This window comes from Harmonia axyridis, chromosome 4, assembly GCF_914767665.1.
Source record: "Harmonia axyridis chromosome 4, icHarAxyr1.1, whole genome shotgun sequence".
NCBI lineage: Eukaryota > Metazoa > Arthropoda > Insecta > Coleoptera > Coccinellidae > Harmonia > Harmonia axyridis.
Window position 1 is genome coordinate 7,836,529 of NC_059504.1, and position 72,089 is coordinate 7,908,617.

General features: G+C 34.7%; 6 non-coding genes across 6 annotated transcripts; all 6 read right to left on the bottom strand.

Annotated features, from left to right (window-relative positions):
- Positions 1-9,839: 9,839 nt before the first annotated feature.
- Positions 9,840-9,921, bottom strand: Trnas-aga. Its single transcript has one exon. It is a non-coding gene; the product is annotated as a tRNA-Ser (tRNA).
- Positions 9,922-10,571: 650 nt separating this feature from the next.
- Positions 10,572-10,653, bottom strand: Trnas-aga. The gene has a single exon. It is a non-coding gene; the product is annotated as a tRNA-Ser (tRNA).
- An 8,619-nt stretch (positions 10,654-19,272) lies between these two features.
- Positions 19,273-19,354, bottom strand: Trnas-aga. Its single transcript has one exon. It is a non-coding gene; the product is annotated as a tRNA-Ser (tRNA).
- Positions 19,355-21,210: 1,856 nt separating this feature from the next.
- Trnas-aga lies at positions 21,211-21,292 on the bottom strand. Its single transcript has one exon. It is a non-coding gene; the product is annotated as a tRNA-Ser (tRNA).
- A 339-nt stretch (positions 21,293-21,631) lies between these two features.
- Positions 21,632-21,713, bottom strand: Trnas-aga. Its single transcript has one exon. It is a non-coding gene; the product is annotated as a tRNA-Ser (tRNA).
- A 798-nt stretch (positions 21,714-22,511) lies between these two features.
- Positions 22,512-22,593, bottom strand: Trnas-aga. The gene has a single exon. It is a non-coding gene; the product is annotated as a tRNA-Ser (tRNA).
- Between the last annotated feature and the right edge of the window lie 49,496 nt (positions 22,594-72,089).

Sequence of the window (72,089 nt, forward strand, 5' to 3'; positions counted from 1 at the left end):
GATCCAAAAATCGTTATATCTCCTAAAATATTCGTCACAGACCCCTCAAATGAAAACGTTTTTAAGAGATCGAGTTCTGATCTAAAACATAGTCAGGTTTCAAGTGCGTAAATTATGTCCAGAAGAAGTCGCAGCTTCGAGAAAATTATCAAATTTTTCTTCGAAAATTTTTATTAATACCTATAATTCATGAAATAATGAACTAATCGCATAACTGCATACATTTTCGTGATGTACGTAAGTGAATGAATCATTAAAAAGGTACTATATTTCCATGGACGAACTTTAATTTCTTTTCAATTTTTCAAGGGGTAAGTATGGAAAATTTCACAAAAATTTTTGGGTGAGTTCAAAATTTGACTAATTAGGGATCGTCAATTCTGACACCGCTCACCGATTTTCCGTAAACCTCACAGTTTTGTGGAAATTTGAACCGAAATTTGGGAAAAAACAGTAAAAATTGAATCTCCATCTAAGAATCGATATATCTCTCAAAATATTTGTCACAGACCCCTGCAATGAGAATGTTTTTTAGAGATCGAGTTCTGATCTAAAACATAGTGAGGTTTCAGGAGCGTAACTCATGTCCAGAAGAATTTGCAGCCTCGAGAAAATTATCAAATTTTCCTTTGAAAATTTCAGATCATTACCTATAATTAATGAAATAACGGACAAATCGCCTAACTGCATGCATTTTCGTGATCTACGTAATCGAATCAATCATTGAAAAGGTACAATATTCCCATGAAGGAACTTTTATTTTTTCAATTTTTCAAGAGAAAATTTTACAAAAATTTTTCGACAAAAAAATTTTCGGGTGAGTTCGAAATTCGACTAATTAGGGAGTGTCAATTCTGACAGTTATTTTTTTTTCAATTTTTCATGTTCAACTATTGATACATACATGTACTTCAATTTCTCAGATTCTGAGAAAACTAAGAATTCATGGGTAGCTAATTCTCTTCTTAGATGATCCTGGAATATTATTATTAGAATTTAATAAATCAATATGTTATTTATTATTATTTATAGACTTATTGGACTATCCGTCTTATCAGGTGCTAAAGAAATTCAAGGCATTCAAGAAAAACCCGTATTTTACATAATAACTATAGTCACTCAACAAATCCCATGTTTTTGTTCACAGGTGTATTTTAAGAATTATTCTGCGGTTGTTACTCAGAAGATGCACAGGAATTAGAATTCAAGACTCATCGTGTTTTCTTTGTTTCTTGCAACGATTAGCGATGAAATATTTTGTAGGTACGCATATTACACCTTCACTTTGCGGTTGGTTAAAATGTTGATCTATCTAAAATGCAATTGGAAAATGACTCTGTTATGAGTCAACTAATGATACCTCAATTGTTGATAATATATGGTTTTTATATGATGAAAATCAGTTTTTATAGAACGAATTGAAATAGAAATGAAATCGATCATAGTAAAATTTGACTTACTCGAAACTCATGAAAGAGATGGTTTGTTACATTATAGCATATCGAAAATTTCTACAAATCTCTGAAAATACTTTTCATAATTTTACACATAATTTTTCACAAACAATTTTCCGCATTTTGAAAAAAATATATAAATTTTTTGATATTCATTTTCCCTTCAATGAATGAACATCCAATACTTTCTCTTTCCGTCATACAAGTCCATACAGCTGCATCATAGTGTGGGTCGCCAAGTACAATAATTCAAAGAGTGAGTCATCATGTTTCATACAAATTTCAGGTGTTAAAGATGTGTCTTGAGAAGTTTGTTATCCCATTCAATTACCAGTTTTTAAGGCGCTGTAGGAGGAAGAGGAAGTGGTAGGTAGAATTCAAAGGTGACAACGTATTCTTTTTTTCAAGGAGGTGAGACTCGCTACACATAAACCTCGACTCAAGGAAGAATACATCCAACACGTGTTATAAAACGTTATATGGATCTCTGTTGTTCAGAAAATCCTCCAAACTCAATCGAAGTAGAAGGTGAATAGAATATTTAGGAGAGATTTTCTTCAAATAATTTTAAAAGTGGACTTCGTTGCCTAATGTTCTAAATTAGTGTAGTTGTTCAAGAGATCTTTATGAAATAATCTTTGGCATAAAATTTTTGATGTTATGTAATGAAAAAGGAGACAGCAATGTATCTTCAATTTCCATTGTCATTCAGCATATTCCAGTCCTTTTCAAACTGTCTGGATTTTATGAATTCTTTCTTATCAATTTGTTAGTTCCTAACAGAACTTTAAGGTCATCGATAAAAAAAATTGAGAGGTTAAAAAACAATTTTCTGAACTCAATACCACTAGGCTTCTTCGTGGCTATTTAAACGCATGTTTTCTCGTCTTTTTCTAGGCTGATTTTTGACAGAAAACACTAATACAGAAAACATTGCACTAGAGATTCATCAAGACAAGGATTTTGACATCTTCACCAACTACTTGACTAGAAAATCAAGCTCGTGAAAAATTACATACTTGAGCTAGACTTGACTTGATTTTAGATATTCATTGCTTGACTTGATAGCAAGCGACTTGATATTACTTGAGCTTGATATGCACGCGTCGCACGACATATATATTTCTCGTGCGCGCTCAGACTAAATAAGGGGATTCCTCGAGCGCCGATAGACTGAATCTTTCTCCAGTGTGACTTTATTAGAAGATTTCTCTCATTTCTATGAAATCTATTGGTAGATTTTGGTAGTTTCACAAATATCTTTCATAATTTGGCCAAGGATTTTTTATCAACGCCAGCATCTTCAGCTCCTGTTGAAGGACAATTTTCCAGAGCTTCTCTTACAGTTAAAAAAACCCGCAATAGGTTAGGCGACGAATCTATGAGATACCTCATGTGTCTTAGATCCTGGACGGAAAATTATGAAATCAAACAAAGCCTGGAGGTTTATCAATATTAAGAAATTTTATTTTATTATTATGTTTTATTTTGTTATGATTTATAGTGATTTATTTTATGTTTCAATCTCAAAACAGTTGCTATTTTTGGTTCTTTCATACAATAAGTTCAATAAAAAAATGTGTTTTTTCTAGGTTCCTTCTCATCTCATAATTTTTTATTTGATGGGACACAACACAATAAAAGTTCAAAAAATTAAGTAGCTTGATATGATTCAAGTACTTGATAAATAAATACTTGACTTGACTTAAAATTGAAAGACTTACTCGACTTGAGCTTGACAGGAAATCAAATGAAGCTGAAAGCCAAGTAGCTGGAAAATCAAGCCAAGCTGTGAAACCTTACTAAGTTAGCCTTTTTCGTGGCTATTTTGACACCTATTTTCTTGTCTTTTTCTAGGCTGATTTTTTTATGGATAACACTATGTTTGCAAGATTGTACTTTTACATACAACCTCTCATCGTCACAAAGATACATTCAACATATGGAGAAGTTACTAGAAAATAACTGACAGCACTGAGACGCATCATGGGTCAGTTCCAGTTCCAACATTATTAATTAGATAACATAAGAAGCAAAACAGATATAAGAAAGGATATCTGTGTGTGATGGTATATGTTTTATTATTACGTTTCATTTACATGATTTAGATGGTTACTGTGAGGTGAGTTCAAATAGAAATTCTATCTAAATCAAGATATATTGAATAATAAACTGTAATGTAAAATTTGCAGTGTGTTTTACTCTTCTGCTTCCTCTAGATTGGAATCAACCTGCAACATTTCCATTCATCACGTAGATCCACCACTCTTCTTCACCTTGAAATATCTCTGGGCGGAATTTTTCAGCAGGAACTATGGGAATAACATCTATTCTCGTTCACATAATCGAGGAAAATATCAACGTAGTATGGGAGTACTCGCACAGTTTCTTCATTTGTTCCATTTCATCATAGATTTCTCACACCTCTGCTTCAAGTCCGGCAGATATTCTCATCGCATCGATAGTATCATCGCCTACTTGATCATTTCCGACCAAGGTGCCGTTCCTTTCAAGATCCAGTCCTGTTGTGTCGTAAGTCAGAAGGGATAGGTCGAAAAAACACACGGTAAAAGTCCGTGAATCATCTATTACAGTCTAAATAGCATCCTGCCGTCCCACGTGTCTCTAAAACGGTGTTACACCTAACATTTCAATTGTTTATGATGCTGCGAGATGGTAAGACGATGGGTAGTACGAAAAGTTCCGCATCTGGTAGGTTCGCTAGCTGGTTGGTAGATGGCGCGGCATTGCAAAAAACGGAGTCTACGCTTGTTTGTGCGATGAAATTGAAACCAATGATGAGAGTTGTGCGTGATATTGCTGCTTCAGCTAATACGGAAATAAAATAATATATTTTTGGAATGTATGAAAAAAAACACAAAAAACAGGCAAATTTTTACAATAGTTGTCCAAAAAAAAAACAAACAGCATATTTTATTCTGTAGTTTATTATCGATTTCCATAATAATCGAGAAAACATTCAAAAATAATGAATTCATGGAATCCGAAGGGTAGCTCCTTCTAGCTTTAACAACCACAGAATCACAATGCATGCAATTCTTTTTCGCTAAGAGGTATGTCAATATTAACAGGCCAATCGAAAAGTCCCCGGTCTACCATAGTAAAAGACATTTTTTTGGCAAAGTTCGATTTTATTATTCAACATAGTTGCCTTCGAGGGCGATATAGCGATTATAGCGATCTTCCAACTTTTCGATACCAGTTTTGTAGTACGATTTGTCTTTCGCTTCAAAATAGGCCCCAGTTTCGGCAGTTTCTTCATTGGCGCTACATTTCTTTCCAGCACTGAGCATTCTTGTGAGGTCTGAGAACAGAATCTGGGAGCCAGATCTGGCGAATACGGTGGATGCAGAGGCAATTCAAAGCCCAATTCATAAAATTTTGGCATTGTTTTCATTGATTTCTGACACGGCGCATTGTCTTGATGAAACAGCACTTTTTAGTTCTTCAAATGGGGCCGTTTTTTACGATTTCATCCTTCAAACGATCCAATAACGATATAAAAATCGCTGTTGATGATCTGGCCATTTTGGAGGTAATCAATGAATATTATACCTTGCGCATCCCAGAATACTATTGCCATAACCTTGCCAGCTGACTGTTGTGTTTTTCCTCGCTTTGGATTCGGTTCATAGTGTGTAGTCCACTCAGCTGACTGTCGATTGGACTCCGGAGTGAAATGATGGAGTCATTTTCCATCCATTGTCACATATCGATGCAAAAATTCAGATTTTTTGCGCTTAAATAGCTTCAAACACTGCTCAGAATCATTAACACATTGTTGCTTTTGATCGATTGTGAGCTCGAGCGGCACCCATTTTACACACAGCTTCCTCATGTACAAATATTCGTGAATGATGATGTACACGTTCAGATGATATCTTCACAATGTCTGATATCTCGATCAACTTCACTTTACGGTCATTCAAAATTATTTTGTGAATTTTTCGTCGGTGACAGCCTCTTTTGGGCGTCCACTGCGTTCGCCGTCTTCGGTGCTCATTTCATCACGTTTGGACGTAGAATACCAATCAATGATGGTTGATTTTCCTGGTGCAGACCCTGGAAACTCTCGATCAAGCCAAGATTTTGCTTCAACTGTATTTTTTCCTTTCAAAAAGCAATATTTCATCAGCACACGTCATAACTTGGCAGTAAATAAAAAATCATATGGATTTGATACTGCATCGCCATCTGTGCATCAGACCGGGGACATTTCAATTGGCCTAATATAATGCTGAACATTTTTCTCCTGGAATTAAAAATTTATATCCAATATTTTCAGAGCATCTCATCGACAAAATTGTTGATCATTCAAATAAAAAACCCATTTAATTTTCAAGAAGACATGTTTCATATAAAATCAAATTAGAATGACATATCCTTCAACCAAAGAATAGTTCTTCTTCTCTTTTACATGTTCTTGGTTGCTAAGACATAGAATTCAAAAAGTAATACCTTCACGGATGTTATTGAAATATTCGAGCTGTCATTTGTTTGACGTTGACTAAAGCGATATGGGTTTATTTTATATCTGAAATATCGGATGAAATGACACGAAATGAGGTGTTAACACATTAGCCATCGGTTATGTATCTCGTTGGCCTGTCTTGTAACGATGACTTGTTTAGGCAACAGTCGTAAATATGACGCCTCCTTTCTACCAGATAACGCATATGCGTACAGGTCTTTATCTTGGTGTCGATCCTTGGTCGAAAGTCATGATTGAAAAATAATGTTTATTTCCTGGGAACATACGAAGAAACTGTTACCTTCCGTTAACTGATAAATTGTGACATTAAATTATTGGAAAACAAGTCTACCAAACTTCAATCTATTGAGGATATACCCAGCAGATTAGAACCTCACTAACATGGACCATGTCGTTGAGGTTAGAATCTTTTGGTATTTTTCAACATGAAACTCTTATCTAGGTCCAGCTCATATCACAACATGCTATTTTACAGTGGATTTTGGTACAGAGAACAGAGTAATAATAAAGTGGCCTCTGCGTTATAAAATTCTTCTTCTTTTAACCTTAATTATTAAATAATTAAATTATTAAAATTGAAACCAATGCTGTCCGACAGATTTACGTATGACACGTACAGATGGTACCACCATTGCCATTTTTTGTCGTAAGTACCAACCTTCAAAAGAAGCTTATCAAAATTTCGAAACCTAGAATTGAGTCTGGATCAAGATATTGAAAAATAAGTGACGCTCCAATTGTTTTTGTTTGAAGAATGATTGAAAACGGGTATCTTGATTTGATGAAGCCTGTTTTTGGATGAGGAAAAATACTGTGCAAGAAAAGCAATGGCTTGATCAGTTTAACTCAGACTGAGTAAATCACTGTTTAAACTTTTTCCTGGGACAAGGAAGTGTAACTATTATCTTGATATGAGCTAAGACAAATTTTCATCGAAATTTGTAAAAGAATTCAAAGACAGTCGACAAATGTATGGAACATCATACAAAATTCCCCATCTTACTATTGTTCTGTTCTACAAATGATCGAACTAATCTGAAACATTGGTATCTATGTAGTAAGTCTTTCAAAGCTAGAACGAGCTGAATAATATTCCAATCATTTTAAAATTATTCACTACATTTACATTAACTTAATACTGTATTTTGTCAACACTACTGTTTATGAAGGTAAACCACAATGCATAAATATGCAGAGTGAGCGAGACAATGGAGCTCAAAGGCAATGCTTTGGTTTATATCTCTCATCAATAATTTTAGATATAAAATGGATTTATTACACCACTTCTCGTAGTTTTTCTGTAAATCAATATTTGATTCGATTCTTCACCGAAATATTCGGGATATGGTTTTTTTATTTTAGTAGTGGCATGACATAGCGATCGAAGGAAAAATGTTGATATCAGATTGTCAATACAATCTTTCAACTGCTCATTTGAGAGCCTATTCTCAACTTTTTCTTGTACATTGTGGAGTACTATGAGTATAGCAGATGAAAAATCATCTTTAGTGATGAGGCCCATTTTCACCTCAGGGACTATGATAATAAGCAATGTAGCCTCATGCCTGCTCAAGAGATGGCGTTATGGGTATCGCGCCACACTTTACTTTGACCCCGACGGATTTATAGGAGTCGAAGCGTTTCAGCAGAGTCACCTCTCCACGATGGTGAGAGAGGGTGTGCCTTAGGCAGAGATCGCTGGATTGCCTAACAGAAGAGTCTACCAGCAATCTCGGGACGTAAACACCAACCCCCTGGGAGAGAGCGCTCCTTACTTTATTTTGCTCGAGAGCGTTTCGCCAAAGCAGAATTGTTCCATTTGAGGCTCGGAAAATTTAAGAATGATTGTTGAAATGACTCTCCAACCTCAAAGTGTCACTGTTGGGTGCAATTTTTGGGTTGGTGTTGCAACTGTGACTGCGAATGGATTGCAACCGAGCTCTGAATAATAATTTTTATGGCCGGAATAAGGAGATACTTATGTGGAAGAAGTTTACATTACAACAAAAAAAAAACTCAATTTAGCAATAAAATATTCCTGGCAGAGTTATTTCTAGAAGAGCCACCTAAATCCTGTGATTTAACACCTTTAGACTTTTTTCTTTGGGGCCATATAAATAATAAGATTTATGCCAACGATCCACAATTGATTTCAAAACCTTAAAGATGTTAAGTTTTCAAGGATGTACAGCCACAAATCTGCGAATTGGTCATGAAAAATTTCATGAAAAGGATCCGTAGCTTTGGCCATCATTGGCTGATATCGTTGATATGATTTGATATAGATGAAATATACTCGTTTCTTTTTAATATCAAAATGACACTTCTTATTGGAAAATCCTTAAGATTTACCTCAGCCAATTTGTTGCACGATCATTTAACTTGAGACAAATTGACTAATTGAAGGAATACCTTACAAATCTCTTGAAATGTACTCGTTTCTTTTTAATATCGAAATGAAACTTCTTATTGGAAAATCCTCTAGATATACCTCAGCCAATTTGTTCTACGATCATTTAACTTGGGACAAATTAACTAATTGAAGGAATACCTTGCAAATTGAGTTGAATATCAGGGAATGAATGATGATGTAGCATCATTCCGAGAATTTCACTTGTGAATGGGAAATATCTCGGATTCTTCGGATTGGTCAAAGTTCCCGATAAATGAATGTATCAATTGTTCCCTCTACAAACGCATTCTAATTATCTTTTTTTCCGGAGTGAACAATGTACTAAACTAATTGGCAGCATAAAAAAGTCGGATTCCTTTATAGGTTATGTTGTTATTTCATTTGGCAATGACATACAACGTGGATTGTCGAACACGGACGATCCATCGAAGAAGGAAAGATGTGGTAACTTGATAGTGATCGTCTTAATCGCAAACGTTTGCTTGAATGGTGTAATTCTGCTCGTTCTTCTGTCAGTTCGCCGCATTGCGAAATGTCAAAAATGCCGTCTGGCCTAGAAAAACTCCAGTTAAAATGCCGTTTTCGGTTGATGGGGCGAACGTTGGAGTGCATTCGTTACTTTCATTTCAATGGATCTTTGAATTGTCGGTGTGTTTTCAGCCTGTGCATTCTTGGGTGAAAAGGACTGCGTTTGTTTGGTCTTAAGGAATTAATAACATCTTCATTTTTTTTTTCATCTAAAATAGTGGCATTGTTGGATGTATTCATAGGACGCCGTTCTTTCTCTTTGTCCTTTTCCTTCTCAAGTGAGAAGGGTGACAATTGTATAGTCTGCAGAAAAAATACAAAAATATGATCTTCTGATTTTTGTTACAACCATGACAAAACAAGTTATTACTCTCAGTCTGTAGATTCATCATCATTTATATATTTTTTTCTCATGAACAGAACAGAACCCTGGGAAATTCCATTGTTCTGAAAAAAAGTCAGATGCTATACTCGTTTAGCAAAAACTGCTTCTTTTTTTCAAGGAATACAGAAAAAGACACATTTTTACAGCCACATGCGATATGAAAAAAATTCAAGTCATAATTTTATTTTCTACATGGCAGCAATTCTATAAAAATAATGCGTAAAGTTAAAAAAGTGTTTAACTCAACAAAAAAAATAAATAAAATTGGACAATATTAGCATCAGAAACTCACTTCGATAAACTATTTTTGAACTAATTTTGAACCTCTTTATTACTCTTCTCAAGATGAATCTCTATCAAGTTTTGACCCAAAAAATCAAATATAAGTGAAAAACTATTGAAAAATGAGGACAGAAAATGTAGAACTAAGAGCCTTCGTTTCTGATTACCCTGATTTGCACATGAACTCTTTTATGTTTTTTTCTCAAGCCCATAGGAGAACCATGGGGAATTTCACTTCCATCTTTTAAAGAACAAAAATTTTGCCGCAGTCGGTAGGATTCGAACCTACGCTCCCAGAGGGAATCTGATTTCTAGTCAGACGCCTTAACCGCTCGGCCACGACTGCTGCTGATAATGTTAGATAAAGTAACTAATAGGTGCCGAACTGATACGTGTACCTACGTTTCAGCCACCTACCTGCTCAAACCCAAAAATATATATTATTTGTTGAAATTTTTCAAGGTTGAAATCGTTGATAATTTTATTCCGGCCCTAGTTGAGAACCTTGGAGAATTTCAATTCGAAAACATTTCACTTTTCACTTTTACGCTGTGAGATATTTCATATATTTTCGCACCCTTACCTATACTGAATGCTGAAAGTGGTTCTTCATTCCTTCTTGTCGAGAAAAGGCACAAATATTTTTTTCAAGATTTCATTCTTTCTTGGGGTCAACTGTACAAAATTCCTGAATATCTATTAAAACTTACCTAGAAAACTTTTTCTTTAATCTATAACGAACATTTATATCTGAGCTGAAATTATACACTCATCAACATATCCTTTTTGAAAACTATATAATTTTTCAAAGTGTAAAAACTTGAAGCGCTTCAACAATCAGTTGGGAAACATTCTGAGAAAACAATAACGTAAATGAATTGCCTAATTCGGCTATTCCAATTCAATATTGAAATCGTTGATGATTTGATGTTAACCCTAGATCAGAACCTTGGGGAATACCTCTTTCAACTTTCAAAGAACAAAAATTTTGTTCATCGCAGTCGGTAGGATTCGAACCTACGCTCCCAGAGGGAATCTGATTTCTAGTCAGACGCCTTAACCGCTCGGCCACGACTGCTGGTGTTATAAATGGCGAAAGTAAAACTTCACATTCCAGATCATGCTTCGTTTCGGTCATCCTACCCACTCCATTAACTCAAACATATCATAATTGTTGAGTTGTTTCTTAGTTATTCAATAATTTTATTTTATCCCCAAATGTGAACCTTGAGGAATTCCCATTTGAAAACAATCCAAGTTTCACGCTGTTGCATATTACATATTTCGCACCCTTATGCTGAAGACAGCTTCTTCATAGACTATTCTTATGAAACAACCCAAGATTGCATAATTTTTCAGGATAAGCAGCACAAAACTAATCAGCATCCTTCAATATACATATCTGTAGGAAATATTTTCGTAAGTAATTGCACAAGTGCATCAAAATTATCGATAATTTTGCATGACAGCGTGTTGTCATGAAAACTGCATGAGTTCATTTTCATTTTTGGAAAAAAAATTTTTTTTCTCCAGAAATGAAAATGACCGAATGCAGTTTTACAGAGAAAACACGCTGGAATGTGAAATTATCCGGTCATTTTGATGCACGAATGTGATTTACGGGAATATTTCCCGAACAAACTGTTACATTACTTGTCAAACTGATGTATTCGTAGAATGGAATTGCCATAGATTCGAACTGTATAAGATGCATAGAAACTATGCATCTATGAACAGTGCAATTATCGCAGGGCTGTTTCGCTTCCTACAATGCAATTATCGCTGTAATTTTCGATAATTGTTCTCCATAAACATAGAATTTTTGACAGGAGGGAAATATTCGCTGTAATTTTCGATAATTGTTCTCCATATACATAGAATTTTTGACAGGAGGGAAATATTCTATTATATTTATATTTTCGCTTCATAAACTTATCCAAAGATATACTTCCAGTACTGACTTATTTTTAAGAATTATACATTCAGGAACTGTTTCAAAAAGTTAAACTCTTAACTCGACAGTTAGGAGATTAACTCAGTTGGGATAAAAAGTGTCTTCTTAGTTATCTACCTGCTCAGTTATATCCATAAGGATCAGTCCTAGGGGCTAGATATTAATAATTTGTTGATAATCTTCTCTTGATTTTAAATAATTTTATTTCAGCCCCAAATGCGAACCATGGGGAATTCCAACTCATTCCAAATTTCACACCACACCATATTACACATGTCGCACCCTCACGCCAAATCCTAAACAGGCCTTTTCTCGAGAAACAACCCAAGTATTCCACCCCAGATTGTGCATAATTCTCGAGATCCAACCGCATGACATTCCTGAACGTCTATCACACAAGCGTTCGCTCAGAGGAACGCCAGGGAGAAGGGTAAGGGTAGTTGTTTGCGGTTCCAATAATGGTGTGTTAACTCAGCGGTACGTTGATTAGCCCTTTCCGGGCTTGTAGCCCAACATCTGATCGTCATATCTCAGCCGCTAACAACGGCACTCGCAAGTGCCGATGACAGGACGGGCGGACTGCGGGCGTGTAGATGCCTCCTGACGCCCGCTCCCCGAACCTGGAACGGGCGTGGAGACATCACTTCGGCATGTTGTCGATGATTGAACATCACTCACCTCGGTATTTCATTGGGTGACGACGATACTGATGCGAGATGGCAGATTAATATATGGAAGAGTGGAGATGTGGTGTTAGGTTGGTGCTACTGTATAGGTAGTTGGTTGTTGAGATCTCTGATAATTTGCGGTTACATATCTAGGATGATTGGTGATGATGTATGATATGAAAGAGATTATGGTTCTTTGATGGTGGAGGCGTCATTAGGTAATACAGGTTGTTTTGCAGCTGCATGAGAAGTTTCGATGGTTATTGTCCATGGTTTGACAGCTGAGAACGTCAAATTGTATTGACACTTCTGTTCAGTAAGGTCTCGCAATTCATCATGAATCATCTGACGCTAGAAATACGCTTCCAAATTCATTTCGAAAAAAAATGAATCTATGAAGTTCATAGAGCATTTCGTCCATTTTATGGTCAACATAATCGGCATAGTGAGTAAGGAATTAATGCAGTCATAAATTGTTTCAGCACTAATTTTACTCTTCTCGAGTCAAAACCATTAATAAGACAAATAAATCTGAGTACCGAAGAGAATATTGATGCCGCTGAAAGTGTTGAAGAAGACGTCGACGTTCTTAACTTGTTGGCCTTTGTCCTTCGTCTTTATGGAAAATTTTACATAAGAATCTTGGCAAACGTTTCTATGAAATACAGCTCGTGCAAGAATTTAAAAAAATGACCGTCGTTTTCGTCTCATTTTCGCTCATTGGCCTAATGTGAAACTAGCCGAAGATGAGCATTTTTTCCGAAGTATTGATGAAGCTCATTTCTGTTTAAATGGCTTCGTCAAAGGCTTTGTCTGATGGAGTGAATGGCCCGTACTTCTTTGGAGAATGGAGGTGTCATCCAAACCGTCAAGTGTCACCACTATAGCAAAAAGATTATAGATTTTTTTTTTGAGCCTAAAATTAATTATATGGAATTGGAACAGCCACACAACATGAACCGATTTGAATTTTTGGCAAAAAAATGTGTAATTTCTCGTTATGACCACGTGAACTGGCCAGCAAGATCTTTCAATTTATTGCCTTTAGTTTTTTTTTGTGGGGTTATGCGAAGGATCATGCCGATTATCCTCAAACTATGGACGTTCTGAAAATCAACATCCGTCAAGTTATTGGTGAGATAATATCAGAATTGTGCCAGCAAGAAATCGAAAATTACCTCACATGGATCGAGTAGAAATCGTCATTTTCACTATGGTTTTCAATTCCCCAAAATGGACTCTAGGCCAATTCTCAAAATTTGTGGTAATGTATATCACATGTGACCAAGAATGCAGAGTCCTTACGTTAGGCTTTCAATGGTTGTGATAATTATATTGTTGAATTGGGATTTTTATTATCCTTAACATTATTTAGTATGTACTCAAACATTTTCCTGAATCTATTACTTACATGACTAACGGCCGGTATCTGAAAGGCCAATCAACGAAAAATTCGACTTTAATTCTTTGGTCAAGCGTCATTTGGGTTGCTGAAGGTATGGTTAACTCCTTTATATTTGAAAATTCTGCAAGTTAACACGGTAGTTAAATAATACACGTAAAGAGTACGCCAAGCGTCATTTTGAGTTTCTGAAACGCATTTAAATTTTTCTTTCCAAGTTGAAAGCTCCAGATAAAATGGATTAGTTTACTGGGTCCAACATTTCAGGAACCCAAATGGATTTGACATCGCTGTTAGGTTGAATGTTGTAATAGTTGAACAAATATTTGATCAGTCTTTCAGAAATCGGGGGAACTTAATCTTTTATCACCTACACTAAACTTTTTATTTTTTATTAATTCATTTCAATTTCTATGAAATTCACTTCCGCATCAAAGTAATTTAATAAGCTTTCAGCTGTTTTTTCTTAAATTTTTTCAAACCATTGTGATATTGAAACACTGGAATGAACTGACAAAAAAGTTCAGTGAAAGTTCACGAACATAATAACAGATGACGATCAAACTTCGCCTAAGATTACCTAGAGGGCAGTTGTGTCAACTATTGCAATCAAAAGAATTTTATTATCCCTTTCTTTTCAAATGATCAACGATCAATTCCTATTTCTTTTTTGTTAGAGTGTTTATTCACATAAAGATATTTGTAGAGTAGTTCAAGAATGTTCTCAACAACTTTTATTTCTGGATTCGAGCAAGAAGAGTTTGTATAACAAGCAAAAAACAAAAAAAAACGAATGTATAGTCGAGATGGAAAAAAACATTATCTGAATAGTTTTGAAGTGTATCGTAAGATGGCGCCTCTTGCTTTGTTTGAGAGTGTATGCATTTTTTCGATTTTTGTACTTCTCGATGGATGCGAGGCTTTTTTGTAACACATTATCACGAAAGGTCAATTGAAAATTTGAAATTTAAAGTTGTAGGGTAGGGGTGAGATTATTTCTCGAACGATTTCAAAAAAATTACCTATAATTGAAATTATTAAACCAAAATCATGAAATTCTATCAATAATATCTCCCCATTTCTGGGATTTTCATACTTTCAAAGTACAAAACAAGAGATTTTTTCATCATACATGATAAAACCGAGTAGTAGAGGATAAAACTGGTCTGTGTGACTGACGTTGTTGGGGTGAAGTTCTCTAATCAAATAGCAGCAGCTGACCACAGTCAGACCCCAGTTTACACTAACTAGATTATCTACAGACCAAAAGAAAACATTATACACGGTCTCTCCTTTGTTATTAGCGCTACGAGTACAAATCCCGGCACAAAGCAAGAGGATTTGGTTCAGTTTCTGCTTTGCCAACTATTGACAATATAATCAAAATAAATCAATTGAATGACGTTCATTCAATTACACCAACACACCACCAAAAATAAAAACAATAGGATCTTTTTATAAGTATGGGCTAGACAGCATTTATCGACTATTGTTTTACCATTACCTAGTTGCTAACAAATTACCAGTTTTTATGTCAGAACAAATAAACTAATTATGATTATTTATGCCTTTTTACCCCTTCTAATTTGAGATGAATATTCATTGATTACCTCCAAAAGGGCCAGACCATCAACAGCGATTTTTATATAGTGTTATTGTATCGTTTGAAGAATGAAATCGTTGAAAAACGCCCCATTTGAAGAAAAAAAAAGGTGCTGTTTCATCAAGACAATGCGCCGTGTCACAAATCAATGAAAACAATGACGAAACTGCATGAACTGGGCTTCTAATTGCTTCTGCATCCACCGTATTCGCCAGATCTGGCCCCAGCGACTTTTTCCTGTTCTCTGAGCTCAAAAGAATGCTCGCTGGAAAGAAATTTAGCACCAATGAAGAAATGATCGCCGAAAATGAGGCCTATTTTGAAACGAAAGACAAATCGTACCACAAAAATGTTATCGAAAAGTTGGAAGATCGCTATAATCGCTGTATCGCCCTCGAAGGCAACTATGTTGAATAATAAAATCGAATTTTGCCAAAAAAAATGGTAGACCGGGGACTTTTTAATTGGCCTGTTATCTTAGACGGGGAACACATTATATCTAGATGACTTGGGTTAAATCTTTATATTTCGTGCTGAAGATTCTATAGGTGAAATACTCACAATTACTTATGACTCACCTTATAGGATGTAAACAGGGTGTTAGCGAATAAGTGCGACAAATTGAAGAAAAGATTCTGCATGAAAGATAATGATAGTTGATTCATATTTCGTGCTGCACATTCAATACGTGAAATATTTCCAATTTCTCATGATGCACCCTGTATATTTCTACTCCCGCTTTATGATAATATAGACCATTTATTTATTTTTTTAACAATAGTTTCTGTACATAGAAATAAGAAGTCGAGAAAATGTTGACTATAGATCAAATATGTGGATTGAACAATTCATAATTATCAGAATTCCAAATATTAATTGACATCTCAGCAAAATAATTCCAGATCGTATTTCAACCATCATTCTTGGGTAAGCATTCTGCAGACATCTACCAGATCACGCCCATTCCAATCCGTGGATGATTGATCTGCCAAATGACTTTATTAAAGCACTGAACATCGAAAAAAAGCGGATACGTCTGAATTGAGGTTAAAATCGCATAGCAAAATGAATACCCCACCACAATGGAGAAAAATCAATTCTTCATTGAAACTAATTCAGACCACGCCATGTAACGTATCAATCAATCTAATTTGGTTCGAAGCCCGTAACAAAGCGGACCATTGGCGTATCAAAAGGGGGAGCAACGAGGTATTGAAAAATATGAACAAAATCGAACGCACACATAATCGTAAATTCCTTAAATAATAATAATAATAATAAATCGCCTTTATTGTTACAAAAATTATAAATAAAATATCATAATTGGAGAAAAAAACTACTATGACGTGGCGAAGTCTAGCTAAGCTCTTTAGAGCCAGTTCAAAGCGATTGTCGAAACTTTCTTGTTGCTCAATTGGCACAACTGTCACTAGGACATTGTTTTTTGATGGTGCTCCATATTGTCAGTTAAGTGTTTTAGCGATTTTAAAATGAAGCTACCGTAATGCCTTATATGCCAAAAAATAACTATTTTAATGATTGGCTTACTCATTAGATGTTCGAATGTTGAATTAAAAGGTGATTTAATAATTTGTGGATATAGTTATTTGTTTTACTAGGCAGGAAAGTAGTAGATTGACTACCGCGGCTGATAGTTCATAGCCTAGCGTAGAGAGGCTAGGAATTTAGCTAAGGCAGTTAATCTACTTTGCAGCCGAGTTAAACATATCATTTTTTCTTCGATTATTTTTAATGATACATGTAGGATATTGTAGTTGTAGATTTTAACAATCCCATAATCTTTTTATTTTTCCTGTAGTGATAAATTAAACCGAAATTTGATAGAAATCGCAATTGTTGGAATGGTTGGTTGCTATGGAAATGTATATAATAATAATAATAATAATAAGTTTATTCACCAAAAAAATGTTTTACATAGATAACAAAAGAACAGTTGAGATGTAAATAAACATTGAAATCCCACTAAAACTAAAGTTGCGCGTGGGTTTTGCACAGTTAAATTTACAGTATTTCTTATATATTATGTATATGATATCTACAATACTTGACATTTAACCTATTTTAGATACAACTACGAGAAAAAAATCTAACAACAAACAAAATTTTTAAATAATTTGTGGATTTACATAATCGAGTTGACATTTTATATATTGATCCATACGATAGAACAACAACATAAACATCGAAAAAAGTCTGTTAGTCGATCAGAGATCGAACTAGATCTCTATTCAAGTTAAGCACGTAGTTTTTTAATTTTTTTTTCAACATGTAACAAGAGTTTATATTTATTATATTTATTTTTTGTTCAGAGGGCAGAAAATTGAAAATTTTTGGAATGAGGTAAGATATATTTCGTTGTCCGATTTTTGTACTACTCAGAGATGTTTTTACGTGATGTTCTTTTTTTTGCCTAGTGAAATGTTCATGATCAATATTATTCAATAAATATTTGTATTTGTATATGTCTATGATAATTATGTTTTGATAATTTATCAAAGACCTGACAGTTTTCTGGAAAATATATTTATATTATGGACAGTGATAGTGACTTAGAAGTACTTACTTATTCAGAAATGAAGAAGGTGGCAATAAATATTGATTGTCAGAAAATGTCGAATGTTTTATTAGCATTGAGAATAATCACTTGGCTGCCTAGGCAGGAGTCTGTGTCTGCAAAATCAATATTTGCTGTCAATCGGAAAAAAAAACTTCTCATAAATCTTGTATTTCAATGGTTAATTCCCTATAATTTTTTCACATAATGTAGATATACCTACTACATGTAGAAGAGAATGGAGAAGAGTCGATATATAAACAATTTCAGAGTTATAAATCGAGAATACTTGTCAATTTATGTCTACAGATCCTGTTATAGTTCATTTGAGGAAGACAATCCATAATCTGAAAACTATCAGCCAAGATCGAAAGAAACAAACTTATAGTTTTCCTGGTAATCTTCAGGAATTCAAAGAACCAACACCATCCAGAATTATTACCCAGTAATAAAATAGTTGAGAAGTCATGGTCATTTTCGCAATGTTTCAGTAGAAATACCTGGAGCATAGCATGTTCATATTTGTATTGCTAGTTTGGAGATGTAGTTTTCAAAGAAATCTGGAAGAAGTTGATGAATCGAATGGAAAACCCAGAAAATGACATTCAACAATGCAGCCAGCTGGACTACATAACACGAATAGAATTCGTTCCATTCTTTTCAAATTGATAAGCAAAAAAGAAGAAAAAAAATTTCAAATAATCCCCACATGGTTAGAAAGAGATCTGCTGCCGGTGGCGTGATGAAAGAAGATCCCATCTCCTGCGCCACTGATGTATTCAGCCTCAGAACGGCGAATCAACGAAAGACTAACGAAACTGCGGATTAATTTTGGCATTAATCAATCATACGGTGTGTCAACATTCACGTTTATGGTTTACAAAGCGCAAGATCGACTGCTATCCGTGTGCCGCCAGTTGGCTGAGCAGACCCTTTTGTCCGAGAAAATATCTAAGGGATGTACCCACTATCGGACTTGCATTAGTGAGGTAAATCCAGTTCCAGATGAAGCGAGGATGGAATCCAGTTTAGGTTATTCTAAAATCTAATTTTGGCAAACGCTTGAAATCTATGTGTGTTTTGGGAGTTACAAACTGTCGAAAATCAAGCAACTTAATCGGATTCACTGACTTATTCCAGGTTGTTTTCAGTCACATATCTGTTTTTCGTAAATTGTATTTGTTTCCATAGGTTGATAATTTTTAATAATCTTTGATATCTTCCAAAAGGTAGCGCTTATTCTCCAAACTTATTTTTTTTTTCTTGGAACATTTCAATCTGCACACTACCTACCTATCTATATCAGCTTCACATTATATTTTGGAATGTGAATTTATGAATAAGTGGATATGAAAATGTGAAAAAATACAAGGCTTTTGGACCCTTTTTCATTAACCCCGATTTCTAGTTGAACTCGTTCATAATTAATTTCAATCCCAAAGTGAGAGCCTTGAGGAATCCCCTTTCTAACTTTTGAATAAAAAATATTGTTCATCGCAGTCGGTAGGATTCGAACCTACGCTCCCAGAGGGAATCTGATTTCTAGTCAGACGCCTTAACCGCTCGGCCACGACTGCTGTTGATAGTACCGGAGAAAGTTAAACCTTCCGACTTGAAACTACTTCAGTCACCTACCTGCCGAATTACCTAAAACATAGTTTTTTGATTGTTTTTTTTTTATTATTAAAAGTTCAATGATTTCAGCCCTAAATATGAATCTTGGGGAATTCCAAACTGAGAACAATCGATGTTTCACTCAACCTTATGCTGAGAACAGCTTCTTCATATCCTCTTCTTGAGCAACAAGCGACATGGGCGCCCGCAGAAATTTTTCTCAGGGGGGGCAAAATGAAAATTATTGAAAAACGATAAGGCGTCCATGATTGTCGTAGGCGACATCAGTATTCCGTTTCTTTCTTTTTCTTTATTTATAATTATCACCAGCGTCTACTCTGAATTTCGAAAGATCACTAGAATTGGTACAGGGTGGACAAAAATACAATAGTTTCGTAAAATAACGCATAATATTCTTTATTAGTTAAATTAACAATACTTATTGTCTAGCGCTAATTGGTTTGAATGAAACACCCTGTAGTTTGTTAAATATTTAGACTAATAAAAATGAGCTGTTTCCAAACATGTTTGGTACTTGTGGTGTAGCAGACAGAATATGAAAGAAATTATTTCTTATTTTTATACATTTTTATTAATCTAAAAATGTAACAAACTACAGGGTGTTAAATTCAAACCAATTGCCGTATTTTTGATAATATTGTTAATTTAACTAATAAAGAATGTTACGCGTCACTTTATGAGCACACACAAAACTATTGTATTTTTGTCCACCCTGTACCAATTGGAATTAATATGTGATACATTTTTGGAATCTGCTCAGCCAGAGTAATCGTAAAATTCAGACAAATTGGGGTGTTCCTTTAAAAAAAAATGACGCTGACGTCATTACTCGAAAGTAATTCACCCTTTATATTAGATTATTATTTTAAAATGCGGTAAATTAAAATAAAAAATCGACGTGTTTCAGGATTATTTCTTAAAATGGTCTGTTTAGCTAAAAATGAATTTTGTTCCATACTTAACGGTTACGGACGCAGTGTATAAGATGAATTTATAAACAAATTGACACGCATGGAGTGCTTTCGGTTTCATGAATTTTCTCCACCCAAGAAGTGCTCAACGCGCCTAAGGAAGTTTTCAATTCAATTATGGATTATATGTATAGTATGTAATTCCATTGAAAACCGGAAAATAGTTGTGAATCTATTACTTTCCTTTTTTCCTTGCCCTTTGGATTGAGAAAGTAATATTGAGGGTGTTGAGCTGAAAAATGAGGCATTCAAAATCTCAGGGGGGGCCATGGCCCCCCCTGGCCCCCCCCTGCGGGCGCCCATGACAAGCGAAGTATTTCTCCTGAGGTTGTATAATATTCCAAGATCAACAACGAAAAATTTATCAACGTCTATCAATATATCTCTAGGAAACATTTTTTATGATATTTACTTTTTCGCTACATTTGGTTGAACATATATTAGATACTGACATGTTTTTAAGAATAATATACTGTTTCAAGAAGTAAAATTCCAAACTCAGATGGGGGAATAACAATCTAATTAGTTATCGTTTTGGTTGATTCAACTACCTTCTCAATTTTTTTTTGAGTTTCATTTGGCACTGAGATGAAATTATTGAACATCAAATGAAAAAAAGGACAAGTTATAGTCTTAAATTGGGTGATATTTTACACTTTGAACTACAATAGTCATTTTAACACAAATCCGACAAAATACTTAACTCAATAGCTTTATTTGGCGCTTTTTCATCAACCTAATCACAATCGAAATTTTTAAATCAGACCTCAGAACAGAGCCTTGGGGTATAACACTTTCACGTTTTGAAGAACAAAAATTTTGTATATCGCAGTCGGTAGGATTCGAACCTACGCTCCCAGAGGGAATCTGATTTCTAGTCAGACGCCTTAACCGCTCGGCCACGACTGCTGATGTCATTTTTGGAGAATATAAGACATGCCGACTTAGTACTTACTTTATTTCAATCACTTAGCTGCTCAATTACCTCAAACATAATTCTTTTTTTTTATTTTTCAGTTTTCAATGATTTCATTTCAGCGTCAAATGTGACCCTTGGGAATTCCAAATCAAAAACAAGTTTCACGCTGTTGAATAATATTACATATTGGCACCCTCATGCTGAGGAAGGCTTTTTCAAAAATAAAAAATGCGGCTCTTTTTTCAGCAACCTAATTTTAAAATTGGATTCTAGATCAGAGTCTTGGGGAATACCCCTTTCAACTTTCAAAGAACAAAAATTTTATGCATCGCAGTCGGTAGGATTCGAACCTACGCTCCCAGAGGGAATCTGATTTCTAGTCAGACGCCTTAACCGCTCGGCCACGACTGCTGCTGATATTGATGGAGAAAGTAAAACTCTCGTACTTAGTTTTCGTTCATTTCGGTCACCTACCTGCTTAACCATTGTTGAATCCAAAGGGGTGCCCGGACAGGTAATACCTCTGTCTGGAGTATACCTGATATCCTCCTGAAGAAAAAGACTATTTCTCAAAATCCAAAACGAAGTTTTGACTCTCCCCACTAAATGTTGAAAAAAATTGTCTGGATTCAACTCTATGCTCAACGACCACAATAATATACTAATTGTTCAATTCCTCAGACTTTCTTTATTTCGACCCTAGGTGAGAACCTTGGGACATTCCAATTTGAAAACATTTCAATTTTCACGATGTGACATATTACATTTATATTTTCGCGGCTTCATGCTAAATGCTGAGAGCCGCTGCTTCAGAGTTTTTTCTCGAGAAAAATTACAAGTATTACTCTCGTGATTGTATTATTTGTTGAGGTCATTTTTGAAATTCCTCAATATCTATCAATATTTATCTAGAAAGCATGTTCTTCGGTCTATAATGTCTATATATTTATTTTTTTACTGAATATAATTGTTTATATGCCACTTTATCCATCCACTTATCATCATTTTGAAAATGGTATAATGTAGCAAAAATTAGATCCTGAAAATCTTCAACAATTCTGGTAATAATATTCGAGAAGAACAAGAAGAGATATTCGCGCTCATTTGGCTACCCTGATTAAACCTTGAAAGTGTTGAAGATTTTATTCCAACCCTAGATCAGAACCTTGGAGAATCCCTTCATATTATTAAGAACAAAACATTGTTGATCGCAGTCGGTAGGATTCGAACCTACGCTCCCAGAGGGAATCTGATTTCTAGTCAGACGCCTTAACCGCTCGGCCACGACTGCTGATGATAATAATGGCAAAGAAAGTGAACATAACTCAGTTTCACTTATAAAAAGTAAAAAACTGACTTGAGCTATACATACACCCTCCAACTCTGACAGAATTGAAGATGATATCAAATATCTACCTATGTATACATTAAATAGAATTGATTCTGAAAAAATGGGTAATTTTCAACAAAAAATTGAATAATATTCAATTCAAATTTATACTAAATTTTTCTAACTTCCACTGTCTATTGTTAGCGATCTTGTAACAATACAATTGTGAGGTTTTACTCGATCACCAGTATAAATTTGAAAATATCTCTTATCAAGGGCGGATTTACGGGGGAGGGGGGGTATAATGATGGTAAAGACCCCCCCCTCATGAATATCGAAAACCTGAAAAAAAATTACCCACAAAATATTTTATGCAATAATTTTCAAATTGGTAATTTTCCAAATATTGCAAATTTTTTGTTTTGAATCGTTACTACCCCCCCTCATGAAAAAGAGCTATATCCGCCCTCATCTCATATCCATTTTCAATTCAAAGCAAATCAAATATTGAATGAAATTTATTTATTGTGAATTTAGTAGTTCCAGATGAAACCTATCGTGGATATCTAGATATCATAAAACTCCTTTTCAAAATCACATAAATAATACAGATTTCCCAGCGTTGCCGTCGTATCAATCTTGCCCTGTATAACAACCCTTAGCGCGTTAGTTTGGGATCCATATAATGCGCCGCATCAACATTGTCGAGGCACAGAAAATCTTAAAAACAAACAAGGAGTATCAAACCGCCACTGATGTGACGCAGTCTATATTCCTTGCACCCCTGACAGAAATCTGTTTTCAGGAAGGGTTTGAGGTTTGCCCGCAATGGTAGGCTGTTTGTACTTCGATAAAAGTTACTTCTGTGGAATTTTACAGGAAACCCAACGGAGATTATATGAACTAACAAAAATTAATATAGCGTCTATTTAAATGAATATAAAAATGCGAATTTGTTAAGTTCAAAAATTGAGGTAAACACCTCATAAATATCTAGGTAACCTTAAAATTTCTTAAATGCTAACGTATCTTAGTCATTACTAGATTGTTTGCTCCGGCTTCTCACAGATGGTGCAACTAATGAAAAAAATTGGACTAAATATATTATGAAATAAAATAATACTTTTAATGAAATGAGAAAGAATCATTTTCGTTTCAATTCAATCATCTACTTTCTGTCAGGCTCAGGCAACCCAAAATACATCCTTCGAAGTGTCAAATTATATTCTATGATTGTTCCGCTCGGTCGGAGGTAAAAGGAAAGTCTTTTTTCCTTTTCTGCGATGTTTTTGAAAATATTTTGTTATATAAACCTTGTCATGACACTAATGAATACAAAAAAAAAAATCCAATTTGTTGCAGTCGTTTGAACGTAAGTGGAATGTGATCGTAGACAATTTTTGATAGAATATTTATTTTTATTGAGCGTACTTATCCATATGAGTATGGATGGGAGGAATTCAATCAAATGTACATATAAATGATTATATATCAACATATTGACAAACAAAAGCAACATTTTTGCACCTTACTATGAAAACAACAGTTCCTTCGTTATAAATTTTCTATTGGAAGTGCAAACAAGCTTTATCAATTAAAAAGGATAATTTATTGATCAGTTAAATAATCTGTTCGATTTCGTACCTAAATGGCAAGAAAAGAAAACAGAGTTTCAGACAATGGATCAAATTTATTGCCTCTTTTTATATCATAAGATTACAACCAATAACAAATGAAATATAAAAAAATTAAAGTAAAAATAAGTTTCCGTGATGAAATTCGAACCAGATACTTTGTTTGTGATCTAAGTCGGTAGGAGCCGGATAGATGGCGCACTGTGTATCAACAGTGGAACCATTCGGTACTTACAGTAAATTTTAAACTATGGGTACTTATTCTTAGAATTTGTTATGTGTTTATTTGAAATGGAAATACATTAATTGAGGCAGATATAGGCATGTTTTATTTATGATGAAATTAATTATTATTCCTTAATATTCTCATAATGAAAAGTGAGTAGGTACCTAGACTTTTGATGTTCATTTAACAATCATTAACATATGAGAAGTTCAATTTGTGTAGTTTGGTTGTTCCATAAATTCGTAGAGAAAAAATGATCTGAGTACCTTCGTATTCGATAATTGATAATTCCAAAACGTCAATGCGAAAGCCAAAAACCTTCGGGAAGTAGGTAACTATAGTTTTCATATCACGTATAGGTACTTCCTGAATTATTAATGGATAGGAGGAAGAGTTCATATATATTTTTAACGCTTTTTCAGTACATTCATCTGCATATTTGTAAGTAATCGAATTGATGAATTTTACCATTTTAAGAATACCGCAATTTGGTTGATATCTGCAAGTCTTCAAAATTATTTGCATTTTTGTAGAGATAAAAGTTGGATACCAGCCAAATATATCAAAAATTTTTTATTGTACAGTGAATTGATATATTTCTAATCGAAGATCGAGGATGAAAATATTCTTTTATGTAAGGTAATTTAAAACGTAGATATTATTTCAATTGAAAAATTAATTTCTATGTACTACTTATTTTAAGTAACAACAATTATGTACATTGCTGGGGCGTTAAGATAAGATGAACTAATAAAGCTGATTATGATGTCCAGGACTTGAGATCAACCATTTTGGTATCTGTAAGTAATATCAAAAATTATGTTAATGTAGCGTTGATGATATTCTCCAAACAAAACAGTTCTATTAATTGTGTTGCCATTTCTAAAAAGAGTTAAAAGTAGCTACATGTGGATTAAAAAACGGGAAAATTTTTTTTTGTGAGTTAAGAAAATAAAAATGTTTTACGCAACCATTAGGTGTAAACACTTTCAGAGGATTGCCTAACAAAATAGCTAAAGTTTTTAGTTTTTCATTTAAACTGTGGGTATCTTATCCCTTTTACGAGTTTCTTCTTGTTGAATTAAGGAGTAAAAGCAAAAAACTGTAAGAAACCAAATATGAAAATGTTTTCTCTATTTCATTATCGCAATAAGTTCATAAAGTACTAAAAACAGTCCTGTAAAGAACTCATTACAGTATTGTTATCAGTAATTTTTTTTCATTTTCTGGTTGTCAACACTGACTTCTGATCCTATCAAAATTCAACACACGTCAATATAAAATAATTTGGATATAGTGAAATGATTTGCAACATTACTCGCAATTTCTCTTAATTCTGGTGGTGTTAAATCGATTTCGTCAGACATAGTTCACGAATTTAATGCAAAATTATAAATTATTCCAAAATTCGAAACGTACGATTCAAATTCAAATTCCGTAATCTGTCAATTTTTGTAACAGTCACACCAACTGCCAAGATACAATACAAAAGTCACTAGGATATATAATCTATATTTCTCATTGATTTTCGACAATATTCCACTGAAATAGAGAAAATATCGTCTAATACTCGTTGCAGAAGGCAATTCCAACATTCATGCGTTCGAAAACTCGCTCCTTTGATGCTCTTTTACGAATTTCGCATTCGTGTTGGAATAGGAGCCCATTCTGCATCTTGTTTTAGAATATACTATCAGAAGTCTTTAAGTATAATATTTTTAGTGGATTTTCTAACAAAATAGCCGAAGTTTTTAGTTTTTCAATCTAACTATAGGTATCTCATTCATTTTATGAGTTTATTCTTGTTGAATTTAAGGTGTAAAAACAAAAAGTTCTACGAAACCAAATATAAATAGTTATTTATGCAACAAGTGCAAGAAACAATTTTTGCACGAGTTGCATACAACATTTTTTCTACGTTCATGCAAAAAGCAAAAAATGATTTATTGAGGTGCGGCACTAGGTGTAGGAAAATGAAAAGCGCAACTTGAATACTTTATTATTAATATCGATTTGCATTGAAACAGGAACTAATACGTTACGAATAATTTAACTCAAACTTTATTTTTACCCTCAATGTTGAAAGTGAATGAACAATTGGTGCAATTTTCAATATGAATATTTCGTAGTGAAGAACTTTTTAAATCCACTTTTTGATTTGTTACTGCTGTAAACGTACTAGTACTTGGTAACTGTACATCGTTATTTCCTTCAGGCTGAAATATTTGTATGTCATGATGACAGCACGTTGAAATAGAATGACAGATGAGTGCAATAAAAACTTTATTGCACTAGTGTAATAAAGAACTTCTTTTTCCACTAAATATAGTTCAATGAAGTTTTGCTTTTTGCATGAATGTGGAAAAAATCATTTTTCGTTGAATTGTCGAAACACAGTCTCTCACCATTTCAAAGTTGGTTGCATCCACAAGTTCCCAGTCCGAATATATTCCTCAGACTTGAGTACCTGCAATAATTATACCACAAGCGGAAGTATTATCGACTTCCCGCGCTCAATAGTCCATTTGAATTAATTAAGAAACCACTAATTCCCGGGTTGGAAAAGCTAAAATGAATCCATGGGTATGGGTACCCAAAAACATAGCAGTGTGAATCCGAATGAACCATCAGCGATCTGAGAACAATTTTGCTACTACCAAAAACATCCGGCGTTCTTCTATATTTAAGAATACCTTCTCACGTTCGTTGCTTCCGGTACGAAGAGAATATATTTATATACTTTAAAACAAAAAGTTATTTATCTTGAGTCATCTTGACCACGTTTCATTATGAACGATGTTAGAGGTACGTTTTCCCATAGGTCGTACATGGTACCATGGCCTACGTGGGGGTTATACATGGAAAATGGCGGTTTTACCTATTGAATGTGAATTTCTCACGTCATTGTCGTCGATTACACACGGTAAAACTCATTTCATTTCCTTCGTATCATGTCCAATGGCCAACTCGCATGAGATCTTACATTGTGTGAGGTGAAGTCAATGGATTGTCTCGAATGATGAGTTTCCCATTGAGAAATGGTGGGTTTTCATCCTAAATTCGAACCAACCATCAACTGAATTATCTCCTTTTTGTTTGAGGTCCAGAATTTACATTCCCTTCGCCTCTAATTTAATTTCTCCTATTTTCTGCTGTTGTCTGATCGGGAGGCTTTCCTCCCTACTTCATATCACTTTTTTCTTCTATTTAGTTATTTGAAAGAGGTATTTCCTCTTATCTGTCTTTTTCATTTTGATTTGTATTATCTTTCTTAATTCCTTATTCTCGTGCTCTTTCAGCGTCTCTATTGTCTTCTTTCTTTGTTTATTGACTATTTCTTCAATAGTTTCAATTTTCAGTTCTTCTCTGATTTGTTGGTTAGTTATATACCATGAGGTGCCAACCGCTGTTCTTATTACTGAATTTAGCGTACTTTGCAACAGATCATTACTATTGTCTTTCGTATTGTACCAGGTAACTCCTACATACGTAATGCTTGGTATTAGCACTATTTTTATTATCTTCAGCTTGTTTTCTAAGGAAAGTTTACTTCTAGGGTTGAGCAATGGGTACAATCTGCCGTGCAATTGCCTTGTCTTTTTTCTGTTTTCTTCTATCTGTTTGTTAAAATTCATTCTTTCATCCAGTATTACTCCCAGATATTTTGCTCCCTTTTTCCATTCTATCGTCTGGTTTTCTATTTTGACGTTTCCTGCTTTCTCTTTCTTTACTGTTGTTCCTCCGAAGTAGATTGCAACTGTTTTCGATGTGTTCACTTTGAATCTCCATTTCTTTAACTATTCCATCAGTATCCTCAAATCTAAGCAGCCATCACCTATATCCAGAAAATTTGGGCCTATCAATGTGACTCCCTCCTCTTAATTTCCACGAATCACAAACGCTCAATTTTGAATTACAAATGCTTTCTAAATGGAAAAACTGTATGACAGCAACTGTCAGCAGTTTTTTCGAGTTTAGCCGCAGCCTCAGAGTAATAAACATAGATAGAGGAAGCATATATTATTTTCGGTAAGCAAATTTTGTCCCCAACATGGTCTATCAAATTTGACAAGAAGCGCGCGGAAATGAAAACATATCAGTGATACGATATTTCACTCAATTCGCGGGTTTCTCCACAAAGAACGCACTTCTTATGTGCTATAATGAATCAACCTTTCATTTTAACTCAGAATATATTGAAATAAAAACCTAAATATATCAGAAATTCAGAAAACAAACTTCTTGCGCGCCAAACGACGTGAAACAACCGATGACACTAGGAGAGCAAAAATTGCCAAACGTTGGATTTCAGCAGGTAGATACAGAAAATAATAAATATTCTGCTTATTATAAATTCGACAATTAGGAAAAATAGGGAATTGCAAATATTCAAATTTGCATATTCAATGGGGAAGCACTCAAATAAATATATTTCATTATAATAAGGATAAGAAGCTTTTTTTCATATTTTTGGACGAGCTATTGAATACTGGAGTCCAGCGCATATATTATGAAACACCCTGAGATCTCACTTCAAGGAAAATTCCAAATCAGTGTTTACTTTAAGAATCAAGAGCAGCATCCAATATATATAGTAATGATTTCGTTCTGGTTATTCGAATCTTGTGTATCTTCTGGTTTTTCATTCAAATTCGACCATTACAAGAAATAATCACCATATACTTTGTATAGACCCAAGATTTCGACTTACTTAATTGCTGAGTGAACAAATAATGAATATATTAATCTCCTATAAGCAACTGACAGACCATTTGTATGGAAGATATTTTCTAATTGAGTATCATTTCCTAGCTTCTAAGAATCTGATCATTCTGGAGACCTGGACTCTCGGATTGCTTTATTTTCAATGATTTATCGATAGAGAATTAATTACAGTATGCAAATGAGACAAGTAGTTCTTTATTTAATTAACTAATGGATTTTCATGAGATAGGGAGTGTATTGCGTAGGATTGGGAGCAAAAGTGTAGGTTAAAAGCATGCACCGAAGAGTCTTCGAATTGCGCGTATGTTTCAACATTGTATCCTTTTGTGGAGGAAACCTAACACTCAATGTAGAACTTCTGAATTAGTATAAACCTCAGAGTAATAAACATAGACATAGAAAGCATATGTCATTTTCAGTGCGCAAATTTTGTCCCCAACATGAACTATCAAATTTGACAAGAAGCGCGCGGAAATTAAAACATATTATTGATACGATATTTCATTCAATTCGCGAGTTTCTCTACAAATAACGCACTTCTTATGTCCCATAGTGAATCAACGTTTCATATTAACTCAAAATATATTGAAATAATTTCCTAAATATATCAGAAATTCAGAAAACGAACTTCAAGTGCGCCAAACGACGTGAAACAACCGATGACACTAGGAGAGCAAAAGTTGCCAAACCATGGATTTCAGCAGGTAGATACAGAAAATAATTGATATTCTGCTTATTATAAATTCGACAATCAGGAAAAATATCGGATTCCAAATATTCAAACTTGCATATTTAATCGGGAATCACTCAAATAAATATATTTCATTCAATATAATATACATTCATAACGATATAGTAAAATTGTGAAGTGGAAAATATATAACAATCCGACTATGTGATCTAACCATGTTGGCGACATATAAAAATTGCGTATACTCCCTCTATCTATGTTTATTATTCCATGGTACAAACTTTTCCAGGACAAAAATAAATGAGATCATGTAGAAAAATTCAATAAGCCTTTCAAAAGTTTAAAACTGTCTCCAATTGGTAAAATATGCTTACTGTTCTTGATTCTTAAAAACCTATGGTTTCTGTTATTAGTTACATTCTCCAATTTCTCTGAAAATAATAGCACTGCATTTAAAAACGTATAAATTTGAGCAGCAATTCAAAATAAAGTTAGGATTGAAAATTAAAATTTAAATATGCAGGAACAAATTGATAGTACCAAACGAATAAATTTACACCAATCAATTAAGACCCATCTGGACCCTAAATGGAAAAAATCACAGATATTATATCCCCATAAACAGACTGATAGGGGTCAATTAAAAATTAACAGCGTTATATCTCTATCCCGATCTTGGGGCACTCTCCTGTTTCTTCTGATCCTTTCTCACACATTTCAATCCTTTCCAATACGAAATCGATAAATTCGAACTTCGGAAATGGGAACCTAATTATCCATAAAAATACCCAATTATAAATAACATCACAGAAAAAGATCCCTGCTCTTTGGGCACCAAAAAACCACTAATCAGCCTTCAGGGAACCAGCGGCGTAACTTTTAGGCTAACCTTGCTTTTAATCGGCACCCCAAATTTATGGCGTTAGTTATTTCCCATCTAGTCACTTGTGCCGGAAGACATAACAACTGACCATCCATTCCGTTGCCATGGAAAATGGACTAGAGAACGTTAACACCGTTGGGCGACTTGATAATTTCGAGATAGTACCGTAGTAAAATTCTTACCGTCTTGTTCCTTGTAAAGGTGTGTTATTTTATTCAGGCAGGCTGGTTTTCGGTTTGACTATTTTTTGATAGAAAATACTTGGATGTTACGTAACGTGATTTAGAGTCGAGGCAGTTTGAAGGAATTATCTGAATGCTGCGGTCTGTTTTTCAGCATTCCTATACGATGGGGATTATCTAATCGCTAATGAAAAAGGAACATTTATTTTAATTAAGTAGTGGATGGAAGGTAAACCATTATAACTGTTAAAACAAGAAAATATCCAGAGAAAACTATTACGTTCATTTTATGAGTAGATATTACCGAAATTAGGAGATAGTTTGTTGGGAGTGTAAGGTGCTATCAATTTGATCAATCAATTTTTATGTTTTATTTCTGAAGCGAGACAATAAATTATTTTTTTAAGACAGATTGCCAAAAAACTGGAATAATAAAAGATATGCAATAGACCTTATTTTGTACAGAACAACAAGGTGGTCTCAAAATCACCTGATGAAATCATTATATCAATGAATAAATTAGCTATGATGAAAAATATGAAATATCCAAAGAAACACAATATAGACCATACCATCAAAAAGTTCGAATTATTCGGTTAACCAAACTGCAACTTCTGTGTTGAGTGAAATTTTTTCGACGTTAACATAAATGGGAAAGTAACAGAAGAAGTCAACAGAAATTTTGTTGGCTCTACACATCATTCTGTTGAATTGGCAAATAAATAATAAATTAGGAAGTGTATTGAATTTTTTTTCGTGCAATCTGAATTATTTTGAAATGAGCTTGATGAAGTGAATATTTTTTGACGTTTGTGAACAAAATGTGTATATTACTTTTCCAAACTTATTTCATCGTCTTTCGAATAGTGCTCTTTTCGAATTAATACAAAGAATACAATAATTTGAAAATTATCAGAACGCATATTGAAGAATAGTCTGTGGGCAAATTATTTCAAAAAACCGCAAACAAAAGATCTAAAAATTAGAATGCAAGAAATTCCATTTTCAATGCAATGTTCAAGACTTTTTTTTTGCTCAGTATTTAATTAATTGCAAAAATCACAATCAAACAGACTGTAAACAAAATCTGGAAATATTTCCTACATTACTGTTCTTTCTCAACTGAATCTATAATCATGAACATATAAAAATACAAAAAAAATAGCTAAACACGAAAAGCTTCGCAGTCATAAATTTTTTCAGTCGTTACGTGAAGACAGAAAAAAATTTTCATTGAAATCAAGATACTCTGTGGGATCTGTATGAATAACGAGATGAATAATAAACCATAGAGAGAATAATAAAATAAGCCATTTAATGAAATTAATGTGTTTGACTCTTCAGACTGAACCAACAGTGGATCATGAATTCAATGAAAAAGTTCATTGTATCTATGAATTCAGTAATTATTTTTCAACCGATGAACAGAAAAATTATTTCCTACTGTAAAAAAAAATTAATGAAGAGTCGTTCATCAATCATTGTTCATTGTATCAACTAACAACATGCATTAAACCAATGAAATGTTCATTATAACAATGTTCTTATTCGATCAGTTGTACTTTGTTTCAATTATGTAGAACTGTTCATTGAAGTGATCCAAAACAGTCAATGTCTCAGTTGATGTAGAACTCTATAAATTTACTGGAATGAGTTCTTCTATCCATTAAATATTTCATCGAAACAATGAACACTAAACATCAATTTCAGAATCGAAATGTTGATGAACAGGGATTCATAATATCAATGAATAGAGGTATACCTTAGTGAATGAAATTTCATTATATCGATTAAAAAGTGCATTGTATCAATGAACCCAAGTTGATGATTGACATTCTTCGATAGAGTGAACATTTTTTTCAGTTAATTGTAAACATTTCTTTGCGGGTGTATCAATATAATACCAACATTATCAACATATCAATCTCTTGATATTTCACGGAGCAAAACTCAAGTAGGCGTATTCCCATTCGCACAATTATCAATTCGAAATAATTCATTGCATTCGCAATGCAGTACTTATCTGGCCGCTGACAGAATTATACAGGGGATTAGCGAAAAAACGCTTTTACGTCAAATTAACGTAGGATCAAATATTCATAAAGTGTACAGCGGAGTTCAGCTTCTGTCGGCACTCTGTATTACCATAATAAGGTGATATTACCTCTGGTGCACAGTCAAATTTATGTAAATGTGCACACGCTGGACTTGTGTCTCTAAAAAACTCCCGGTACCACAACTCCACCATTATTATTTTAATTAATGTAAATACTTCGGACAGTAGTGCAAGTAGCTGGTTCAGGTAGGTAGTCATCTCCATTCAATGGGGTTAGTGACTAATTATCTGATGAATTCATTGAAACGACCCAATGAGAAAAATAATAGTAGAAAGAGGCAGCAGTTGAAGAATAATGGTTGAGAGTTTGGCAGTGGTAATTCATTTTGTCCTCAGGTATGTGAGGTTAATTTTAAATATGCTTAGTATAATTGAGGACTGGGAGGTTTAGACGATCAGATTTAAAGGTTTCATCTATCTTTAATATGTTTATACTTGTGGTTTTTGCGGTTAATGCCATTTAATGATCCCTAAAGGATAAATGAACAACGGTTTATAGACCTTATTTCTCTTCTTCTTCTTCAATCACAAACGCTAGGTGTTTGTACATGATTTGGAATGACAATTTCATGTCTCATGCTAAATTTCATTTGATTGCGTAACCAGAATCGCTGATATTCAAGAAGAATATCCAAAAGAATTTGCCCAATATTTCCATGACTACAAAACCGACTGTGTTGAGATCCTTGGTGGTGCTTTAAAATAGCAATTTAGTGCTCCGTGCCAAATTAGAAGTTTATCCCTTCATTAAAACCAAAGAAAATTCAAGAAGAATTAAGATTTGAAATTTTACGTGTATGCAAACAAAAAGAAGCATTTCAAGTATCCTATATAAGATTTCGTATGGAAAGCATAATCAGAATCATAGAAATTTCAAGCAAAAAGTACAAAAAGAAGATAATATTTCGGAGACAACAATCCAACCAAGTGGAAATTTTGCTTGTTTATAACAATTTCAAGCTTATTGAAAAATTACCTGTTAAAGGCGGTGTCAGAACCATAAAAAATTCAAGACAAATATCGAAAAAAATTAGGAAAGCAATCAGAAGCTTTTGAGCTCGTTATTCATAGACCAATTGCGCACTTGGGGACCACATAACTATATCTAAGGGTTAGGTATGGAAAATTTTACGAAAATTTTTCGACAAAAATTTTTCAGGTGAGATCGAAATTTGGATAATCAGGGATCGTCAATTCTGGCACCGTTCACCGATTTTGCGTAGACCTCACAGTTTTGAGGAAATTCGAACTCGAAATTTGGGAAAAAATTGAATTTCCATGCAAAAATCGTTAAATCTCCAAAGTTATTCGTTATAGACCCTTCAAATAAAAACGTTTTTTGAACATCGGGTTCTGATCTGAAACATAGTGAGGTTTCAAGGGCGTAGCTTACGTCCAGGAGAAGTTACAGATAGGATAGTTGTAGATTTGGTCACAAGAGTGAAATTGGCGCATTACTGAATGAGTGCCCAAAAGCTGCTCTGACTTCACGTCAATGTCTGTCTCATTTTACATTTACCGGTCAAAATAGACATTTGTAAACGATAGTTCATCAATTTTACTGATTAGTGGAATGAATTAGCATATAAGCAATAATGATTATTGAATTGGTGATATAATGTACAATTTTTGATGAAAAACTCAACATTTTTGCTTGAATATGAGTGTTTAGCTGAATTTTTTTGTGTAGTTTTCAGCTTCTCAAGATGTTATAACTTTGTCTGTATTATTGTCATCATTATAAGTTTAAAAAATATTATATAAAAACTTAAACGTATGAGGTACGATTAATTTTAAAAATTTTCTGGCAAAAACTATTCAAACCACGTGTATTTTATATCCATTTGCTATTCTAAATCATTTCTTTTCTTCGAGAGAAAAATGGACAAGGGGATTCGGTTCTTCTTTCATTCCGATTTATTTATTTCTAAGGAAGAACCCAAAACGAAAGTATTGTGAACGATATACCGGGTATTCCGATTTTCCACCTGTGTGCGGAATACATTCACCGTTTCCAGACTTTTGAACCATCCGGTATAAAGTTCATTATATTATTTTAATCATAACATTCAAAATCTTATCAAACAACCACCGTTTTTCCCGGATAGGTTTTGGTAGCTTTTTTTTTAATTTCTGTACATCAAATAACCAAGAATAGAATTGGATAAAGTTTCCTAACAGCATGAAATATATATAATCACCACAATCGTTTTGGAAAGTGATATAGTGATATAGATTTTGTAAGGAACAGTTTCAAGGTACGTATTTCTGAATTTAGGCAGAGAAGGTCAAAAACTATATATCGTTGGCCTGACGAATTTCACAATTTTTTTTCAATCACAAAAAGAGGTATCCTATTGAAGTTTTGCGCTTTATGGTGATTAAAACAATAAATGTGAAAAACAATAAATAATGAGGTAGATAGATACCCACTATGATTTACAACCTAAAGTGCGAATGTCAGTACCGCTCGTGACATAAAAAAATAAGGAAATCAAGAATCACCAAAACATAAATCCACGTCTCCATAATATCTGCTAGATTCCACCGTCTGATGCAGATAGATCTAAAGAACGTCTGGCGCCAAATATTGCCAGCGAAGGTCATCATGCAGTTCGTGTATGTGATCGTTTTTTTAACCGTTTCACTTCGACCGTTGGGTTATCCGCTGAGCCATCTCCAAACATTGATTGATTGCAAAATTTACCATATGTGAGAATACATCCCGGAAAATACCCCCGAAGATGTGCACAAAGCAACCCTATCTCTCCTCTCTGGATTCCAATACAGAAAATCCAAATTATCCCACGAACATTATTCATAAATTTATGCAAACCCAGCGGACCAAGCCAACAGCTAAGGGATGATAAAACGAAAGGGTGAGTGTCATACCTGCCGTTTGGTTGGGCGACTGTACCTAATCTACATTTTTCCATATGGGTATTTGACCCTTTCGTATTCAAATCCAGCGAAAGATATCGAATATGCTTAATAGCCCATCAAGGGCGATTGAACCGAAGATGGTTCAATAAGAGGTGGGTTACCCCTTTTGTGCCCTTATTTGCAGGTAGTTCCGACTGCCTTGTTTGCTTCCTGGCTGATCTGTATAGGAACCCATTGAGGGGTAAGTGTGTCATCTGAAGGTTCCGACGGAATTGGAAGAAATGTAAATTAACACAGTGGCGTAGATCGATTTTGTGAATATCGATTTTGGCTCATTATAATAATTTCAGGAAAAAAATGCAAGAGCTTAGTTTGCATTTGGGAATGATTAGCATACTAGTTTGGGTGGTGGAAATACGGAAATTTAAATGGAGGATTTTATTATTTCAGTGATCATATTTTGTGGTCTGAATTCGCTCCAAAAATGTAGGAATTATTGAACGATTTCAGAGCAAAATAATATCGTAGCCTAATATATATGCTCTTTTGTATCACCTATATGAGTTTGCAGAAGAGAAGACATCTGAGCAGATTATATGAGCAATGAGACTTTTTCAACTGAAAATATGAAGACATTTCGAACTGCATCAAGAAAATTCTGACTGTATTTCTGTTTTTCCAAGATTCAATTGATATCATTAGTAGGCATTAAGTAGAGTTGAGTAGTCTTATATGCCTTATTTGAAACTGTATACGTCGAAAGTATATTGCCAGACCCCGTACAAAACATAAAATGTATTTTGAAACTATTCATTTTAGGCACATAATGTTCCAACAAAAAATGATGAATATACTCACTAGGCTATTAGACAGGCAAAAAAAATCAGCTCATGTCATTTGAATAAATAGATTTATTGATAACTTATTTTTAAAAGTCTTTTTAAATAATTGCAATGTCTCTGGGACCAACAATAGTGATGTGTAAATTTGCAGAAGACTTGAAAACTTTTCAGGAATTCAAGGTATGATCTTCAGTTTAAACCTCAGAGTAATAAACATAAATAGAGGGAGCATATGTCATTTTCAGAAAGCAAATTTTGTCCCCAACAGGAACTTTCAAATTTGACATGAAGTGCACGGAAATGAAAACATATCAGTGATACGATATTTCTCTCAATTCGCAAGTTTTTCCTCAAAGAACGCAATTCTTATGTCCCATAGCGAATCAAAGTTTCATATTAACTGAAAATATATTGAAATGAATACCTAAATATATCAGAAATTATGAAAACAAACTTCAAGCGCGCCAAACGACGTGAAACGACCGATGACATTAGGAGATCAAAAGTTGCCAAACCTTGGATTTCAGTAGGTAGATACAGAAAATAATAAATATTCTGCTTATTATAAATTCGATAATTAGGAAAAATATCGGATTCCAAATATTCAAATTTGCATATTTAATTGGGAATCACTCAAATAAATATATTTCATTCAATATGATATACATTCATAACAAAATAGTAAAATTGTGGACTTGAAAATATATCACAATCCGACAACGTAATCTAACCATCTTGGGGACATGTAAAAATTGCCTATACTCTCTCTATCTATCTTTATTACTCTATGAAATTTGTCGAGAAATGTGGCTTACGTCAAAAAGTACCAAAGATAAATGATGACAAGTGGGGTAATTCGAAATCAGAATTTCATGGATATTATTAGTATGATATAAAATTGGGTATTCTCATTTAAAAAACACAGGGTGGTTTCGTGTTTCAGCACTTTCGGACCAGCCTGTATGTAAAGTCAAAAATAATTTAAACTTATGCGCTGAGTATTGTATTTTCCGTCGAAATTTGAATTATTCTCCTAGCCCAAAATTTACAAGAGTTATCAAGTGATCGAACTCTACTGACTCAAAATCATGATTTTCACCTTCTTTCAAATGCAGAACAATATTTTGATCCCATGATGTCTGTCTAAATGACGTCAACCTAATTTCTGCAATTTAACTCAACATAACCTATGAAAAATTTAAAAATGGTCGAAAAATGAATTTATTGCTTTTCTCTCTTTATGTGCTATTTGAAAATTTTGTATCGATGTAAGTTATTATTGACAAAAAATTGCAACCCTTAGCTAGTGAAAGAAATCATCAAAATCTTTCAATTTTTTCTTCCCTCTAATAATCCAGATTTAACCCGATCTACGCCCATGGCTACAGGAAGTACCAACCTCTTCCGGACCAATATTACATCTCAAATCAATGAAAGGGAAAACTGCAGCATGTAAAGGGGTTGCAGATTCGAATGGGTGTCCTTTACACTTAATATTCAAGCAGGTAGTTCTGAATAAATTCACATACATTAAACAGGTAGGTAAAAAACTCAACTCCGCGATCCTACCCTAACACAATATTATTTCCACAAACACCCCATTTACCACTACGCAAAATGTTTGGACGAGGAAGGTATTCTCAGTCTGTTACAACCCATTCGAAGTTGATACAAGTGTTGGCAAATAATAGATTCATATTATAATTTCCTTTCAGCGTCTGGATTTAGGTAGAGGATCCGAGATCACAGCCTACCTGGACCGATTGTGTTAAATTAGGAATGACCTTTCTACCCCGAAGATGCAAATGTGTTTGCGGGCCCGACCTTTGCTTAAATATGCAACTTATTCAAATCAACCGCTGTACCATCAAGAGGAAGGGTTTTTTTCTCATGGATTACAATACAAGCACGGTTATTTTGGGTTCAGTCTATGTGGGCACTTTTTTATCGTTTTTTTTTTTAACGAATTCGATTATGTAACGATCGGGAAGGCGGTTGAGATGTCTCTCAAAGATGCAGGCTAAATTTGAATGGGGTCATATTCGGAAATGGTTAGTTGGTAACCGATTGAGCTCTGATCCTTTCACTCTGCATAATTTATGGATCGTATTGATCCTTTCAACGGAATGGCTGATTTATCGACATTTGGGTATTTGATGGAATGGGTTTTGAAGATGGGCATGGGAATTAAATTATTCGTATTATTGGGTTGTTGACAAATATGTATAGATGATTTCACATTTGGTTAGAGTCTCTGCTTAAAATTCGTTATATTTATTGATCAACATCGACGACTGAAAAAACACTATATTAGGTATCAAGAACGTTAATTATGTTTATCAACTTATTTATATCGACTACGGGAAATTGTTTTGTCTTACGGAATGTATAATATTTCAGCCCCCTGAAGATGGTCACAGTGATGACCGAAAGCTAGGATGATGAAATAAATGAGATAGATCTTATAGAGCTTGACTTACCGTGCATGCAGCTTATAGCGTTTTTGCAAGATACAATACAAATTCTGTAAGATGAAATACCTCATAATTTTTTGAGCGAGTCTTTCAAATTGTGGTTATACATTTATGATTCAAAGAATTATCCATCGCTGGCCACTACTTTCTACCATCTTTTGGGCAGCGTACGAATCCCGCTTTGAAAAAACTGGTTATCTTTCAAAGCGATCCACGAATCGATCCTATTTTTTACTTTTTCATAGGACCGGAAGTGCTGGTCAGCCAGGCCATGTGTCATTGATCGAAACAAGTTATAGTCCGAGGGAGCAACGTCTGGAGAATGGGCGGGTAGGGTAGGAATTTCAATTTCAACGTTTCCAAGTATGTAAAATTACTTTATCATGTCTCTAGTTGTATTGCGGCCATTTGTTTTTCAATGATCGGCTCAAACGCATTAGTTGCTATCTATAACGATCTCCTGTGATTGTTTCAGTCGGTTTCAACAACTCATAATACACTACGCCGAGCCGGTCCCACCAAATACTGAGCATGATCTTGGAACCGTGAATATTCGGTTTGGCCGTCGACATGGAAACATGGCCGAGATATCCTCATGATTTTCTGCTTTTTGTATTATCGTCATGAACCCATGACGATGCTATGCACAAATCCCTTTCGTCTTTGCCTTGCAAGCAGCTGTTCACAAGCAAACGACGTTCAAAATCTCCCGGCTTCAATTCGTACGGCATCTAATTCCCTTGTTTCTGAATCTTTTCCATGAATTTCAGGCGTCTTCAAATGGCTTGTTGCCAATGATCTTGACAATTCTTGCTGTGTTTGTCATGAGTCTTGATTAAGTAATTCCTCCAATTCTGCAACTTCGAAAAACTACTCTCTACATGCTGGTTTTCGACGTCAAAATCATCGTTCTTGAAGCGTTTAAACCACTCCCGGTACGTTCTTTCACTAACAGCGGCCTCACCATGGGTATTTGAGAGCATTCGATGAGCCTAGGCCGCAGATTTCTTCATATCGAAGCAGAAAATTAAAATCATCCGCAAATTACGAGAATTTGTCTCGTAAGCTGACATGTTTAATTAATCGAAATTAACTTTATGATGCAGACACAAATCGACTAATATTTGGATGGCCTTATGTTAACAAATATCTCAGCTCATTATATGACATCTACGATCTATTTATTTTGACTACCACTTCGCTATAGCCGTTAATTGCAAAACGGCGAAAGCAAAGTTGCACATATTTCGAATATATGTATATTGTTGCCTTTCAACTGAGGTTCATCCTAGACCTAGAAATCGGATAAAATGACATAATGTGCATTTCGTATGTCATTTTTGTTCAATAGTTTAATCATGGAAAGACGAACACTTCAAAAACGTTTAAAAATTATTGTATGTATATTAATACAAATGACATAAGAAACGTCAAAAAATAATGCTCAGAGTTGTCATTACCTTTAACCATATCAAATTGTATCTAGTATAATTTCCCCATTGGAAAACCTCGACAACAAAGATTTGAAGAAATTAAAGTGACAATAAAAAATATGATAGAAATGCAATAGAAGACCACTCGAAATTAGTTTACCTCTGTCAAAATCACGCAGACGATCTAAGCGATTTCCTCAATTCCACAAGACGGCAGAATAGGTGCCAAAAAAAATCCCAAACATAAATCCAGCGTATCAGTTGAAGTCATGTCTGAATCAATAAAAAATCGCAATAAGCAAGATCGTAAACTGAGCCGCGGTCTTAAGTGATATGTTGTAAACATTTATTATTCAAAATAGGCGTACGAACCATTAAACCTTATGTCTAATTGAAATAAAAACGAGCGAGATGCCAAATTAAAGGCGTAAAAATGAGTCGATTATAATAATTACCATAGTCATAAAGGAGATCCATATATTACGAGGCTGTTTGGCGCACAGCCTCTCTCGTATAATGATCAAAACTTATGAATGGGACTTGAACGATTCATGGGAGATAGATGGCGGGCGAATATGGGAGTACTCGGGTCCAGAGACGGACAGAATATCTACAATTCGGTCACAAATTTTACACATTTTACACTCGATCGGATTTTGGTATTTTTTTTTTTAATTTTTTTTTATCTGTACTTGGTAAGTTGCTTCAGTGATGTATAAGCATTGTTTCTACATGTTTACTGTTTACCACCCCTTTCAATTTTCTCTTTGTATACTCAAATGTTCATATTCCGTCTGACTGAATAGATATCTAAGAATTCTTTTCTGAAAACATCCATTAGGTGGTATAAATAAATGGATGAATATTTGGTGGTGATGTGCATGGTATTCCTAGATATAAGACATTAATGTAGATTCATGTTTCCAAGATTCAAGTCAGCCATGTTTCGGCGATCATTTATTTTTATTGCAGTCACAATGCTCTAGGTAAATGATTGATTTAACTTAAAATAGTAATTTACGTAACAAGTCCGGAAAATAGGGTTTTTTTGGACGAATAGACAAAATTCCAGGACTCGCTTACGCTCGTCCTGGAAGTCTGTGAGTCCAAAAAAACCATTTTCTGGCGTGTTGCGTACAATATTTTTTCGACAACCGTGTAGAATAACACTATCGCTGCTGCTTTCCATATTTTATTGCGATTGCGATCAAAAAAATGCAAATTTTTTTGAGTACCTATATTTTCAGGAATTCTATTCATGTCTTCATTGCCTGAAAACAGTTGCTTCATAGTGGTTCCTTGAGCTATGGATGGCGAAAAATGTCTATCGGAGCCGTATCATGAAGAAATGGGGGCTGTCAGAAAAGATTTTTACAGCTATATTTACCTGAAATGAAATATGATGCTAAATTCGTAACTTTACGTCAGAAATCATTATCATTTCATATAAATACCAGGTAAATATCGTTTTTGAGCGGAATTTGGTCTTCAATGATTTGCTTAAATTCACCGCTTACAGAAATTAAATTGCGTTTGTTTTTTTCTCTGAAATAATTCGGAAATTCTTTTAAATCAAATCTCATTAGTTAGCTAAAGAATGAAAATCGAAAATTTTGAGCAAGATTTTCTGTAATTGAAAACAATTTAGATGCCGTTTCAAGAAACGACTCAAGCAGCTGTGGTCTAGCCTAACAAGGTGACTTCTCAGTTAAAACCGGTAGCGTTGCGTAACATAGACGATCCTGATCTCAAAACTGCCTTTTTCTCGAAATTTTCCCCTAAGCAATCCACTCAATTTCTAAATTTCAAGAAATAAATATTATTTGATATGGATGTTTTTCGTTTAATTGATCTTCAACGATAGAATTTTTGACAAGTTTCTCAAATTATTCAGTAGTGTTTAATGAGCACATAAAAAATCTATAAAGGGTAAACTTCAAATTTTAAGTATCCGCCCAAATGTAAATTTTTTTAAAGGGGGGTCAACAACGTCACTTGGAAGTATGAACAATGAAGTAACGTGTATGGAAATTCATTTTATTGATTCAGCTGTTCTTTGATAGGTATTATTTTGGTGAAAGTTTTCACTGAGTTTTCTATAAGGAAAATGAATCAGTTTCAACTCTCAAAATAACTTCAACTATTTCATTGTAGAAAATTTGCCAATTCTCAGCAAAACACTCACCCAGAAGAATGAAAATGTGAATGACATATGAATTTATAGCTCAATCTGGTTCGTTTCTCATCAGATGGTAATAAGTATAAATTATTCGAGTTCTTACAGCACCTTTTTGCATATTTGATAACATTTTTTTTTTATTGATGTGCATCGTTTTTAGACGGGTAATCTATGAGGATGTCCATAAATATGACACTATTTAGGTATTATACTATCAAATTGTAATTTTTCCAAGTGAATTTCCATAAAGTGAGTGTTTATTCTTTTAACTACCAATTAATTAACATTTTCAGAATAATTAGTTGCAGATCAAGAATATACTAACGGGTTCTCCAATATTAATGTTATAATTAAAAATTATTATAATGCCAACACGGTGTATCATTTTTTGACATTTCCTATATCATTTATCTTCAGTAAGTTATGCCTTTTAATTACTTAAAGATATGCGCTTCAACAACATTTATAAATTGTTTTATCAAAATCACTACTCATTTGTGAATACTGAAATAAATTAAGTAGAACTCATGGACGATATAATTCAGTCAGTCGACATCAGTAGCTTTCAAAAATGGGGGGCTAAGGAGAGGAGAGAATTTTTAAGAGGAGGCCAAAATTTACAGCTCCATCCAATTCACATTAAATTCATGTTGTATTTTTTGCTCATACGATATATCAGAGGGGGAAGCTGGAATTTAGGGGCACCTGGACCCTTCCTGCCCCCCCTCTAGCACTGTCACTGGTTTACATAATATTCGTCGTACTGTAGATAAATTTGAAAATTGTAACATGTACGCTCAATAAGAAGAAGATTCACTTAAAAATTTGTCTACAATACGACGAAAAGTAATTTTGATAAAAGAATTTCTGAACGTTCTTAAATGACATAACCTAATGAACAAATGACATAAGAAATGTCACAAGAATAATAAACAGTGTTGCCATTCTAACGAAATAGAAACCAGTCCGATCCTGCCCAACGCTCAAAACCGAAAGTAACTATTCAAATCAAATCGGAACAAATCCAAATGAACATTTAAAATTGAATACGTAAGGAGCTCGGGGTCAGTGTGCATAATTTCACAGATATATTCTCTATTATAAATAATAATCGGCAGCATTATTATTATTATTGTGTACCATGGAATACATTAGCTGCGGCAGCACGCTTATGTTAAACTATGGTAATCAACATACGTAAATATGTATGTGTCTAATAGCAGTGAGAGAGCTTTAAATGATTTTAGAGTTCGGCTGAAGTGTATCTACAAGTGTTTATTTGTTTCAATTAATTCTCTGAAAAATATATGTACATATTCAGATATGTATATATGTTATTATACCTTTGTCGTTAATTCATTGATTACTTCATCGGGTTTCGGAGCTGTATTTCACCGATGATAATGACCTTCAAGCGGGAATATATTTATTTTGAACAGATTTTTTTTTTAATGACGAAATGCAACGTTTTCGTTATTGACGAATTTTCATCTGAAGGATTTTGATCTGATTGAGATTATTTTTAGATGATGTCAATTCGTAAATTTCGGATCATAAAAGTTTCATTAGCAGAGATTCAATCAATGAAGAAATACACATTGATCACGTATGTAACAAAATAATTAAATCCTACTTTTCTATTTCTCGCCTCAAGAGTCACTATCATTAGATTCTCTCGTTGGGGTGTATTTTAGCAGTGTATATAGTCACCTTTGTTATAACGTGGTTCTATGGGGTTCATCCCCAGATGCTGGGCATGCATTTGTTGCACAGAAGAGAGTACTCATTTTCAACCTGAGTCCTCGAGACTCAGGAAAATAAAATATTATCATTTCCTTCTATATTCATGTTGAATTGTCTAATTTATGTTCACCAAAAAAAAAAAACTTAAAAAATGTATACATTTTCATAGCTACAATACTAGGCATGAGGATATTTTAAGTATTCCCAAGCATAATACTGAAAAGTATGAGTCGTCACCTAGCTTCACAGGAATTAAATTATTTAATCACTTGCCTGAAGATTTTAGGAGACTTGGTGAAAAACAATTTAAGAAAGAAGTAAAATCAATGTTGATTGACAATTGCTTTTATAATATTCAAGAGTTCTTTACTGATTCTATCATTTAAGACTTTTTTAATACTAACTTTAACCAACATTGTTCTGTTTATATTTGCAATATGTTGTTATTTTTTTTTCTTGTTGACTATTCCTATACATTGTATGATGTCTTAAAGGAGGAATAAATTATTATTATTATTATTAATTCTCTTCTTCTTACGAAAATCGGAAAAAAATCGAGGAATAGGAAAAACAATGATGTATATTTTGATGGCATCTTTGAAATATCACGTTCACATTTTGTTCAGAGGGTCCAGGAAAATTGTTTAATGGATAAAATGGATAATGATAAAGGCTCATCTGGATGAGAGGGAGAAAGAGAGTCACTCCTAACGATCTTGCCAATTCTTGTTGAGTTTGACACGAGTCTTGATTATGTAATGCCTCCAATTCTGTATCTTCGAAAACCTTCTCTCTTCCACCGCCATGCAGGTCTACGACGTCAAAATCACCGTTCTTGAAGGGTTGAAACCACTCTCCGTACGTTCATTCACTAATAGCGGCCTCAGCATAGGTATTTGAGAGCATTCGAAGAGCCTCAGCCACATATTTCTTCATATTAAATCAGAAAATTAGAACCTCCCACAAATGACGATAATTTGGCTCGTAAGCTGACATGTTCAATCGAATATTTCCCTCCTGTCAAAAATTCTATGTATCTGGAGAACAATTATCGAAAATTACAGCGATAATTGCATTGTAGGAAGCGAAACTGCACTGCGATAATTGTTCTGTTCATAGATGCTTAGTTTCTATGCATCTAACACAGTTCGAATCTATGGCAATTCCATTCTAAATCAGTTTGACAGGTAATGTAACAGTTTATTCGGGAAATATTCCCCCGAATTACACTCGTGCATCAAAATTACCGGATAATTTCGCATTCCAGCGTGTTTTCTTTGAAAAACTGCATTCGGTCATTTTCATTTTTGGAGAAAGAGCCCTCCACCTTCGGTGTCGGGCTCTTTCTCCAAAAATGAAAATGAACTCATGCAGTTTTTATGACAACACGCTGTCATGCAAAATTATCGGTAATTTTGATGCACTTGTGCAATTACTTACGAGAATAACTTAATGATGCAGACACAAATCGACTAATATTTCGATGGCGTCATGTTACAAATACCTAAGCTTATTGTATGACATCTACGATCTATTTATTTCGACTACCTTTGTATTGCAAAACGGCTTAAGCTAAGTTGTACACCTAATACTAAAGCAGCTATTTTGGTCATAATGAGTGTTGAAATAAATCTATCCTACGTTTTCACTGCTACTGAAATCTTGGTAACGAAACATATAACGCAGTCATTTCCCTGAAAATATTCCAATAAGTAGTTGTGTTTTGACATCTGGCAGCCGACCTAGGTATCCACTCCTCCGAGTTGCTTCAATTCCACTAGTATTCTAAAGAATTAATAGAATAAACCACATACCTACTTATGCAAATATCAGCAGGTAAAACACTGAATATATCCACAGCTAATTATGTAACACTAACAGGTTCCTTATGTCCCCCTTTTGAATACGGAATGTGTTTATGGTTTTTATGCTAAACGCTTATCTTAAGACCAAATCTAATAAATTTCAGGTGGAACGAGAATATCCGCATCTTCTATTACGATTTATGATATTGAGTGAAACCGATAATAACCTGAAAGTTTCATTTTTGTCAGGATAAACACCGTTAGACCAGCGTAAACGTCTTAAAGAATTCTGCTGATTACACAAGCAGAAAGAGGGTTATGAAATGTAAGATGCAGCACCATCAGTATCACCGAATAAGATCGCTTTATAATGTTCTGTTATTTTCGAATTTTGATCGAGGAATGATCTCATGAGGTTGGAATATATTGGAATATACCAGCTGCTTGCAAGGCAAAGATGGAAGGAACTTCTGCATCCCATTGTGAGTGGAGACAAATGGGTTCATTACGATAATCCCAAACGCAGAAAATCATGGGGATATCCCGGCCATGTTTCCATGTCGACGGCCAAACCCAATATTCATGGTTCCAATGTCATGCTCAGAATTTGGAGGGACCAGCTTGGCGTAGTATATTATGAGTTGTTAAAATCGACTGAAAAAATAACAGGCGATCGTTATCGAACGCAATTAATGTGTTCAAGCCGAGCATTGAAAGACAAACGGCTGTAATACAACGAGAGACATGAATAAGTGATTTTACAGCATGACAATGCTTGACCCCATGTTGCGAAAGTAATCAAGACTTACTTGGAAATGTTTAAATGGGAAGTCCTACCCCACCCGCCGTATTCTCAAGACGTTGCTCCATCGGATTATCACTTGTTTCGATGAATGGCACACGGCTTGACTGACCAGCACTCACGGTCTTATGAAGAAGTAAAAAATTGGATCGATTTGTGGATCGCTTCAAAAGATGACCAGTTTTTTCAACGCGGGATTCGTACGCTGCTCGAAAGATGGGAGAAAGTTGTAGCCAACGATGGACAATACTTTGAATCATAAATGAATAACCAGTTTTTTTTCAATAAAGCCTCGAATTTCGAAAAAAAAACTGCGGAAGTGAAGTAGTAGGCCTATATCTATTAATAAACAAACTCATGATTGTATGATCACTCGCCTATACCTACCTATATGCTAAGTGTCCAACTTGGTGATAATTCTCTGGAACTTATAACATTTCTTGATATCCAGATTTCCTGTTTGGTCAACAACAACAAAGTTACCTACTCGTTCAGAAGCTAGCAGTATCAGTCATCAGAAATTATGGAGATACATAAATTAGGATGTTACTTTGCAAGTGCATCTAGTTATCGACAATGTCGTTGGATGTTGGATATGAGCATAAAGATATCACGAGTGAGTGCTTTGATTTCTAAGTGAAGAAGGAGTTCCTTTATGGAACAAACACGGTATACACTTGAAGTTAAATATTTAAATTCATAAAGAGATCTTAATTGGTAAAAAATAATTTCTCTCATATTCTGTCTGCTAGACCACAAGTACCAAACACGTTTGGAAACAGCTCATTTTTATTAATCTAAAAATGTTACAAATTACAGGGTGTTACATTCAAACCAATTGCCGCTAGACAATAAGTATTTTTGATAATATTGTTAATTTAACTAATAAAGAATGTTTCGCGTTACTTTATGAGCACACACAAAACTATTGTATTTTTGTCCAACCTGTACCAATTGGAATCAACATGTGATACATTTTTGGAATCAGCTCAGCTAGAGTAATCCGAAAATTGAGACAAAATGGGGGTTTTTCTTTAAAAAAAAAGACGGTGACGTCATTACTCGAAAGTAATTCACCCTATATATTAGATTATTATTTTAAAATACGGTAAATTGAAATAAAAAATCGACGTGTTTCAGGATTATTTCTTAAAATAGTCTCTTTAGCTGAAAATGAATTCGTTCCATACTTTACGGACACAGTGTATATTAATTTTCAGTAAATATTTCTGTTATCAATTTCATTTTTTACCACACAGTGGAGTGAATATATTATAAAATTGGGAACCAAAAAAAAAAAAAACAAGATATCAACAAAAGTTCGTAGTAATATTCATAATAGTTATTTATAATACAAGTGCAGAAGGCATTGATATTCTTCCACGAGTTCAAAATTCAAAAACGAGCACGAAGTGGCGAGTTTTGGAATGAACGAGTGGTAGAATGAGCCTTCTGTACGAGTATTATACATTATTTTCTCTAATTCATTGCATTTTCATTGAAATTAATGAAATATTTCCATAAATATAATTTAGTGATTTTTGCATTGAAAAATATTGGTTGGCAGAACTGATTTCTTTAAGGCAGATTGATGAATTGACAGATAAAGCCGTTGCGGAAAGTTCGGAGTGCCAACATAGAATAATAAAATATAACCATAAAAACAGTGCGTTTCTGATATATTCTCGCACGATTTTGTTCTACAAGATGTGGAAGAATGAACGGAATAACCACAGAATTAGAGAAATAAATTACTGGAATTTTGGAAAAATAAAACAAAGGAAGTGAAAAAATAGTGAAGCAATATTTTAGAAATTTTCGGATCTCAAATTTTTCAGCGATGTTCATTGAGTGGATATTTTGAGTTCAAATAAATAATTTCAAAACGTATTTTCACTCAAAATAACGTCGGTGACGTACCGAGATAACAATTGAAGATGATAAGTATGCGATAGCTTTCATTTTCTTCATTGTTTCAACCGTTTCTTTAGTGGAAATCATTTTGATTCAAATAGTAAACTGATTATTTTATGGTATTCCATTGTGAAGTTACTTTTTTCTATATTGTGATTTGTGAATACCCTAAGGCCTGAGTTGGTATTCAAAGAAAAAATGAATCTGTTCAGAATAACTATAATTTATTGTGGGAAATGTCGAAATTCACAGCAAGAAACATTTTAACTTTTGAATATCTAATCTTCGGAGGAGTAGTCAATAAATAGGAAAATATACTTATTTTGTATTTATTCTGTAAGCTATGAAAAGTATATTGAAATACAAAAATTCATAAAACATTACTCGCCAGAATTGGACAATATTTGAGATCATTTTCTCTTCAACTACAGATTTCAAACAAGAATTAACGTTGATCGATTGATGAGAGTTGATCAAGAGTTCCCTCTTCACTTAACATCTCCATGAACTGGAGCGACAGTGACGTTGTATCAGATTCCAATTAGAAATATCCTAGTTGCCGTTGACAACTAATTAATTCGGTGAGTTTAACAGTGGATAATTGTGAAAAATTGTAAGTTGCAGCAGACGCCTATAGGGATTATTTATCTGTCCAGTCGATGGTTGGGACGCACAAAAACATGGCTACTATCTGTACTCCGTCACATAAATTATTATTGCTGAAGGTATTGCTGGATGATGCACTATTTTGCGCTGTAAACGGAAACTTTTTCTGGAATGGGGTATGCGGAATAGCTAGACTGCAATATTGCGTACGTCAATTAAAATTGACAATCTGGTTTTGATCTCATAAGCGAGGAATCCTTCCTCAAATTTGAGGATGTTCGTCAGACGATAACTTCCTAACGGAAAGATTTAGAAAATTGAAATTTTATGGGTGATTTCAGATTTTGGATGTTGATATGAAATAACTATTTTAAGATTCGAATAAAATTTCAACAAGAATATCGGAAACGAAATACTCAATATCATAATGATAATCATTTATTGATTCTTTTGAACAATGAAGTATACCTTTATATATATTCTTGCACAGATAAAAACTTCAGCAAAAACCCTGTCCCCCCGAATAGGTGTAGTGACTGGTTTGTGTAAACGTTTACAGAATAAGCTGACATATTTATATTGGAGGGCTTCCTCTTCATCCACAGCAAAATCTTCTCCATCCTTTCTCTTCAACAACGGTTGACGACTATAATTAAATCCTAAAACAAAAAAAAAGAACCAGAAAGGATTACTGAATATTAGTTTCCATTATATTATATTGATTTGAAGTTTGTGACCCATTCTAGAAAAGAATCTGAAACTGAATGAATAGCTTCGAAACCACCATGAAGTTTATAAATTGGACAAGTATTCACGAAGTGGTCAATGGTTTCTTTTACACCACCCTCTCATAGTGGGCTATCAATAGAATGCCATTTGAAGAGCATACTATTGGAACGACCATGAACGGTTCTAAGTCGATTTAAAATACACTAAAGTTTCCTAGGAAGATTGAAAGCTAGAACTTTCTCTGAAAGATAAACGATAAGAGTTTTGTTGAAGACATTACAATAATTCTATTCCGAACGCCAAATTTTCTTCCACTTTCATTAGATTGAAGGAAGTCATTAATCCATAAAGGTTTGCGTGACTTTAACCTACCAGTTCCAGTAGGTAAAATACAATTGGAAATAAGTTCGGGTAGAAATGAAATTTTTTCCAAGGTTTCTTGACTGAGACCTGTCTACGAATATGAGGCGGAAGTATATGTGATAGCACCGGTAACCAATGTAAATGTGGAGATCTAATAGTTCCACTAATAATTCTCATAGAAATGTTAAGCTGTGAATCAATTTTATGAACACGAGCACTATTGGACCAAACAGAACAATAGTATTCAGCAGCAGAAAAAACCAAGGCCAAGGCTGCCGTACGAAGAATGCTGGCATCAGCACCACATGAAGAACCTGCTAATTTTTGAAGGATATTATTCCTCGACTTCAATTTCCAACGAAAAATTTCCAAGTGAACCTTTAAATTCAAAGAAGAATCAAGCTTAACTCCAAGATATTTAGGAGCATAATTTTGATTCAAGACGGAATTATTGAAAGTTACTTTCAATTTTCTATATTTTTGTTGATTATTTGAATGAAAACAAGATACTTCTGTTTGATTCGGATTAGGGCATAAGCGCCACTCAAGAAAATATTTCCATGATTTTTAGATCTTCATTCAAAGCATTTTCAATAATTCCAAAATCAGATTGACGAAACAAAAGAGCAAAATCATCGGCATTGATGATAACACATTATACAGTTATGTGACCCCTTAGGGTCGAATTGGCTCATGAATGAATAAGCGCTCAAAAGCTCTTCGTTGCTTCTTCTTCCTCATATTTCACATTTTTGTTCAAACTTTTCCGTTTCTGAAATGCTCAGGAATATTGAGAAATTATTCGAAACCTTCATGGACGAGATTGGTCCTCATAAATTCTCTTAGAACTTCATTATTAGTATCAATATGAAAATATTTCCTAATATTCAAATAAAACGGCATTATGCTGCAAAAAAAAATCGATATTAATCGTTTCAGTGAACCTTGACGGATCCGAATGTGGAAAGACCAATTTTTTGTTGACACCAACAATTCGCCGAATTGTGGTAAGTATACTCAAGAGCAAAATAGGTGAAGTCCCCAATCATCGCAGATTACCATATCAATAAATATCCCTATCAACCCTGAACCACAGCGTTTCCTGGACACCTTGCATCTCTCGAAATAGTATCGATGTGGAACATGTCTGCATAGTTTAAATAATTCATACAGGCAGGCGGTTTTGTTTTAAACGTCTTTTTTCCCCGACTATACGCTTAGTATTCAGCCGATGCAACGCGAGAACCACATTATTTTGTGCTTGGCTACTGTATTGAATGCCAAATTACATCCTAATGTAAATTATTTCGACAATATTTACCCGAAGTTGATTTGCATTCAGCTGGAATTGATATATCGGGGCATAAAACACGTAGGTATCTGGGTTTGGCTGAACTGCGAAAAACAAAACGTGGACTGCTACTGGAAATTGGTTACGTGGGAAGGACTCAGAGTGACCTTGATCTTTCTTTGGTGTGAACAAACTCTGAAAATGAGTTTTCTCTTGGTCCTGATTCGCGAAAAAGTAGACGAGTCAATACGTCAAAGCATTTAAATTAGTACTGAATGTAGAAATAATATCACTTCAACTAACGGGTGTTTTTTTTCGAGGTATATAACTTTGAGTTGGCATTTCTGTTCAAGATGGCGACCGATTTAACAGCTGTCAAGTGATTTATTCTCAGTTTGGTTTGGCAATTCATCATGAATAAACTCATGCCTGAACAACGCTTGCAAATTTGCAAATTTTATTTCGAAAATAATGGTTCTGTGCAGAATACGTATCGCGCACTACGTCCATTTTATTTTGTTTAGCGATGAAGCGCACTTCTGGTTGAATGGCTTTTTCATTCCTGAATTGAACAACCATGATGTCCAGGAGCTGTGGTTCCAACAAGACGGCGCAACATGTCACACAGCTCGTGCCACAATCGATTTATTGAAAGACACGTTTGGTGACCGCCTAATTTCACGTTTTGGACCTGTGAATTGGCCTCCAAGATCTTGTGGTTTAACACCGCTAGACTACTTTCTGTGGGGCTATGTAAAGTCATTGGTCTATGTGGATAAGCCACAAACCCTTGACCATTTGGAAGACAACATTCGCCGTGTTATTTCCGATATAAGGCCACAAATGCTGGAAAAAGTAATCGAAAATTGGACGTCCAGATTGGACTACTTCCGAGCCAGCCGTGGCGGTCATATGCCAGAAATCATATCTAAAATGTAATGCCACAAGATTATCTTGCGGATAAATGAAATTCATGTCAATCGAATAATCCATCGTTGTTTTATTGCAATTTCAAGTTCTATAGCTCTAAAAAAAACAACACCCTTTATAACAGTGAATAGGTTGCAGTACTGAGCTATGATTTATGTTTTTTTTATGGCCGGAATTGAAAGATATTGCCGTGGACGACGTTCATTTTTAACACTAACGAAACAATCGCAACTTTTCAAGAAAATTTTCCTGCCAGTGTTATTTCTCGAAAAGATGATCACAATTGGTCACCGAGATCTTGTGATTTAACACCTGTAGACATTTTTCTTTGGGTCACAGTGAAAGATAAAGTCTATGCCAATGCATATCCATTCCTCAAAGATAGAATTCGTGAAATTATCGAAGACATACTGCCGCAAATGTGCGAATCAGTCATTGAAAATTCCAAGAAAAGAATATGGTGCTGCAACCGCAGCCATTTAGCTAATATCGTTTTTCACCATGTTTACCATATCTTTCTGTTTGAAATGAAATAAACATGCATCGATTTCTCTTGAAATATATTCTTTTTTAAAATCTCAAGAAACCTATTTTCGGAAAACCCTTCACATTTCTTCGAGATATCCTGAATTTCCTCTTATTTTACTTGATCCTATTAATGATTTTGGATATTCTAAACAATAAAAGAAAATAATTTATAATTGTACAAATTTTATAGGGTTGTTTCAAATTGAAAGCCTTCAAAAATTGATTTGCCAGGATTAAACTGTCATTCTATCCCATATGAAAAAAAGTTCACGTCTTCCCAGATCCGCATTTGACGCACACGTCCCATTTCAAACAACTGAACAATGCAAATTCCATCGCCGAGCTTTTCGGTAGATGGCACATATTTTGCATCGATTATTATATTAAAATTTCATCTCCTCCTGCAAATGAAAATATAATGAAGTCATCGCATTTTAATTTGACATCACCATTCATGTACGGCATAACGATAAATTATCCTGCTAAAAATGCAGGGTTGATGTCAGCTATTGTGGTAAAACCAACCTTGATGTTTGTGAACGTGTAATCGGTTGGTGTCAGTTTCACATACTAATTTTTTATATTGATTGCCGTGTGTAGGCAGCCCGTTGTTATGAGGAGTGCCAACGTTCCAACAGAAGAGAATTAGGACTTGGAGAACAAGAACGTTAATGCTCTTGGAATGTCCCTTTCTGGACTTTTGTGAAAGGAATTATTGAGTCATGGAGGCAGTGCAATTCAAATGTCATTGTTGTCTTTTGTAAATTGCTTTTTATAGATTATTTTTCTCATTACGAAATGGACCAATCAGGCATTGCAATTTAGAACGCTTGTTGCCCGAACCGAGTTCTTTATAATTTCGCCACGAATTCACGTCCTCCTAGAAACTTTAGATTTTTGGGACAGATTCGAATCTCGAATACCACTGCTGAATTCTAAAGTACAAAAACAGTTTGAAATTCTATCCGAAATTTTGTGTTGATTACATCACCCGAATCAGCTGAAACCAAGAAAAATTTGAAATGAATATCTTAGTTACAGCGAATCCAATAGGTTTGAGACTTGTGCAAAATTTCCTTTTCCCAGTTTTGCAAGAAAAGTTGCCTCGCCGAGTTATTTCTTGAACAGGTGATCTCTATTCTCTATTGGCCGCCGAGGTTTTGTGATTTATCATTTTTGGACTTTTTTCTTTGGGGCCACGTGAAAGATAAGGTCTATGTGAATGCTTCACAGTCGAGTCAAGTTAAAACTCGTGAATGTATCGAGGTTATACAGCTGCAACTGTACAGTGGTTATGAAAAATTTCGATAAAAGTAATAGTGCTGCAACCGTAGCAGTTGAGATCATTTGGCTGAAATCGTACCTTACTCTTAACAATGGAATAAACATCTCTTAAAATATACTCCTTTCAATGTCAAATTGAAACCTGTGAGAAACTGAAGTGAGGTAGCAAGATGAAAAAAAATTAAGTATTGTGCGAATTAGAAAATGTGTTGCAGATTCACTGCGGAGCTCATTTCAAAAGGACTATTATGGAAAGTAGAACGTTCGTGTTTATAGTAGTGTTACACGATTCATTTCTGTTACATAAATCCAATTGATCTATGAAAATAATTAACAGTTCACAAATGAAATTCATGTTTCCATAATGTTATATACGGTAATCGTTCAAACACTGTTTCTTGAAAAATGTACGGAACAAATTTGTTGTATTGAGAAAACTATGTCATTTATACCTATGCTTCCTTCATTCTGACTGAACCTGAATGAATATTACACTAATATATTTCTGCAAAGTCCAAATCGAAATATTTAATATTATATCTAATAATTCAATGAAAAATTTGAAGAAAAATGGAGAAAAAGTTAAAATTAATAGTATACATTCCTATAAAGTAAAAAAAATATTGAAATGACTCCCAATGTCCTTAGGTAGGATATAATTGAAGTGCATACTGGTTTTGGATATCAATGATTGATTTCATTCTCATCACCACCAATTATGATATTAATTCCAAAAGAAATATCAATAGGCATATGTCTTTTCAACATCTTTGAACTTGTGTGGGAAAGTAAATATTTATGTTGCCAAATATATATGTTACGAAACAATAAGCAAGAGGGAAGTTAATCTGATAATTTGGCAAGATTATGAAATTCCATCTTAATCCGAATGAATATGGATGATGTTCCCTCAATTAGAAGAATTAATATTCTCAACGAGAGAGAGAAGACTCAAAGAAGTTTGTGGATGCTATTAATTAAAAGATTAACGCGAAATAAATGTCATATGATTAAGTTCAAGAATAATATAGGCCCTAATATTGAACCTTGGGGAACTCCAAATTCACTCGTTTCTCTTAGACATGTTATTTTGTCATTCTACTTGGTTTTGTCAGATATTCGATAATAATCATTTTGCTACAAACAACAACTTAGCACTGATCCTATACTTCATTTTTTTCATTTAAAGGTGTTCCTGAGACTAGTTTCGTCTAGCTTTAATTTTGAGTATCAATCGATTCAAACCGTGTCAGCCGTGGGTTCACGCCAGATCAGCAGGAAGTGCGCTATGTGGATTTCTCTCCCATAGATCCTTCAAACCGTCACGAGATAGAATTCATTCACTGCCGCCATAAATGGAAGAGAATTCCCAGTGGGATCTCTGCACTAAATCATCCGCGAACATCAGTTCGAATCATATGAATGATATACGGACCAAGTTGGGAAAACTCTTACCGATACCTGGGCATTAAGTGTCCAATAAAAACAAATCATTTGTTAGATATTTAACCTTACAACGGCCTACTGTGCCACAAGTTTGTTATTGTTGCTTCATAGCCTGCGTCGTTTCGAAACAAACCAGTTAAAGCGCACATACACACCACATACGCTGCCTTTCAATGATATCAGCTCTGAATTTTATCTTTCAGCTCGTTTGCAGGAAGTCGAATTGAAAGTGGCTATAGCAGCTTCGATTCGGAAAAATCGCTTCCTGCTCCTCATTTTTGATGGTGGGATCAATTACAGTTAATTATTTGTGTATTTCTTCCGCCTACGCTGTTATGGAGATATTTCATAATTATGAAATGACCAACATGACCTGAAATGTGCCATTCTAGGAAATGGTGAGTGGCGAGCTAGGTATTTCCTAGATTTTTGTAGACGTATGAAATGTCAGCAGCGAGTGGTGCCATTAATTCATTTGAATGGTGTAGTTAACGTTCGTGGAAGAATATTTTTGTTGAAATAAGGTTTGGAGGTGTCCGATAAATGTTTGTCGAGAATTTGGGGCAATTGTATTCGGAGGAATTTGGCAATTGAACTGAACTGAACAGACTTTGTTTGATTTCATAATTTTTCATCCAGGATCTAAGACACATGAGGCATCTTATAGATTTGTCACCTAACCTATTGCGCGGTTTTGTAACTGTAAAAGCAGCTCTGGAAAATTGTCTTTCAACAGGAGCTGAAGTTGCTGACGTTGATAAAAAATCCTTGACCATTTTGGCCAAGTATGGAAAGATATTTCTGAAACTACCAAAATCTACCAATAGATTTCATAGAAATGTGAGAAAACTACTAATAAAGTCACACTGGCGCATGCTTCAGTCTCTCGCCGCTCGAGGAATCCCCTAATTTAGTCTTAGCGTTCACGAGATTGCAGAAAATCTATGCCGTGCGACGCGTGCATATCAAGCTCAAGTCATATCTAGTAGCTTGATATCAAGTCAAGAAATAAATATCTAGAATCAAATCAAGTCAAGCTCAAGTATGTAATTTTTCACGAGCTTGATTTTCAAGTCAAGGCGTAGTAGTTCAAAATGTCAAGCTTGATGAATCCCTACTTGGAATAGTCAAAAATGATAAATTTGATGAAAAATTCATTGCCCAAATCAAGAATGTTCGTCCGGCCGATTCTTAATAAGAAAACTCTAGTCCGAAAATACTGAAAACTTGAACTTTTCAGGGTTCGTTCTAATCTCTTATGTAGCAATTGAGTTCATATATTTATTATATTGGCAAACTTTGGCAAAAGGTTCAAAATTTGTTTTTCTGGTAATTTCAAAACTGCCAATTCGACCGAATACATTTAAATGTGAAGTAACAATTTCAAAAATGCATACGAAGTTTTTCATTGTTTTATTGAAACAGAGGCTTAATATCGAAAAAATTTACCCAATATTTCTGTGACCACAGAATCGACAGAGTTGAGATTTTGGGTGTAGATAAAAATTAACAGTTTTATGATGATTGCTAAATTTTGAGTAGATTGCATAGTCAGAACCATAAAAATCTCGAAATAAACCTAATATTTCGGTCATCAGAGTTTCGACCCTAAAACAAACAGATTCGACTAGATTGGAAATTTGATTTGCGTATGCAAAATATTTACTCGAATCTTTATATCTAATAGTTTCAGAAGGTTCGTTTTCAACGGTGCAATGGGCGCATGATGCCAAGTCTCAACACATTCTCTGTAACATTTGTGAGATGTGCTCCAGATTTCAACTGAAAATCAATAAAAATTGAAACCAATCAATCCAAATTTGATAATCTCAACGTAGACCTTGAAACTGTTAACGTCGTTCCTTATCTAAAGATCAACTAACTCTCGAATCTATTGGCATTCCTTCCCTTGAGAAAATATACAGTGTAACGAAACCAGATAATTTTTTTAGATTGGCTGTACTGTAAACCTTCTGTTTTTCACCAAAACTAGTTCGACGAGCGACTAATTATATCTAACGGCTTATGAGCTTTGTCAATTAAGCGAAGTGGTATCGGCACTACAATCTAAACTAGACCTTAGAAACCAGAAATGAGTCTGTGCCAAGGTATCTCAAGTTGCGACAAAGTCGACATTTGGTAACTGTCCTTCTCCGAGAGAATTTTTACCAATTCGAGGATTGTACAAGGCCGTTAAGTCTATGAAACGTTCAAACTATAAACATCTTGAAGTGGATGTGATAGTGCAACTATTTCCACATACCTATTTAAGTTCATCTGAGAAGATAAAATATTGCCCGAAGGTTACCTTTATGTTCTTTCGATGCATAATATGGCAGACTAGAAAAACACTTGCGTAATGTTCTGAATTTTTTCATTTGATTCTTAAGGAACATCTCGCATTCTTCTTATCGACGAACTATTAATCAGAATGTGTTGTTCTGTAGAAAACAAGGAAAAATACAACGGACGTGATACACGATGAATACTTCGAGAACACGCTCTTAAGCTATAAATACAATTCTTGAAACGTTTTCGAATTCATGTTTCAACGATTTCTTTAGAGCAGCATAGGGAGGACTTTTTATTGACATTGAACCTAGAGACTCTCTCTCAATTTTTTAACATCTTGGTAAATTAATAGAATCTAAGAAAAAAGTATTATAAAATTGAAATCACTGTCAGAACGAACTGTTCAATGGGTGATATTTTGATTTGTGTTCAAATATTTTTGGCTCATGAAATTCCAGATATCTGGCAATTAAATGAGCATATTAGGACAATTGAAAAGTCCCCGATCTGATGCACAGATGGCGGTGCTAGTATTAAATCCATGTGACGTGTCAAAATTTGACAGCATTACGACCATTAGTGAGATATTGTGTTTTGATAATTGTTAATTTAACTAATAAAGAATGTTACGCGTTACTTTATGAGCACACACAAAACTATTGTATTTTTGTTCACCCTGTACCAATTGGAATCAACATGTGATACATTTTTGGAATCAGCTCAGCTAGAGTAATCGGAAAATTGAGACAAAATATGGGTGTTCCATTAAAAGAAAATGACGATGACGTCATTACTCGAAAGTAATTCACCCTGTATTATTATTATTATAAAATACGGTAAATTAAAATAAAAAAATCGACGTGTTTCAGGGTTATTTCTTAAAATGGTCTGTTTAGCTGAATATTTCCCTCCTGTCGAAAATTCTATGTATATGGAGAACAATTATCGAAAATTACAGCGATAATTGCATTGTAGGAAGCGAAACAGCACTGCGATAATTGTTCTTGTCATAGATGCATAGTTTCTATGCATCTTACACAGTTCGAATCTATGGCACTCTTGTAACATCTTGTTGAATTAATAGAATCTAAGAAAAACTATTATAAAAATGAAATCACTGTCAGAACGAACTGTTCAATGAGTGATATTTTGATTTGTGTTCAAATATTTTTGGCCCATTAAATTCCAGATATCTGGCAATTAAATGAGCATATTAAGACAATTGAAAAGTCCCCGGTCTGATGCACAGATGGCGGTGCTAGTATTAAATCCATGGGATTTTTAGTTAGTACCACCTTCAAACGATACGTGTCAAAATTTGACAGCATTACGACTTTTAGTAAGATATTGTGTTTTGATAATTGTCAATTCAACTAATAAAGAATGTTACGCGTTACTTTATGAGCACACACATAACTATTGTATTTTTGTCCACCCTGTACCAATTGGAATCAACATGTGATACATTTTTGGAATCAGCTCAGCTAGAGTAATCGGAAAATTGAGACAAAATATGGGTGTTCCATTAAAAGAAAATGACAGTGACGTCATTACTCGAAAGTAATTCACCCTGTATATTAGATTATTATTATAAAATACGGTAAATTAAAATAAAAAATCGGGGTTATTTCTTAAAATGGTCTGCTAAGCTGAAAATGAATTTGTTCCATACTTTACGGACACAGTGTATGTACGTAAAGATTATTTTGGTACTTATTCACAAAAATGAACGGATTTCGAGAGACAAATGTTCAAAATGACTCATCAAATCTGAAAAAAACCAAAGGTGATATCAGCCATAACATATGGGCAACTCCAATCCGTTTCAACAAAGAATTCCAGCCTACTGAACGGGCAAAATTTGAATTTGCTCCTCTATAGAGTCGCATTGTATGTAAATTCGCTATAGTCTTCAATGGCACAACCTTCCAAGACACACCATTATTTAAAACCCACTATCAAATTCGTTTTCAATAACGAAAAAAACAAAATAACGAAATACTAATGTTACCTACTTCCGCTCTTCAATTCATTCAACTAATAATATACATCTCACTCGTATAGTCTCTTCGGTTCCATTCATAAAATATTTTGACGTTCATTATAAAAAAAAAGTATTGAATAGAGTGGACCTTAATCGATTTGAACAATAACACCTACTCACTTTCAGAGTAACATCTGGACGAACATATACCTCGCGATATAAAAAACTGTGAGACGCACGATATAATTTCAGAGCGCTCGTTCCTCAAACAGGGTTTTATATCCTTTATATCGTTATTTCAGTATTTTACCAGTTTTGGGACGGGAATAAACTCAAACGGTAAGGTTTTACTCATTGATGACGAAACCGTGGTCGAATTCAATTCTCTTCGGCAGTCCATAAACACGATAACTTCTTCTTCTTCTACATATTTTAAGCCAGTGGCTTGTATTTCCCAATTATTTGGGAGATTGACGTCCACGAGTCCTTCCACCGTTTAGGCAGTCTTCCCAGCGGTCGACGTGTTCCTGGATTTCCATCCCTTACTATTCTGGCAATTCCTTCCCTCTTTCGATAACTCTTGAATGAAAAAATCTAAAAACTTGAAATTAAATTGTGTGTTTCACCTCCTTGAGTTAACATGAACAAGTTCAAATTACAGGATCAGGACAATTGAAATCATTAGTGACCAATTTGAAATAAACCAACGTTTCGTCTTTATAATTATTGAGGCTGTATCAAGGCTACAGAAAAAACAATCTAAGTAGGTGTAAGCTGAAGTAATGAAGATGTAGATATAACAGGCCAATTGGAAAATCCCCGGTCTACCATAGTAAAACACACTTTTTTGGCAACATTTGATATTATTAAACATAGTCACCTTCGAGGGCGATACAGCGACTATAGCGATCTTCCAACTTCTGGATACCATTTTGGAGTACGCTTTGTCTTTCGCTTCAAGTTAGGCCTCAGTTCCGCCGATTACTACTTCATTGACGCTAAATTCCTTTCCAGCAAGCAGTCTTTTGTGGTCTGAGAACAGGAAAAAGTCGCTGGGGGCCAGATCTGGCAAATACGGTGGATGCAGAAGCAATTCGACGCCCAATTCATGCAATTTTGCCATTGTGTTCATTGATTTGTGACACGGCGCATCGTCTTGATGAAACAGCACCTTTTTTTTCAAATGGGGCCCTTTTTGAGGATTTTATTCTTCAAACGATTCAATAACGATATATAATAAACGCCCTTTTCAAGGTAATCATTCCATTAAAAAAAAATGACGTTGACGTCATTACTCGAAAGTAATTCACCCTGTATATTAGATTATTATTTTAAAATATGGTAAATTAAAATCAAAAATCGACGTATTTCAGGATTATTTCTTAAAATTGTCTGTTTAGCTGAAAATGAATTTGTTCCATACTTTACGGACACATTGTATAATGAAGCAGAAGAAACCGATGTGTATGAATTCATAGAAGAAAACATTTTGTCTGTCTAATATCCTACTAAACTACAAAACAACAGAAAAAAACTGACTTGGTGTCAGAAGCTTTCGAGCGTTCGTTCATAAAAGCTCCTCTTGCACCCTTGGATAACACATAATTCTATGAGGAACTGTTTTCTCATATCTTGGTTCAATTGTTTTCCAATAAGAGGTTTCATTTTGTTATAAAAAAACGAGTATGTTTTAGGATAAATTAATGGATGTTTATTTCATTGAAAACAGGAACGTATCTTGAAGTCTAATCATTAATGAAAACATTTTTAAAATATTCCAATAATTGGAATATTCTAATAATTGGAATATTTTAAATATGTTTCATTTGAAATATTCCAATAATGGAATATTTTAAATATGTTTCATTTAAAATATTCCAATAATGGAATATTTTAAATATGTTTTATTTAAAATATTCCAATAATTGGAATATTTCAAATATGTTTTCATCAATGATCAGACATTGAGAACGTCTGTAGTAGACTACGGAGTCATATCAGGAGAATATGATGGTTTTGTAGAATATTTTGGGTTTGATGACTGTAGGACAATTCTTAGTTGTCTAAAAATTGAGGTTCAAACTATGGCATGACTTGAAATAATTCATATTATTATCAGATACGTGTATCATTTTGAATGGGGCATGTTTGCAAGTAATAGAAGAATAGTTTTCGATGAATAATTGATATTCTGAGTTTCATTGACAATCTTTCTTCACTTCTCTACTACATCAGTAAATCCTCTAAAATTCACACGGGTATAACCATGTGGACTTGTGATATTCCACACAAAAATTGAAAATACGTTACTTAATATTCCAAAGGGTTATTTTTCCGGTTATTTACTGTACGATCGTGACGAACGATGACTTTGAAGGAAATACGATTGGAGCCAGTGTTCCCTTGACGTTTGTGACGAACTTTCGAACGTACGATAAGGATCAGTATGGTTCTAAGACGCTCAGAATAACACACAGTGTCAGGCAATCCTTCAATACATTAATGGGCAAAAGTATGTGATCGCTGGGAGTGTCCGTCACGTATCTGGTGACATTGCGGGGATTTTGAGCGCATGTGGGTGCCCATCCTGCATGCTAATTTCATCACGCGTGTCTTCACCACACCGACTTTAGATTTTACCGAGATGGTTATATTTTATTTCTTTCTACTTTAGTGCCGCTTTTCGATTCAATAAATCGCACGATATACAATTTTTGCATTGGAATTCCTAGATAAGATGGCGGTCTACAGGAGCAGCGCATTCTATCAGGCAACTAGAAAAGTTCGTGAAGTTATTGTGATAGATATTGTTTCAGGTGAAAGTTGGGAGATTGAGATCCAGAGGAAGGTCTCCAATGAGTTGGGAGGATTTTTTGCATAGATTAACTAGATATCTAATAGACGAAGAAATATAAATAATATAAGAACAATAAGAGTCTTCATTTTGAAATGCCAATTGAAAAGACACCGATCTGATGCACAGCTGGCGGTGCTAGTAAAAATCCATAAGATTTTCAGTTAGTACCAACCTTCATAGGATAAGTTTCAAAATTTGACAGAAGTCCGACCATTAGTTTGTGAGATATTGCGTTGTGAGTGTAGCTACTTTTGTTATTGAAAACGACGAAAAAAAAAAGAATTTCGTGTGCTGATAAAGTATTGCTTTTTGAACTGAAAAAATACAGTTGCAGCAAAATCTGCAGCGATTATTATAGATATAGCGTTATTGGCCCCATTTAAAGAAAAAAAGGTGCTGTTTCATCAAGACAATGCGCCATGTCACGAATCAATGAAAACAATGGCAAAATTGCATGAATTGGGCTTCGAATTGCTTCTGCATCCACCGTATCCGCCAGATCTGACCCCCAGCGACTTTTTCTTGTTCTCAGACCTCGAAAGAATGCTCGCTGGAAAGGAAGTTAGCGCCAATGAAAAAGTAATAGCCGAAACTGAGGTCTATTTTGAAGCGAAAGACAAATCGTAGTACTGAAATTGTATCGAAAAGTTGGAAGATCGCTATAGTCGCTGTATCGCCTTCCAAGGCAACTATGTTTGATAATAAAATCGAATTTTGCCAAATAAATTTCTATTACTATGGTAGGCCAGGGACTTTTCAATTGGCCCAGTAATTTTCTCAGTTGTTCGTGAGCGACACACACGGTTTTTTATTTTTTACACCACTAACTTGTTCCAACAGCTCAAATTTTTCCACTATTTTCACTATAACATAAAAATAAATATAATATAATATAATAAGTAACAAATCCAATGCGTTATTGAAGTGTATATCGTTCCAATTCAAGTATTGAGGTAATTCTTTTCGTTGTTACATGTCAAAAGATGACAGCTTCAAGTGACAACTATCCAGATAGTAGGCTATTCAAAATAAAACCTCTTATTGAGAAATTGCGAGACTGAAAAGAAGAAAAGATTATATCAGTTATTTATTACTACAATTAGTATCATACTGCATTTTACTTTTGCTTGCATTTGCGCTGGAATATGCTTACTACTCACGACTGAACACTCTATCGAAACCAACTTCATTTGATTACTTATTGAATTACGATAAAATCTGCCTTTTATATGAGAATTCTATCTTGTCGTTGGTTGTTCACTAAAACCGACTATACTAATCATCTAGACCGCAAGAGATAAAATTTTTCTGGTTGGGAAATTTTTCCACCAACACCTTTCATCATGAGAATTCCCCAACAGATCATCAATTATTGTTTTAGTTTCACAATAATTGTTTGGTGCATAAAGGATTCCAAATGCAATTCAATTTATAACTTAACTTCAAAAATAATACGGAACATCTGTTTTGACCTTCACATTCATAAAGGGTGTTTTTTTAGAGCTATAGAACTTTAAATTGCAATAACGATGGATCATTCGGTTGACATGAATTTTATTTATCCGCAAGATAATCTTATGGCATTACATTTTAAATATGATTTCTGGCATATGACAAAAATAATACGGAACATCTGTTTTGACCTTCACATTAATAAAGGGTGTTTTTTTAGAGCTATAGAACTTTAAATTGCAATAACGATGGATCATTCGGTTGACATGAATTTTATTTATCCGCAAGATAATCTTATGGCATTACATTTTAAATATGATTTCTGGCATATGACCGCTGGCTCGGATGTAGTCCAATCTGAACGTCCAATTTTCGATTACTTTTTCCAACATTTGTGGCCGTATATCGGCAATAACACGGCGAATGTTGTCTTCCAAATGGTCAAGGGTTTGTGGCTAATCCGCATAGACCAATGACTTTACATAGCCCCACAGAAAGTAGTCTAGCGGTGTTAAATAACAAAATCTTGGAGGCCAATTCACAGGTCCAAAACGTGAAATTAGGCAGTCACCAAACGTGTCTTTCAATAAATCGATTGTGGCACGAGCTGTGTGACATGTTGCGCCGTCTTGTTGGAACCACAGCTCCTGGACATCATGGTTGTTCAATTCAGGAATGAAAAAGTTAGTAATCATGGCTCTATACCGATCACCATTGACTGTAACGTTCTGGCGATCATCGTTTTTGAAGAAGTACGGACCAATGATTCCACCAGCCCATAAAGCGCACCAAACAGTCAGTTTTTCTGGATGTAACGGTGTTTTGAAATACACTTGAGGATTAGCTTTACTCCAAATGCGGCAGTTTTGTTTGTTGACGTAGCCATTCAACCAGAAGTGTGCTTCATCGCTAATAGACGTAGTGCGCGATACGTATTCCGCACAGAACCATTATTTTCGAAATAAAATTGCACTATTTGCAATCACTTGACTTGGCTGTTAATTCGGTTGCCATCTTGAACAGTAATGCCAACTTAAAGTTATATACCCCGAAAAAAACACCTGATATGAGGTTAGAAGAGAATTACTGATGAGGGGTAGTACGCTGATCATTTAGCATGTTTTTGTTATTTGCCGAAGCAACGAAATTTTCACAAAGGATTCTGTTGATATAAGTTGAGATAAGTTGCCTCCAAAATTTTCTCTTCCTTGATATCACATGCGATTAAATTTTATCTTCAGGTGGGTTCAACAAGCCGTGGTACTTTCATAAATTCAAATTGAATATCTAATAAGTTAATTATCAGGAAAAGAGATTTTAATTCTGTCCTTATCAACTGCAACGAACTACTTCAACGTCCAACTGGTAAGAGCAATAAAACTTCTGTTCACTCCAGGCAAAATTCTACAGCAGAATAACTATTAGAGCGAAACACATTATTGGATAAAGATTTTTCCAAAACCCAGGGCCGGCAATTAGCGGTTTCCAGACATTTATTAAAGAGGAATGTGCGTGTTCCCGTAATAAATCTCTTTTTCATGATACTTAACAATATACGACCGTAATTGTATAATAACAACAATAAGATCATCGTTAGGAGTCCTTGACAATAATATTGCCCGTATACTAATCTCTTATGTGATTGAGTAAATGTTAGCCTGCACTAGATGCATTGCTGGGACGGGGAATCAAGTAATGGATGGAATTGAGGAGATTGTTGAGTTGAAATTGTTCGATTGGACGTGGGAGAGTTTGAGATTTGGTTCATCATTTGAGATAATAAACGTTTTTATCATTAGTGGTGTTGGTTTATATTTTGGATGATGGAGAATCGAACAGTAAGGGGCTTGAATCCAGGATTTAGGGTTTACACGCTGCCCGCCACTCACGAAGCGTTTCTTCCAGCATTTGGTAGCAAGCGTCGAAGAGATTCCAGTCGGGCAGTCAAGTTCATACTCTGATTTACACTCGTACGGCCGTGTCCCGAGCTGTCTGACTGGAATCTCTTCGACGCTTGCTACCAAACGCTGGAAGAAACGCTTCGTGAGTGGCGGGCATTAGTGTTCATTTGTATAGTATCAAAAACAAAAACAACAAACAAACCAAACAAAAACAAACAAAGTCAAAAACAAAAAGCACTAACAATCCTTGACGAGTTGAATATTTTATGATGCAATAAAAGTGTTTATGCAGCATGTCAATTAAAAATAACAAAAAGAAGCTGCTAACTTTTAACCTGAACGCGATTTTCTCATTTTGCGAAAGTGTGGTGAAATCCATAGGCGTACAATTTTGCTTCCGCCGTTTTTTTCCGAAATTCGAGGCTTTATTCTAAAAAATTGGGTGTTTTTTTTTCGAGGTATATAACTTTAAGTTGGCATTATTGTTCAAGATGGCGACCGATTCAACAGCTGTCAAGTGATTCATTTTCAGTTTGGATTGGCAATTCATCATGAATAGACTCACGCCTTAACACTTGCAAATAGTGCAATTTCATTTCGAAAATAATGGTTCTGTGCGGAATACGTATCGCGCACTACGTCAACGAATTTTGTTTAGCGATGAAGCGCACTTCTGATTGAATGGCTATGTCAACAAACAAACCTACCGCATTTGGAGTGAAGCTAATCCTCAAGTGTATGTCGAAACACCGTTACATCCAGAAAAACTGACTGTTTGGTGCGCTTTATGGGCTGGTGGAATCATTGGTCCGTACTTCTTCAAAAACGATGACGGCCAGAACGTTACAGTCAATGGTGATCGGTATAGAGCCATGATTACTAACTTTTTCATTCCTGAATTGAACAACCATGATGTCCAGAAGCTGTAGTTCCAACAAGACGGCGCAACATGGCACACAGCTCGTACCACAATCGATTTATTGAAAGACACGTTTGGTGACCACCTAATTTCACGTTTTGGACCTGTGAATTGGCCTCCAAGATCTTGTGATTTAACACCGCTAGACTACTTTCTGTGGGACTACGTAAAGTCATTGGTCTATGCGGATAAGCCACAAACCCTTGACTATTTGGAAGACAACTGTCGCCGTGTTATTGCCTATATACGGCCACAAATGTTGGAAAAAGTCATTGAAAATTGGACGTCCAGATTGGACTACATCCTAGCCAGCCGTGGTGGTCATATGCCAGAAATCATATTTGAAATGTAATGCTACAAGATTATCTTGCGGATTAATAAAATTCATGTCAATCTAACAATCCGTCGTTGTTTTATTGCAATTTAAAGTACTATAGCTCTAAAAAAACACCCTTTACATAGTCACAAAACAGCGTCATATGATAGCAAGAAGACCTCTTCCTCTACGTCTATGTTCCCCCACATAATATTAATGTGGAAATAATTATTTTACATACATGTAACGGAGGCATTCAGGCCAAAGCTTCTAGTGACGTGCACTACATCTTTCCATTTCTTCCCTGTAATTCGGTCCAAATTGCAAACGCTGTCGCTCAGGGGCCTTATATGCCATTCTGACACGATAAAAGCTTGATAATAATGCAGCCACTCATAACTTATGTGCATCCACTGGCGTATGTTATAAATGAACGCTCAAAAACCTCGAAGGAACAATTCACTGACAAGAAATCAAAACTTATTGCTACTCTGGGTACGGAGTCTCGAGATTACACTCATTGAGCTCACTTGGACATCACGAATACGTCGATTTTTATAAGTTATGTCATGAACTTTTGTCGGTTCGTGAAAGTTTAGCTGTGCATCTTCGGTTTTAGGTGTTCGGAGGCGTCTCGTGGACGGTAATTCAGATTTCCACATCTCACGTCTCGGGGTGAACGTGGTATACAAGGTGTTCGACGAGTGCGTGGCAAAATTTAGAGGACCATTATGCATTAGAGTTGAAATGGCAATTTTCTTGTTTTGGAGTCGTTAACGAAGGTAGAGGAAGCTTTTTCTGAAGATGTTCACATTACTTGACCCACAGTTTCTCCAAAACTATGGAGGCAGTAGCGGTTAGTAGGTATCTAAGATCTCCAGCAGCATTTCTGAATTCAACATTTTGAGACATATTTAGACGAAAATGTTCAATTTTATCATTTTATCAACATGTAGTGTTCGTCCTTCTCCACCTGATACGTATCTTAATGAACTTACTACGTCAAAAATCCAGCACAGCTCTATTTCACTGAACAATTTGTCCTTGGACCAACCAAGGGCAATGGAGAGTTATCTCCTGAGAATAGAGGGTTAGATTGTTCCAAAATGATTTTGACATGAACTAGTAGTCATGAATTCAAATTTGGACGAATTCCCTTCGCTTTCATTTGTCTCGTTTGTTTGTAAGTGACTTACACTCTACTTCCTTGTAAGTAGAATAATATTGTGATTTGATTGACAATATGGATTTGATATCACAATATCTATTGGATCTTCCAATAAGAGAATTATATTTCGCGTGAGCATACATATGGAAAAAAAATCAATAAATATATTTGGTGCTCCCAGTTTTTCTTGATTTTTATTGAGTAAAATATACTCTTGTACAATAACAGGACAATTGGAAAGTCACCGGTCTACCATAGTAAAACACATTTTTTTGCAAATTTCGATTTTATTATTCAACATAGTTGCCTCGAGGGCGATACAGCGATCTTCCAACCTTTCGATACCATTTTTGTAGTACGATCTGTCTTTCGCTTCAAAATAGGCCTCAGTTTCGGGTATTACTTCTTCATTGGCGCTAAATTTCTTTCCAGCGAGTATTCTTTTGAGGAGAAAGTCGCTGGCAGCCAGATCAGGCAAATACGGTAGAAGCATTGCGAAGCCCATTTCATGCAATTTTGCCATTGTTTTCATTGATTTGTGACACGGCGCATTGTCTTTATGAAACAGCACCTTTTTTTCATTCAAATGGGGCCGATTTCATCCTTTAAACTATCCAATAACGCTATATAATAATCGATGTTGATGGTCTGGCCCTTTTGGAAGTAATCAATGAATATTATTCCTTGCGCATCCCAGAATACTGATGCCATAACATTGTCAGCTGACTGTTGTGTTTTTCCTCGCTTTGGATTCGGTTCATCGTGTGCAGTCCACTCATCTGACTGACGATTGGACTCCGGAGTGAAATGATGGAGCCATGTTTCATCCATTGTCACATATCGAGGCAAAAATTCAAGTTTATTATACTTAAACAGCTTGAAAAAATGCTCAGAATCATTAACACGTTGCTTTTGATCGATTGTGAGCTCGCGCGGCACCCATTTTGCACACATGCAGCTTTCTCATGTACAAATATGATGGCAATAATTTTTCTACTGTATTTTTTTGTTCTTTCAATTTTTTTTTCATTGTTCACTTCGAAAGTTTTTCGCATTTTCTCCTGTCAGTGTTCGGAATCCAAACAAATAAAATGTCGTTAAAATTAGTACGGTGTCGTTGAAGGAATTGGCTTATTTTCATAAATAAGAGTATTTGAGGAACGATTTCAATATTAATTGATAGACAAAAGGAATGAGGTTAATACCAGTAAGTTTGAATCCTGTATCATTCCCCAGATTTTGTAAAATGGCGTGTTTATTAGTTGAACTTCAAGTTCGAGCTTACTGGTATTAATCTCGTGCCTTCTGTCTATCAATTAATAGTAAAATCATTCCTTAAATAATCTACTAATTTGAATGACAATTTGTTTGTTTGGATTCCGAACACTGACAGGAGAACTAAAATAGCGTTGTGTGACGTCATCACTAATACAGCGTTTACCTTTGAAACCTAAGTACCTATTTGAACAGTTCATATGGCAGTGGCGCTGCAGCATTAAGTCCATCATCGGTTTCATAAAAAAAATACCTGACCAATTGCAAACAAGAAAACCTAAAAATGGATATTCCGCATTAAAACTATTCCCACTAAATTTATCAGCATTGAAATACCTTTCTCGCATCCAATCCCATATTATACCCCTAATAACAAAGGCTAATTAAGAGAGTTCCAATCAACTCCAACCTAATTTATAAGTACCAGGATATAAGGATCCTCTCCAAAATCTCCCCGTAGAAAATAAAATAACGGAACTGGTTGCAGTAAAATATCAAGACTGACAGACCGACGGACAGGAAACCAACTTCGTTTAAAAATAATGTGAAAAGCAAGCTGGGTTTTCGGACATAAATATCTGAAACGCTGCGGGGCGCTTCTGATATGGTCCATTGCCGAACTCGGATCGGTTTCGACTACCTTGATTTTATAAGGCTAGCAAATTAAAATTTAGTTTTCGGGACTAGTCCCCGAGATGTGGGTTACGGTTCACTATATCAAATCACTATTTTTCATTAGTTTGACGCTAGAAGCGACGTGCGTTTATCGGTTAATGGGTAGACGAATTTTTTTTCATCGCTATACTCTTCTGTGTCGCATCATGGGCAATTCCCAATTTGAATTAATGGATCTATGATATATGGCGATGGGCGAGTGGATGGATCATTTTCTTGAGGTATTAAACCTTGATGGAGCGTAAAATTGAGACGATCTTTCACTTCTATTTTGTTCTATATTTGAAATAATGAGTCATCATCATGGAAACGATCACTCTCCACCAATGATGGGTCTCATGAATTATTTATATTACTTAAGAAAGCTACGCTACTGTTGCGAATGTTATGCAGATATCCCATAAATAAATTTGAAGGAATCACCAAAATACCATAATGAATCCTAAGCTTGGTGCTGTAATTATCTAGGAATCATACCTAGATCGTAGAAGTCATACAATAAGCTTATTTATTTGTAAACATAACGCCATCGAAATATTAGTCGATTTGTGCATCATAAAGTTATATTGATTAAACATGTTTTAATTTTCTGCTTCAATATGGAGAAATCGGCGGCTGAGGCTCATCGAATGCTCTCAAATACCTATGAGACTGCTATTAGTGAAAGAACGTGCCGAGAGTGGTTTCAACGCTTCAAGAACAGTGATTTTTACTTCGAAGACCGGCATGGCGGTGGAACAGAGAAGGTTTTGGTAGATGCTGATTTGGGGACATTACTTGATCAAGAATCTTGTCAAATGCAACTGGCAGGATCATTGTGAGTGACTAAACAAGTCATTTAGAACACCTGAAAGTCGTGAGAATGATTCAAAAACAAGGAAATTGGTTGCCGTACGAGTTGAAGCCGAA